General features: G+C 34.8%; 2 protein-coding genes and 2 pseudogenes across 2 annotated transcripts; 3 read left to right on the forward strand and 1 right to left on the reverse strand.

Moving 5' to 3' along the window:
* The first annotated feature begins 4,417 nt into the window (after positions 1-4,417).
* On the forward strand, positions 4,418-18,642 carry LOC141396344 (uncharacterized). Its single transcript, XM_073971721.1, has 3 exons — positions 4,418-4,573; positions 4,934-5,869; positions 18,577-18,642. The coding sequence occupies exons 1-3, from the start codon at positions 4,418-4,420 to the stop codon at positions 18,640-18,642; spliced, it is 1,158 nt and encodes a 385-aa protein (XP_073827822.1).
* Positions 18,643-19,240: 598 nt separating this feature from the next.
* LOC141396345 (uncharacterized) lies at positions 19,241-19,852 on the reverse strand. The gene has a single exon (XM_073971722.1). The coding sequence runs from the start codon at positions 19,850-19,852 to the stop codon at positions 19,241-19,243; it is 612 nt and encodes a 203-aa protein (XP_073827823.1).
* A 19,946-nt stretch (positions 19,853-39,798) lies between these two features.
* LOC141396346 (uncharacterized) lies at positions 39,799-48,638 on the forward strand (annotated as a pseudogene).
* Positions 48,639-56,549: 7,911 nt separating this feature from the next.
* On the forward strand, positions 56,550-58,360 carry LOC141396347 (uncharacterized; annotated as a pseudogene).
* The last annotated feature ends 13,729 nt before the right edge of the window (positions 58,361-72,089 follow it).

A 72,089-nucleotide genomic window follows, 5' to 3' on the forward strand; every position in this document is an offset into this window, starting at 1 on the left:
CTTGCGCAAGAACCCAGGATTCGGAACCATACATAAGCACGGGTATTATCAGTGTTTTGTATAGCGTTATTACATTTGAAGGAGTTGCCACCGCTTGTTTGCAATCGCATCCATAATTACAGTCCATTATTGGCCAACTCGTTCAAAGTTGTACATGGTCCACTCGAGCCGTTAAGGGAAAAGGAGAGAAATACTACACTGGAGAGAAATACTACACTGTATAGCGGAAGATAAAATAGAGCAAAGGTATGTAAATTGTTGTTACAGTATGTGAGCATTCAGGGTTTCTGTTTATATTGGTTTGAACGTCTAAAAGTCAAACACTTATTGCCATCTGGGAACACAAAAGTTCTGGTCCAGGTCACCGCAAAAAATCACACCGCTATTTATCAAATTAAATGTAGACATCGTCTACCCGCTACAAATATTTGGTTTGCAAGCATACATACAATTACTTGCAAGCAAAAAATCGCCATCAATAAGCCTGTTCGATAACTCTCCAAGTAAAAAGTATTTGCAAGTTCTTGCAAATACTTATCATTTTCTTATTACTGAACAAGTTGTTATCGAACAGCGTTTTGTAAAAGTTGTTACAAACTGTTTTGTTTCGTACAGACCTAATATAAGGAAAAAATCATCCGCTGAAAATAACATAAAGGAGACGCGAAAAAATGACTCAGCGAAAATAATCTCAAATTTGTCATTTTCAACATTCATATTCCAACGTTGTTCTTCAATGCAATTTGAAAGAAAGCGTTAGGTGGTCAATGACCCTTTATGTTGGTTCCGTTTGGTTTCTTCTGCTGGTCCTAAGACAAAATAGATAACTACACGGTCACAAACATATGTACATATGTATGTAAATATATATGTACATTATCGTTAGAAAATCAACGCCAAAAAGAGAAACATTTTTTAAATTGTTAATTCATCTTCACACGTGATTACCTTAACCCCACATCCATTGTTCATTGCATCGTTTAGTTACCGCTTAACATTCATGCTATTCCTTATTCGGCGCCGCAACAAAAAACAAAATTGTTATGTGTTTATGTTTATGTTTGACGTCATAGGTAATATCTGCAACAGCAACACTGTGATCTTCCACTACACTACATAAAACAACAAATAAAGAGATCACTCGATTCAGGAAAAGCACTGTTATGAATTTAATAGTGGAATACGAGCGCATGGCATATTGGTTACTCTTAGTCATTAAGACTTCACGATAATAACAGGGTAAAGTAACTCTTTGTTAAATTCATGTAACACCTGCAAAACACATCAGTCTCTTTTTTCTTTGTACTCTTTGTGTCTAACACACAGCACCGCACCGACCAACTACTGAACAAACTGTTGGGGCAGTCGCTGTACAGTGTACACTCAACAGGCTGGTACACATTACGTGTTCAATTCTCTTTACGTCATATTGCCCAAACATTGGTAACATTGGTTAGTCCGTGTGTTCACAACACACTGCGGTCACAGTCAACTACAAACATACCACTGACAGTCAGCAATTCAAACCAAATATTAGGCGCACTCTTAATGGGAGAATAACGTCGTTCTCTTATTGATTCAGTGCAGATCATAGAGAAGTAACAAAGACAAAACATAAGAATTTCTCCAACAAACCAAAAACCAAAGAATAGTCATTTATGTATGAATGTCGCGGCGAGAACATCTTTTGTTAAAAGAAAAAAAAATTGTTGCAAAGAATAGAAATAAATAATCACAAGAAGTTTACCGGCATAATTGGCATGGAATAATAAATGCATTCAGTGACCATAAGACATATTGTAAACTACAAACTAAAATAAAAAACTAAATCGGAAAAATTATTATAAAACATTATTTGTGGTTGAAATGCACAAAGTGCCGGAGTAATAAATAAGTGGAACATAATTAAATATTGCCTGCTGGGAAAAATTTTTACGGAAAAAAAGCTTTGCTTGGGAAAAATAAAAAAATACAAGTTACAACGAATAGGAAACAGATTTGTCAACGCAAAACCAAATTACAATTTTTCACGATTTTGACCTTAAAATTATACCAGGAATCAACATTAAAAATATTCATCATTAATTATTGTGGTCGTTTCTGGTGCAACGGGACCACGAAGGTAGTGGCAAAAAGGAAATATTTGCTGAAGTGAAGTGAAGAAGACGACATTCTTCTTTGAACAGCTGTCTTGGAAAGTATCAACATAAATGATTTCTGCACACTTTTTAAAATATTTATGCATATTACAAAGCTGAAACGATTTCTGAGTAATCGCAACTATAACTTGTGGCAAAACATCGGAAGTTGTGTGGGCTGCGGAATTGCCTGTAAGTAAACAAATGCCTGAATTTTTTACTAATTTGCCTATTACCATCGAAATAGTTTATATTGATTTAACTCAATTGCAGTTGTAAAGAATACTTTACCATTGCATTATTTTCATTGTGATTGGGTTACACACTTAAACGATATTAAAGCCTTACCGCAATCCGTATAAAATAACAGAAATATTTTAACAAAAATTCTTTCGTTACTGGGAAAATTTTTGGAACCAATGTTAAAAGTGGGTAAAGTTTCGTTAGGTGTTTAATCGCTAACAATAAGTTGTTGGAACCTCTAAAAGTGGTAACTATTTCCACAAATTTTTCTGGAAGTCGCCTGCTAACACAAAAATCCAGCAAAGAAGAGCGATACGAGAGAGACAAATTGACAGTTTTCTAACGAGATATTGGAAATTCTTGCTGGCACTTGCAACCCTTTCTCTTCCTGAAAACAATCAGTAATCTGTGTTAAATTAATCGGCTATTTATGGTTGTGGAAATTGAAAACGGTTTGTTGTGAAAATCACAAGCACAAGTGTTTGTTGTTTTGGAGAGCAAAGTTGAAAAACTCTTTCCTTTTGGGTAATTTTTTTTCTTACTTCAAAATAACATATAACATTCTGCTTGCTATGGTTTCTTTAATGACGGGCTAATTATTTTATTGAGAAAACCAGCTGACTGCTTGCTTTGTTTACTTTTTCTACATCTTTCTTGAAAAAGTGAATAAAAACTCCTTACTATCTGATAAAGTTCTTGGTGGACAATGATTGCTGGAAAGCAACCAGTGCGCGTAACACTGAAATACGTATCTTGATGATCGTCTCCACATTGTTCAAAACAAATAAATCTTCTTACAAACAACAACATTTGAGCATCAACCAAACAAGTTTCTCCATCCTAGAATAAGGTTGGGGTTTCGGGAAAATAATCGCAGTTAATACTTTTTTTTACATTAAAAAAAAAGTAATTCTAATTATTTGCAACTTAACAACGTCGGCTTTCAATTGGTTAAGAATTAAAGTGATAGGGGTTGGAGTTTATGTTAGAGGACAGATTACTCCACTCGAGATTCCAGAAGGAAATTGATAAAGGTTTCTATATTCCTATAAGATTGGTTAGTCCGTGACAGGAAATCATATTTAGCTAGTTCATTCACATTGTTCCTTCAAGGATTTTCAGAATATTTGCCTGCGGTTTAAGAAGGGCAAATATTAATTAGATAATCCGGAAGGTTTTACACTACCACACTGTTCAAATTTAAGGAGATTTCGTCAATTTCAAACATTCTAAAATGAATATTTTCGAATATTGATCAAATCACAAACTTATTGAACCAAACTTCCTGTTGTGAAAGCTAGTATCATCACATTGTTTAAAGTTTTCTCTCAAGATTACTGCACAAGGCGCCAAAGCTCCTCAGAAATTCATATTTTTTCCGACCAGGTGGTCACTTTCTGTGCCATATTCCAGCAAACTCCATACGGCCTCTAGTTTGCAAGTTGAGCTGGACGATCTAGAAAGACGTTGGCGTCAACTTGTCCAAATATATGAAAACAAAATGACTTCTGAAACCTCAGAGTTATCCGAAGAAATGAGAGACTCAATTCATGGAAAATTTATAGAAACTTGCAAATCGTACAAAAATTGTAAAGCGTCAATTCTCGATCTACTGCACATTGAAAAACAAAAATTCGAAAAGTCCGAACCAACTACCAATATCAACCAAAATACTTCAAATGATACAGATTTTTCCTTGAAACTGACACCTTGCGATACCGAGACATTTAGTGGAGGTTACGATAAGTGGCCCAGCTTTCGGGATATGTTCACCGCAATATATTCTAAACATAAAAAAATTATCTCCTGCACAAAAATTGTTTCATTTGCGAGCCAAAACCAGAGGCGAAGCAAACCAAATTGTGAAAAGATTCCTTTTAACTGACAGCAACTTCGAGTTGGCGTGGGAAGCCGTACGACAAACTTACAAAATATCTATTATTTCGTGGGATCCTATTCTGGTTTACTGGGTGTCTTCCAAACTGCCTGAAGAGACTTTAACCGCATGGGAAAATTCTCTATCCAACCACAAAGAAATGCCTTCGTGGGACCAATTGGATGAATTTATAACCAAACGTCTTAATATGATTGAATCCATTTGCGACATGAAAAAAAGGTCTACCAATAACTCCAATACAACCAGAGTTCCCACCTACAACGCATATATTGATACTTCCCACAAAGCCTGCAAGGTATGTCGCAAAGAACATTCTGTGAGAACTTGTTCTGTATTTTGTTCATGGTCACTTTCCGAAAAAAAGATGTTTATATCAGAAAATAAGATTTGCGAGAACTGCTTGTCGTACGGACATGTCGCAAAGAAATGTAAGAGCAAACATCTATGGCAAACATGTAGACCACCGCATCATACAATGTTACACCCTGATGAGGGTAGCTCTCATACCAAAACCGCGGGTCAAAGACCCAACCCAAACTGGCAAATGCCTAAATCCGCCTCCCAATCATACCATGTAGAAACTTTTAATGACGAACAGCCGTCCACATCAGCTGCCGCTTATTCTAATTCCATCAATGTTCAAAATATATTTCAGTCGGGTGAAAGAACTGTCCTGCCTACTGCGTTATTGGATCTTGAACACCAGGGAATACTGTTTCCTATTAGAGCGTTCATTGATCAAGGTTCACAAGAGTCTTTTATCTCGCATCGCATTGTTAACAGATTGCAAATTCCCACAAGGAAATCTTGTACGATGATCTCTGCTCTTGGTGGTACGATTCTGGAAAATGCATCAACAATTTTTCTACTTACACTGAAATCGATGAAGTCGGACTTAAAAATTCGCACAAATGTCATAGTCATTTCAAACCTTTACCATTTAATGCCCGCCACTCCTACTGCAGTATGTGACTTCTCCCAATTGAAAAGTCTAAAACTAGCGGATTCTAATTTCTTTAACCCTGCGCCCATCGACCTGTTAATTGGCAGTGATATTTTACCAACCATACTAAAGCCAGGACTGCATAAACAGATATGCGGAAATCTTATGGCTCAAGACACAGAATTTGGTTGTATCGTCAGTGGCAAACCCACATTGAATTGTGTAGCTTCCTTTGCCTCTTGGGCGACCACTATTGATCCCCTAAATGAAGATTTGAAAAGGTTCTGCGAATTAGAAAATGTATCGAATGAAAACTCCATGTCTACTACTGACATTTGGTGTGAGGAACACTACAAGAGAAATGTCAACAGACGGTCAGATGGCAGATATGTAGTTAAGTTGCCTTTCCGCCAGGATTTAACACACGATCAGTGGCTTGGAGCTTCCAGGCGAGCCGCCATGGGTCAATTCCTCAATCTTGAAAAGAATTTCGAGCTGGCGTCGGAGTATAAGAAATTACTTTCCGAATATCTGCTTCTGGATCACATGAAACAAACATCATGTTTAGAAATTGTTGAAAATCCCCACTATCGTTCATTCTACCTTCCTCATCATGCAGTTGTCAAGCCAGAAAGAACAACCACAAAAGTGAGAATCGTTTTTAACGCATCAAAGAAAACATCAAGTGGTTTCTCGTTAAATGACATGCTGTACACTGGCCAAACCTTGCAAAACGATCTAATGCATGTCATACTGCGATGGAGATTATTCAAATACGTGTTTAATGGCGACATTCAAAAGATGTATCGCCAGATTCTTGTCCACGAAGAAGACCAACAATTCCAAAGAATTTTGTTTCGAACTTCTCCAATAGGAAAAGTTCAAGATTATTGTTTACGAACAGTTACTTTCGGTGTAAATTGTGCGCCTTACCTAGCTATACGAACTTTATTACAGTTAAGCGAAGATAAAAACTTTCACATCCATCTGCTTCCAAAATTCTTCAAAATCAAATCTACGTACATGACATTTTGTCCGGTGCACATTCACTCACCGAGGCAAAGTCATATCTTCATGAACTAATTGAGTTATTGAATTCGGCAGGATTTCCTTTAAAGAAACTGACATCTAATCACTCCCAAATTCTTCGAGACTTACCAACCGAAGATCTTCTTTGTGAAGATTTCCTAAAACTTGAAGATGTAAGCGAAACCAACACGCTAGGGATACGTTGAAACGCAATGATGGATTATTTCTTTTACAATGTTGCGCACATCAATGTACCCACTGTTTCCATTACCAAACGTATCATCCTATCAATTGTTGAGAAACTATTTGATCCCGCAGGGTGGCTGACTCCAATTATTATTGTGCCGAAAATACTGATACAACAGCTTTGGACGGACAGAACTAATTGGGACGAAGAAATCAAACCACATTCGCTCGAAAAATTGTCATTTTTCATTTCGAACTTTCCTGAAATACAGAATATAAAAATTCCTCGTTGGATTCACTACTCCCCGGACAATAGAATTCAAATTCACGGATTCTGCGACGTCTCGGAAAAAGCTTATTGTGCTTGTTTATATATTCGAAATATTTCTACCAAAGGTGATACATTCACTCATTTACTCGCTTCAAAAAGCAAGGTGGCTCCGTTGAAAACTGTAAGTCTGCCAAGATTAGACTTATGTGGGGCAGCAATGTTATCGAAATTATTAAAATCTGTACTCCGAAATTTAGAAATTGTTACACCCGAGATATTCTTATGGACCGATTCGACCATTACACTATCGTGGATCAGTAAACCACCCTTCCATTGGAAAACTTTCGTTGCCAATAAAGTTTCTGAAATTTTGGACAATGTTGGCAACGCAACCTGGGGACATGTGCCTTCGGCTGATAACCCCGCCGATTTAGGGACTCGGGGATGTACAGCAAACGAACTCCAATCTAATGTACTTTGGTGGCATGGCCCAAAATGGTTGATTGAGGGACCAGAACAATGGCCAAAACAATATATCCCGCAGGAACCAGCATTAGAGAGGAAAGTTACTGCACTCTTTGCTCAAACAGGCAGTGATGAATTTCTTGAAAGATATTCGTATTTAAACCGGGCCTTGAGAGTTTTCGCATACGTTCTTCGATTTGTACCTGGATGTAGAAAAATTGCGATCCCAGCTTTAGAGAAAAATCTTTTAACGGCTCATTATTCATGGGAATATCAAGCTTTGGAATCAAATTTACCCATCCCTAAGAAAAGGCGAATTTTAACCTTGAATCCTTTTCTAGATGAAAATAGATTACTTCGTGCAAATGGTCGCCTAGCAAACATGGACATAAGCTATCACGAAAGACATCCTATAATTCTCCCAGGAAAATCACGGTTTTGCAAATTGTTAATTGATTTTACACATAATATTTTACTACATGCAGAACATCAGGTTATGCTAAGAGCCATCCGCCAAGAATTCTTTGTTACGCAATTCGTTCATGCATCCGTATGTGCAATATATGCACTATTTACAAACATAGATTGCAAAATCAAATAATGTCTGCTTTGCCTCCTGAACGTTGTACATTTTCATTGCCATTTACAAACACTGGTCTTGATTTTGCAGGTCCCTTTGACCTCAAATCCTCCCACCTACGCAATGCTAAACTGCAAAAAGGCTATGCCGCTATTTTCGTTTGTCTCTCAACCCGAGCTATACATTTAGAAGTCTGTTCCGACTTATCGTCAGAAGCTTTTCTTGCCACCTTTAGCAGGTTTGTAGGAAGAAGAGGACTTCCTAATCAAGTTTTTTTCTGACAACGGAACCAATTTTGTCGGAGCTAACCGTTCACTTGCCCAAGAATATAAGCAATTCTTACGTTCTACCGAACAAGATATCGTGTCGAAATACAATTTACATGGGTTCACATGGCACTTTATTCCGCCACATGCTCCACACATGGGTGGCCTATGGGAGGCTGCTGTAAAGAGCATGAAAACTCATCTTAGAAAAGTGGCAGGGAATCACAAATACACTTACGAAGAATTTTCAACACTTCTAATCAAAATCGAAAATATCTTGAACTGCAGACCACTATCCCCGCTTACCGACGAACCAAATGAACTCTTACCGCTTACTCCGGGCCACCTCTTGCGAGGAGGTCCTCTGATAGCAATCCCTGAACAATATTCCGACAATTTAACCTTGATGAATCGATGGAAAAGGTTAAAAACAATTCAGTTACACTTTGCTAAACGTTGGAAAGACGAGTATATCACCGAACTCCAACGAAGATATAAATGAAAGAGAATTCAACGTGATTTAGCACCTGATGACTTCGTCATAATCAAAGAAGATAATCTTCCTCTAACCGACTGGCGTCTTGGACGAGTCATGAAAGTGTTTACAGGTAAAGATGCCAGAGTTCGCGTTGCTGAAATCCGCACGCAAAATGGTATCATTGTTCGTCCACTGGTAAAACTGTGTGTTCTTCCAAACTTTTAGTTAAAAACCCTGCTCACATACATAACAACAACGTACATTTAATGCCATTTCTAGCTTGCCAAAATGCCGCATTTGCCAGCAAAGGCATTTCCTTAAGTCCTGTCCAAAATTCTCCAATATGGATGTGCCAACCAGACAAACAGAGGGCGCCAAAAGGGGTTTTGCTTCAACTGCCTATGCACCGCACATAAACGCGAATTCTGTCCGAACAGGAAAAGGTGCATGGTCTGTGACAAGGACCATCATACGATGCTGCACGTTGATGTTGCGCCCAAGTCTACACATACATCTAAATCATCACGCTCCAAACGCTCTTCATCCAGAAGTTGTAGCCCAGAACCAACAAAAAATAGAAGTCGTTCCAAATCGCAGTCCAAGCCATCCACTTCTTTGGCCTCTCAACGTTGTCGATCTAAAGTTAGCGATCGATTGAACATTCGCTCAAAAAGGCACATATTCACACCAACTGCGCTGGCCAAAACAATTACCACTGAGGGATGCGACAAGGTACGTTTGATGATGAACTCAGGGGCAGTGCAAACCTTTATATCCACCAATCTGGTTAAACAAACGGATCTCCCAACCACACAAAACGCAGGAAAAACTTTTACTACTCTCAACCTGCAATCGTTCCATGACCATGCAGTCAAGGTCCAAATTACGGGCGAGGTACGGAGTCAACTTAATACCTCTTTCGCAGTATCCACAAACTAAAAACGTCTACAATCCATTTACAATCATTTAAGGGACTTGTCCGATCCCCACTTCTACAATCCTATTAACATAGAAATCATCTTGGCAAATGATCACATCGCAAAAATACTGAGAGCTGGATTGATACAAACAGCTTCAAACATGCCAATCGCACAGAGCACAGTTTTCGGTTGGATGATATCCGGAGGCTGTGACTAGTGAGTTGCATCCAAGCAAGAGGGCCCGGCATGTTGAAGTGACTTCAACAAACAGTTTTTAAATTAGTTAGTTAAGATATAAAACAATGAATTCCTTTTTTTTCTGAAAACATGAAGTACAATTTTAAATATAATTCAACTGAATTCTACCCTACACGATCTGGTAGCCTTGTTTTCAATAAAACTTAACCTAAACTATCAAGGCTACCATCTCTTAGATTTAATTCCATTTCGTTTCGCTTGTTGTAAAAAGAAGAAACCACCATCAACTTGATCTTCTCGCCGTTTACCGCCAGACCCACTTTAGCAGATTCTCCTTCGACCTTCATAAAGGTATCGGTTACTTCTTTTACTGATCGTCCCATGATGTCTATATAATCAGCATAAGCAAGTAATATGTGGCTATTGGTGTAGGTTGTGCCACTTCTTTTGACGTTGGCCTCACGTATAACCTTTTCTAGCAGGATGTTGAAAAGATCACACGAAAGGCTGTCTCCTTGTCTGAAACCTCTTTTGGTACAAAATTCTTCGGAGAGGTTCTTTCCTATTTTAACTGAAGATCTTGTGTCAGTTAGAGTAATTTTACAAAGCCGAATGAGCTTTGCGGGGGATACCAAATTCAGACATGGCGTGGAATTCCTTTGAACGTAGCGGGCTGTCGAAGGTTGCTTTATAATCTACAAAAATGTGGAAAGTGTCGATCTGCATCTCTTGGGTCTTCTACAGGATTTGCCGCAGGGTAAGTATCTGGTCAATGGTGGACTTGCCAGGTCTAAAGCCGCATTGGTATGGTCCAATTATTTCGTTGACCATGGGCTTCAGTCGTTCGCACAATATCCTTGACACTATCCTCTAGGCGATAGGGAGAAAACTTATGCCCCTATAGTAGGAGCATAAAGTCGTATTTCCTTTGTTATGGACGGGACACAGTTTGTTCAGGTTCCAAACGTCGGGTACGCGTTCTTCCTGCCAGGTGTAGCTAACTAGCTGATGAATACACCTTATCAACGCGTCGGCTCCGGTTTTAAACAGCTCGGCTAGTAGACCATCAGCTCCTGCTGCCCTATTATCCTTCAGCCGGTTAATTGCTATCTTTACCTCATCTTGGCCGGGTGGTATATTTTCAATACCATCTTCTGAGGTTGGATCTGTGGTATCTTCGTCGACTTCGATACTATTGGATACCAACAGTTTGGAAAAATGCTCTTTCCATATCCTTAGTACACTATCTGTATCACTTAAAATATTACCTTGCTGGTCTCTACAGGAGGATGTGCCAGTACCAAAGCCATCAGTTTGATGTTTCACTCTTAGGTAGAATTTTCGGACTTCATTCTGTTACCTTTACATCTCCATTTGTTCACACTCCAGATTTTCCATCTCACTCTTTTTCCTGCGGAAAAGACGTTTCTCCTCTATCCTTTTCTCCCGATACCTCTCTCGTGCGCTACGCGTTGCTACTGATTTTAAAGTAGCCCTATATGCCTCATTTTTCTCTTCGGTAGCAGCACGGCACTCCTTGTCCTCTGTTATCCAAGTACTGATTTTGCGGCTGTTTGCAAAGAGTGGGCAATGTTTTGCCATTGTCCTGATATGTTATCGGGACGAGGAGTGCTTTGATTAAGCAGTTGGTCCAGTTAAGTGGAAGATGCTGTGGCTATCTGATGTGATTGCAGATTACCGATGTCCAACGTCCGTGTTTTGTCTGTTCGCACTTTGTTTGCTACGCTTAATCTGGTACGTACCTTTGGTGCAACAAGGTAGTGTTCCGAGTCTATTTTTGCACCTCGGAAAGATCGTACATCCAACACGCTCGATGCATGTCTTCCATCTATCAAAACGTAGTCAATTTGATTTCTTGTTTTTTGATCTGGTGACAGCCAGGTGCCATTATTAATATCGAGATGCTTAAATCTGGTACCGCTAACTACCACGTTTCTTCCAGTTGCAAAGTCTATCAGCCTCATATCATTGTCAAATGTTTCGCTGTGGAGACTGAATTTCCCGACTGTTTGGCCAAAGATATTCTCCTTTCCAATTTTGGCATTAAAATCGCCTAGTATAATTTTAATGTCATGGGTAGGGCAACGGTCATAAGTTTCTTCTAAGCGCTCGTAAAATATATCTTTGGTCTGTTCGTCCTAGTCTGCAGTGGAAGCATGAGCGCAAATAAAGATGATGTTGTAGAATTTTGCTTTTAAAGGAATTGCGGCGAATCTTTCAATCACTGGGGTGAAGCTGGAGACCAGATGTTTTAACTTTCGACGAACTACAAATCCGCAACCAAACTCATGCTTTGTGTCATGACAGCTATAATACAGTGCATCACCTTAAGGTGTTGGTGTGACGCCTTTCCTGTTCCATCGTATTTCCTGTATGGCAGTAAAGCTGAAAACACATCCAACGTTTGGGTAAAGTTTTTTGTCGTTTTGGCCGTTTTTACACTGTTCGGAATGATGCCGAAAAATTCAAATTCATTTGAAATATATGCTGGCAAAAATATCAACGCTGGACTTTGGCGTCGGCGTCGCCCTGCTGTTGTTGTTTTTCTCAACGCCCAACACAAAACTTTACTCAAACGTTGGTTATTTTTTCAGCTTACAGTCGGAATTGTACTTTTCAAGTACATCTGCCAATGCGTAAACTGCACCTTCTCTGTAAAGAGTGCGAACGTTCCAGGTGCAGATTCGCATATCATGGTCCTTAAAACGTTCGCAGGTTCGTCAACTTTAGAGAGGTTTGTTTTTTTCGTTTTTTCACAGTTCTTATGGGCGAACGCGCGGCACATGTTAGGCCACTACCTTTAACGGGTTTAAATGGCAGTTCCCCAGGTGACACCACGGGGAGGTCAGTGTCCACTTGAAATGAAAGAGGGAGCAAGATAAATCCTGGGCTTTGCCATGTTAAAGCCGGTCAGTAACGTTCCTCGGTATCTTCCATCTCCTACGTCACCCAACCCTTTTACACAATAAAAATCATATAAATACGAATTTCAGAACGTCGTCAATCCTGCACTCCAACAGTAATCTTAATTCCAAATTTAAGGGTTCCAGCTCTATCCGTTCAACCAAATCCAAATTGTACGAAATTTAGTACCATTAAGTACGTTTCATGTCCATAAGTACAAATATTCAAAATATACTCAATCCTACACTCTAATATCAATTTTAGTTCCAAATCTCAGTATTCCAGCTCAAATTTAGTACCATTCAGTACTTTTCGTACACGTAAGTACGACTTTCCAAAACTACCTCCATGTCTGAATTCTACACTCCAACAGTAATCTTAATTGCAAATTTTAGCTTTCCAGCTCTATTTGTTCACTCACATCCAAGTTGAACCAAGTTTAGTATCACTTAGTACTTTTCGTAACCATACGTACAAATACCCAAAATATATTCAATCTTACACTGCAACAGTAATCTCATTACCATATTTCAGGATTACAGCTTCATCCACTTGAAAAATCCAAATTGCACCAAACATAGTACCGTTTAGTACTTTTCGTACTCCTTACTACCAATATGTACAAATACGTCAATCGTGCACTTCAACATTTATCTTAATTCCAAATTTCAGGATTCCAGCTCTCAACATCCTAATCAACATTGTACTAAATTTTGTTCTAGGACAGAGAAGCCATTACATAGTCGATACGTCCGAAGATTTGCTTTACCACCAATGAAACCAGGTAACGTAATTTGGTGACTATGTGGGTTCGAGTCCTTGGCTTTCCTTTTTCACTTGCAAATAATTTCAGATCATCAAGCTTAACTCTAAACGAGAAAATTAACAAAAATCATTAAAAATGATCTTCGCCCTAAAAAGGCAAAAAATTTCAAAAAATAACAAACAGGCTGAGCCCGGCTGGGATTTGAACCCACGTCCTTGAAAAACATATCAAAAAATGTTGTCATGGCGTGTTAGCGTTCAAAGCCAAAACTCATAACTTCAAAGTCAGCGCAAAAAGGGTTTGTCGTGAAGAAAATACATTTCTGTGGCCAAGTATCCGCGTTAATGTACAAAAACACATTTGCATTTGAAAAACGATAAGTTCTAGGACAGAGAAGCCATTACATAGTCGATACGTCCGAAGATTTGCTTTACCACCAATGAAACCAGGTAACGTAATTTGGTTCGAGTCCTTGGCTTTCCTTTTTCACTTGCAAATAATTTCAGATCATCAAGCTTAACTCTAAACGAGAAAATTAACAAAAATCATTAAAAATGATATTCGCCCTAAAAAGGCAAAAAATTTCAAAAAATTTAGTACCATTTATAACTTTTTGTACCCATAAGTACGAATTTCCATAACTTCCTCAACCCTATACTCCAACAGTAATCTCAATTCCAAATTTCAGGAGTTAAGCTTGATGATCGGAAATTTTTTGCAAGTGAAAAAGGAAAGCCAAGGACTCGAACTCACACAGTCACCAAATTACGTGACCTGGTTTCGCTGATAGTTGAGCAACTCTTGCGACGTATCGACTGTGGAATGGCTTCTCTGTCCTAGAACTTTTCGTTTTTCAAATGCAAATGTGTTTTTTATACATTAACGTATATTTGGCCGTTCAAAAGTATTTCTTCATGGCAAACTCTATTTTGCGCTGTCTTTGAAGTTATGAGTTTTGTCTTTGAACACTAACACGTCGTGATAACATTTTTGATATGTTTTCAAGGACATGGGTTCAAATCCCAGCCGGGCTCAACCTGTTTTTTATTTTTTGAAATTTTGCCGATTAGGGCGAAGATCGTTTTTAATGATTTTTATTAATTTTCTCGTTTAGAGTTAAGCTTGATGACCGGAAATTTTTTGCAAGTGAAAAAGGAAAGCCAATTGCTCGAACCAACACAGTCACCAAATTACCTGACCTGGTTTCGCTGTTAGTTGAGCAGCTCTTCAGAATTATCGACTGTAGAATGGCTTCTCTGTCCTAGAACTTTTCGTTTTTCGAATGCAAATGTGTTTTTTATACACGCTGACTTTGAAGTTATGAGTTTTGGCTTTGAAATCCTAGCCGGGCTCAGCATGTGTTTTTATTTTTTGAAAAACGAAAAGTCAGAATGTTTTCTAGGTTCTTTTCTGATGGCGTGGGTTGCAATACATCAGGAATAGTTTGATTTATGGGGCTACCAGGTTGCGGTAAATTTTATTCTGTCCCACTATTGTAGAGTACGAAAATTTTATCAGAAACGTGCCGGACAGATGGCGTGCCACTTTATCGATGAATATGGTGTCATTATAGTGGTATAATTTAGATACGTTGGCCTTCAGCTTTCCGAGTCCAGTCGATCACGGATGCTGATTGACAGCTCGTGTATCACCTCTACAAGTTCCTTGTGCGGATACCGGAGAGTGTAGATACTAACGGGCGACGGTTGTTGTCGGTTTGCTCATTTTCATTCATAGAGACTCCGCTCTCACTGAAATAAATGTAGTTGTAGTAGTAAAAAACGAATATAATCTGTGATCATGACGATCCTCTGCGATTACTAAGATCCTCTGCGATTTAATGAACCTCTCTGCGTTCACTTTACTTTTAACTTTAAAAGAAAAAACCAATTCACTAGACCAGCAATCATTTATTATTATAAAAGAACTGATACCTCTACAGTATTAGGAGAAGATTTTGCGTCGGCTGATGGAAAATATTATAGTACCTGCGAAAAATATGTCATTTGTCTGTCTGATATAAATTAAAAATTAAAAAAAAAAAAACTTGAGTTCGTTGAAAGCTTCTCCTGCCACTCCAACTTTGCTTCACAATAGTACCCTTCAAAATAACCCGAGTCAAAATAGTGTGTCCAATAGATCTAGTATGCTGCCAGGTACTTCTAATTAGGAAATCTTCCTAATAATAACGGAAATTTGTGGTCTCTTTCGAATGCTGCTCACCTTGATATTCAGAATTCTGCAGATGTTTCTAATTGCAGTTTGCCACCGGGTGTTTCTAATACTATGTATAATATGAATTTACCTCCGTGTGATATTGATGATTTCCATGGTGATTTCTTGTCGTGGTTCACCTTCCCTGATATTTTGTCAACTAAGTTTATCGACAACTCCCGTCTTAGTGGCATTGAGAGATTGCGGCACTTAGTTCAGAAAACTAAAGGTGAGGCTGGGGAAATTGTTTCTAAGTTTCCGCTCACGCGTAAAAGTTTTGCTCTAGCTCGGAAAGCTCACAAGGATACATATGACAATAAAAGAATCCTTCTTAACAGTCATTTAAGAATTTTATTCATCTTCCATTTTTAACTAGTGAAACGAGTTCAGGTTTAAAAACTTTGCAAAGGGACATAAACGGTTGTTTGTCTGCCATGTCAGTCTATGATATTGTTACGGATCATTGGGAATCTATTTAAGTTTTTATATGTATTCAGCGTCTGCAAAAGCTTACAGTGACTCTGGGAACAGAGTCTAATAAGTCGTCCATATCGTCATCGTATCAGCTCGATTCTTTCCTCGCGGATAGCATTCAGACGCTTGACTGTTTGCGTGACCTAAAAGGTATTGTTTACGTGAATAGCTGACTAAGGGCAGCGAGGGGAATGGAATGGACTGTAAGTATGTACGTAACCTGGATGTGTGGATAGACAAACAAACTCACTGAAGCCCAAACAAAATCAATGCAAAACCCTTGCTTTGATTTTGTGGCTCGCCAATAGATTAAAACAAAAGCAATGGAATAGAAGAACACCAAAATGAAAACACACAGAACAATTTGATGCTAATGGTGATGAGTAAGACACTTTTATTTTTGGATATTGGACCTTACCAAGTAGGTGTTGATGATTCAAAGGTTGAAAAAACAAGAAGGAATTTTATGCCTGTTATAAATTAGAGAATTCATAACTACTTTTTCGGAGTTGACATCAATTACTTTCATTTTGTTGCTGTCGATATTACACTACGGTAAAAGTAAAGTAGGGAATTAATTAATTAATTAAAAGTAGGGAATTCAGTTTTGACGTATTCATTCCGGCCCCCATTGCAGTACAACTGCAATAAAAGCCAGTCAGTATATTACTTAAAATCTAAATAGTGTACAACTATTTGCTATGTTCTTAAGTACGTACGGTATAATTCAATGTTGCTTGATACTTCAATTAGAACATGACTTAAATATTAAAATATATTTAGACATACGCAAAATAGCATAATCTTTTGAGGAGAAATTAAACTTATTTTAATTAAACTTACAGTTCGCACAAATATACCGTCTGAAACCATACGTGAATAGACGTCTACCCCAAGGATTATTTCGACAGGTGAACGAATATTAAATGTCTGGTCTGCCAAAAAAAAGTTCTGAAACTTGGCCTTTATATCATCAGGAAGTGATTTCTTCGGAGTGACGTAACGGATTCGACCGTTGACTTTTAAGGTGACATCCAGCTTAACGTCGAGATTGACCACTGATTGCAGTGTGACTGCGCAAAGTGTCTCATTGTCCGATTCTAATGTCGCTAACTCCAGTTTATCTATAAGGGACTTCGAGATACAGCTCATACGACAGGCAGTGTCCACCAATGAACGACTTGGCGCAGAACGAAAGCTGGCTTCTTTAGACGTGTCCTTTGAAGAGCGATGTGGTGTGGTGATGTTAGAACCTGGACGTTCGGGGGACTTTTCTAAGCGATTATGCACGTGTAGTAAAGAATGGTGTTCCTTATGACAGTACCCACAGCCTGTTTTGATAAAGCACGTCTGTTGTGAGTGTGAATGAGCGAGACAGTTAGGGCAATATCCGAACTTTTTGACAACTTTTTGAGCTACTAAATCCGAAGGATCCTGGGAGATAGGGGATAAAGGCCTAGAGTTCAAACACGCTTCGATTTTACACAGCAACGTCTGCATTTCCTCAAAGGTATATATGAAGGATGCTGCCGTTTTCTTAAAATGCAGCTTAAAACTTTTGACGCCGGCTTCCCATAAGCCGCCCATATGTGGAGCCCCTGGTGGGATGAAATGCCATGAGATATTTTGACAGGAATAATTGGACATAAGTGCTTGGTGGGATGTTTCTAGGTATTCCCTAGTAAGGACCCTGGAAGCGCCGACGAATGTTGTTCCGTTGTCGGAGTGCAAATGGAGTGGACATCCCCGCCTGGAAACGAAACGGCTGAATGCTGCTAGAAATGCCGAAGTGGAGAGGTCAGACGTGGCTTCGAGGTGTATCGCCTTCGTGGAGAAACAAACGAAAACACACACGATGCCCTTGGAAATCCGACAACATCGACCGGAATAAGTCTTGATATCGAAAGGTCCGGTGAAGTCAAGGCCAGTGTGAGTAAATGGACGAGAGAACTCACAACTCTCAGGAGGAAGCGCTGCCATTAGTTGGTTTTGACACCATTTTTTATAGAGAATGCAGGGTTTACACCTGTGAATAGTGGTTTTTATTAGATTTTTTGCTTTGGGTATCCAGTATTGTAAGCGAATCAAACGTAAAACAAGCTGATTGCCACCATGAAGACTAAGAAGGTGTATAAATTTAACTAAAAGCCTGGAATACTGGCATTGATAAGGCAAATTATTGGATGCCTTTCATCTAACGATAGTGATGGAGACTTTTCTAGTCGACCACAATCCGGCATTATACCATCAGTGTCCAAAAATGGGTTAAGATTTAGCAAAGTGCTGGAAGATAAAATGGCTTTCCTTGAGTTAAGGGAAGAGTATTTATTTGGGAAAAATGCCTTTTGTGTGGTTGAGATGAGTTTTTTACGGACAAATTGAATTTCACTAGCAGTTATAGTAGCATCAGTCATTTCATAATTTGATCTATATTTAGGATGGGTAGCAAAACAGAACATGTATATATAGGAAATGACAGGCAAAGCTCTGGAAAATGATGAAAAGCGTTCTAGGATATCATCGAATTTTTCGAAATATGCAAAATTTACTTTGATATGTTTCTGCTCCAAATCCGTGTTCCAGTGGCAACGCGGCTTCGCTAACCAGGACAGGAAAATCGATGAATCAGTCCAACAGAATAAGGAATAATTTGACACATTTAACTGAGGAAGAAGTGAATCAGCCATTTCGGCCAAAAGCGTAGCACCACATAACTCCAACCTTGGAATCGATAGAGTTTTTATTGGTGCTACCCTCTTTTGGAAGATATGTTTATGTGTGCAAATGGAATCCGAATAAATAATCCGTATATATATTACGGCTGCATATGCCTTTTCTGAGGCATCAGAAAAACAATGGAATTCAACCTCACCGCCTGGTACAAAATTGATCCAACGAGGGATTCTAATCTTTTCTATGGCTGGATAATTATTCTTAAACGTCTTCCATAATTGTAAGGAATCTGGTGTGATCTCCGCATCCCAGATGGTTTGGTCCATCCATATCCTTTGCATTATTATTTTAGCCATTATAATAATCGGGGCCAGCCAACCAGCAGGATCAAAGAGTTTTGATATTTGTGAAGAAACTTCCCGTTTTGAATATACCTCAGCATCTGGAAGATTACTTGTGGAAAAGTAAAACTCGTCACCCAGTGCGTTCCACCTGATTCCAAGTGTTTTCGCAGCACTGTGTTCATCGAAATTCAAAAAGTCGGCATACAAAAGATCTTCTGTTGGAATCCCTTCTAAAATTTCCTTTGTGTTGGAGGTCCATTCTTCATGACAAAACCTGCAGACCCCAAAGCATCAACTAACTGCTTTCTAGTTTTAATTGCGGAATGAATATCATGGGCTTCAACTAAATCGTCGTCCACATACATAGATGTTTTAAGAACATGACTGGCCAAAGGGTACTTTTCCTGTATATCGTTTGCTAATTGAAGAATGGTCCGTATGGCAAGATACGGAGCACAATTGAGGCCAGATGTTAAAGTTTGAAGTTCGTAGTCTTTTATTGGCTCATTTGGATCCTTTCGGTATAAAATCCTTTGGAAGGGAGTATGTATGGGATTCACAAGGATTTGGCGATACATTTTCTGTATATCACCATTAAATACAAACTGATAGAATCGCCAGTTAAGGATAAGAATTGTGAGATCACTCTGGAGAACTGGCCCTGTGTGTAGAACATTGTTTAGACTAACACCATTCGAAGTGGGAGACGATGCATTAAACACTACCCGGACCTTAATGGTAGTGGAGTCGGGTTTCAAAACCGCATGATGAGGTAAATAGTAGTAGGGTGGACTAGAGAAACTGTTGCTCGAAAGTTCTCTGATGGAAAACATGTGATTCATCGTTAAATACTCTATGATATTCTTATCATATTCTTCTTTAAGGCTAGGATTTCGAAGAAGACGATTTTCACTTCGAAAGAATTGTGCCATCGAAATGGATCGGGACTGTCCCAGACACAGTGATGCAGGGAACTCTTCTTTAAATGGAAGGCACACCACGTATCTGCCCCCTTCGTTTCTGTAAGTGGTGGACTGATATAACTCCTCACAAATCTTATCTGCGGAAGAAACAACACGCTTTCGTGGAACGTTCTCCACCTCCCAAAATTTTGAAATTGTTTCGTTAAGAGAAATTTCATTGATCAAGGAAACGACATTGGAAAAGCAAGCGGTATTCTCGGTAGGCACGGGTCCTGTGAGGATCCATCCGAACACAGTCTCCTGTGCCATCAGAGATCCGCCTATATTATTTTTACACCTTGATAACATTATTGATGGCAAAATATCCGCACCTAAAAGAAGGTCAATCTTTGAACACACATAGAAACTATGATCCGCTAAGGTGAAAGGCGGCAGCACTTTAAGGATATCTTGGTTGATTGTTTTTGAAGGGAGATTGCATGACAGGTGGGGGACAGTAAGTGCAGATACGTTTATCTCGAAGTTCTCATTTAAAGGGGAACCCAAACTGAATTTACATTCCCGTTGAACGTCGGCTGTAACTGTGTTGTTCAGCCCTAAAATCGTGGCAGTGACACGTCTGAAAGGTAGCTTGAGAAAGTTGGAAAGCTTCTCGGAGATAAATGTACCTTCTGACCCCGTGTCTAAGAGGGCTCGAGCTCGATAGGTGACACCTAAATGGACGACGTTGACTATTGCGGTTCCAAGCAACACCCCGTTGACATTCGATGCAAAACAATTTTTAACAACTCCTGCGGATGGACGAGGGGATTGTGCCGTAGAAATATCCTTGCCATTGGGGAAGGAATTGTGAGAACTGGAAGTATTCTGGGCAGTATTTTGGAAATCTGACTCCTTATGGAGCAGTGTGTTGTGTCTCTTGTTTCACTTGAAGCAAGAGTTTTTACTCTTGCAATTATTTACCGTGTGTAAGCTAGAGAAACAATTTAAGCATAGATTGTTGCTTCTGATTTCTGCTAGTCGTTGATTGTAGGTCATCTCCAGGAATCGAGGACATTTCCGTATGATATGGAAATCCTTTTGACATAATTTACATTGAGTCTTACACACGTTAGTCTGGAATGTATTTATCTTCACTGGTTTTATTTTAGAGACAGAAGTCGGTTTGAACTTGGAATTGTCCGGCTTTCGTTCATTGGATATTCTCATCTCGGTAGCTGATTCTAATGTTCGATACCGATTGATGAGGAAAATATCGAAATCCGACGATTTTGGAATACTGGTCTTATCACTCAAGGTCTGCTCCCATAGAGTGAGAGTGGAGTCAGGTAAACAGTTCGAACAGAGGAAGATGAAAATCGGATTCCAAATCTCAGTATCAATTTCGTAAAGTTGCAGGTTGGAAATGCATGAGTTTATACTCATTTGCAACTTTTTAAGAGAACTTGAAGTTTCTGTTGGAATTTTGGGAAGATGGAACAAGTTTTTTAATTGTTCATTTATCAGCACCCGTTTATTTTCAAATCGGGCGCATAAATTTTTCCAAGCTGAAACAAAGCCGTCATTGGTGAGTGGGCTTTTGGAGACAATATCATGAGCCTCACCCTTTGTTTTTCAATGGAAGTTCATTTGCATTAAGGGAAGCCTCGAATTCCACTAAACTGTATGCTAAGCGAATAAGTTTCTCCAGAGACATGTTTAGATTCAAAGGGTTCGTAGGATTGAAGGCAGTAAGTTTTAAGAAAGTTACTAATGAAGTTGAATAAGGCCTATGCGAGACCAGGTCAATATTTGAAAATACAGCAAAACCGTGATACTTCGAATTTTATGGGATCCGGCTCGAAGGACCAATGTTTACGTGAATAGCTGACTAAGGGCAGCGAGGGGAATAGAATGGACTGTAAGTATGTACGTAACCTGGATGTGTGGATAGACAAACAAACTCACTGAAGCCCAAACAAAATCAATGCAAAACCCTTGCTTTGATTTTATGGCTCGCCACTAGATTAAAACAAAAGCAACGGAATAGAAGAACACCAAAATGAAAACGCACAGAACAATTTGATGCTAATGGTGATGAGTAAGACACTTTTATTTTTGGATATTGGACCTTACCAAGTAGGTGTTGATGATTCAAAGGTTGAAAAAACAAGAAGGAATTTTATGCTTGTTATAAATTAGAGAATTCATAATTACTTTTTCGGAGTTGACATCAATTACTTTCATTTTGTTGCTGTCGATATTACACTACGGTAAAAGTATTTGGGAGATATTCTTAAAAGTAGGGAATTCAGTTTTGACGTATTCAGGTATGGATTCCTCAAATTTTCCAAATAAACTCAACGATAAGGCCCATTTAAAACATGACATACATATTTTAAAATATAGTTGTGTTTTATGTTCAAATTAAAACCATGCGCTCTACTCTTGTCCCCGTTGTAGACATTTGACTTTCGAGCAAAAATTTAATGTTGTAAAAAAGCAAGGCTTGTATTTTAATTGTTTGTTGGAAATTGGCCCAGTATACATAGTTGCTATGTATGTCATGAAAAGCATCACACTCTCAAGCATAAACCCGCAAGATCGGCCTCTACTGGTAGTATAACGTCAAATGTGACGCCACCGGCTCCAGCCCCTAGAACTCCACCATATTCCCTCTTAGCCTTCACTTGTGCTAATACGAATGTAACCCGTCAGGTTTATAACAAGTCTCAGAATACTAACGTTCTGCTTGGTACTGATATTGTTAATATCGTTCACAAAGGAAATTTTTACCCAGTTCGAGCTCTCATTGACTTTTCGGTACCACCTCCAAACGTTTGGCCAAGTTCGTTTTTAAACGTAGGTCGAATTATTATGTTAACCCCACCGTTGTGGTACGTCTGTGTATGCCGAATAATTCTATGCCTGTCAGGGCTATCTTGGACCCGTGTTGTCAAGTAAGTCAGGTATGTGCGTCTCTGATAGTAGAGTAAAATTGGCCATTAACGAAAATCGACAACATGAACCACGCATATTTCTTAATAAAGTATCGATTTGATTCGACTCGACTCTCATTGACTTTTCGGTACCACCTCCAAACGTTTGGCCAAGTTCGTTTTTAAACGTAGGTCGAATTATTATGTTAACCCCACCGTTGTGGTACGTCTGTGTATGCCGAATAATTCTATGCCTGTCAGGGCTATCTTGGACCCGTGTTGTCAAGTAAGTCAGGTATGTGCGTCTCTGATAGTAGAGTAAAATTGGCCATTAACGAAAATCGACAACATGAACCACGCATATTTCTTAATAAAGTATCGATTTGATTCGACTCAAGGACAGTTTGTAACGGCTAGGGTCGCAAACATCACCCGCGGTTTAGTACCATCAATGACTGCCCCTCCTTCAATTCGCGAATCATTTAATGGCCTAGAGCTAGCGGATCCTACGTACGATGGTTCTGGACCAGTTGCAATGGTTCTTGGTCCAGAAATTTTTTCTAAAGGAATCTCGCCCAGAATAGTTACCCATTCACAACGTTTAGATGGGTAATATCGGGTCCAGTACAACTATAAAAAATATATAACTTTATACAATGAATTTATTTATACTCATTGAAATAAATTGTTTGAATTGAAAATTATAAAATCTCACACATGAACTGAACCTATAAATCACTTATTAATTTGTATTTGTCGATACATTTAAATATATCAAGTTGAGCGGCAATGTATAAGTTAGATACGTTGTCCTTCAGCTTCCCGAGCCCAGTCGATGCTGATTGACAGCTCGTGTATCATCTCTACAAGTTGCCTTTGCGGTTGTTGTCGGTTTGTTCATTTTGATGCATAGAGACTCTACTCTCACTGAAATAAATGTAGTTGTAGTAGTAAAAAACTAATATCTTCTGCGATCATGACGATCCTCTGCGATCACAAAGATCCTCTGCGATCCAATGAACCTCTGCGTTCACTTTACTTTTAACTTTAAAAGAGAGGACCTAGCAAAGAGGTAATCTTGTTGTTACAAAGAAAAAACCAATTCAATAAACCCGCAAACATTTATTATTATAAAAGAACTGATACCTCTGTGTTTTTGTTTATATTTTCTTTTCCCTAATATGAACAAAATTTAAGTTTTGAAAATGCTTTTATGAACAGTCCTTCCAGATATGGTTTTAACGGTGCAGTTTTGGTTACTAGCTACTATTTCCGTTTTATATCTTGGAGTAAGTTTATTTCCGTGTCGTTTATTAATTCTGACATAAAAGACATCACCTTCTGAATAAGTTCCTTTTCTTTATTATGGTAACTGAGATCGGATACTTGCTCTTCTTGTAACTTACGTATTGTCTCATTACGGAAATTTTCGAGCATCTGTGGATCGCTACTAACATTACGACAAACTAAAATTTCAACGGGTTTTCTATTTGTTGTCGAATGAACTGACAAATTATATTTCTTGACTGACCTCTCTAATAATTCCTCAAAGGTTCGGTGACCTTTCCCAGCCTTGAGACATCTCATGAGCTCTTGAAGTGTCGAGTGGAAACGTTCTACTTGTCCGTTAGAAGAACTTGTGTAAGGTGGCGTACGATACACTTGAATGCCCAATTCGTTCTCTATCACTGAATAAAAAGATTTTTCATTATCAAAAACTATTGTTTCGGGAATAACAAAGAATATCTTCGGCAGCTCTTGATTTTATTACCTACTGCAAATTTCGAAAACTTATCTATGGCTGTCAGAACAGAATGTTTATCTGTAATAAATATATCAAGGTGGACAATTTGTCCAGGAAATTGCGGAATGGGAGTTGGTTGAATTTCCGGCATAGCAGGATGGCGATCATATTTAAAGGTTGGGTTTAGGTAACGTTTTAAAATTTCTACCAAATTATCTGAATCATACGATTCTTCTGTTACTATATGTCTATGGCATGCTGAAAAAAACTATTTGAAATTCATATGATTGATTTGGACGTTGAGAAAATTTAGATTTTTGAATTCGTTAATCGTTGCATCTACCGAATGAATCAAGCAATGCGAAGAGATTTTATCGCTGCTTTTGCTTGATGTTAGCGTATTTATTTCGGGTGTAATTCTTGACAACGCATCGGCTACTACATTAGTTTTTCCTTGTTCAGAGTGAAGCTCGCAGTTATACTCTTCTAAAATTGCTTTCCAGAGTTTCATTTTAATATTGTTATTTCTATTACTTATCGTGTAAGTAATTGGTTGATGGTCGGTATATATTTTTACTTTAGCAGTACCATATAAATAATTTCTCAGGGAATCTAATGCCCATATAATCGCTAACATTTCCTTCTCGTTAGCGGCGTAGTTTTCCTCAGCCCTGCTCAAATTTCTAGATATGAAAACGATCGGTTTATTTTCTTGGTAAAGCACTGCACTAATAACAAAATTTAATACGTCTGTAATAAACTCAAATTCTTTATTATAATTCAGATAGGCAAACACTACATCCTGGAAACAAGGGTTCGTTTCAATTTATTAAAAGCTGAAATGGCTTCTGAATTTAAATTTATTTAACTTTTGAGAATTTATTTTTGGACACGCGTCCTTCCTCCCCTCTTAAAAGAGATGTCAGGGGTTTAGCGAGATTCGCGTTGTCTTCAATGAAACAACGACAATACCCTGGTATACCTAAAAATGATCTTATTTTTTTAATGTTCTGGGTTGTGGAATTTTAGAAATAGCTTCTGTTCTTTTTGGATTTGTTTTTATTCCGTCAGAAGAAATAACGAAACCTAGAAACTCAGCAGATTTGTTAGACAAATGGCATTTGTCCAATTGCACTTTCATGAGTTTTAAAAACTTTAACTAATAGTGGACATGATCGTCCTCGTTGCGACTAATAACAATTATATCGTCGATGTAAACGGAACAACACACTCCGATACATTCTCGTAATATGTCATCAAGTGCTCTCTGAAAAATATAGGGGGGTATTTTTTAAGCCAAACGGTAGTCTTGTGTATTTGTATTTTACATTATTAATGGAAAATGCTGTTTTTTCAATATCAGACTCTTTCAACGGGATCTGATGAAATCCGCTCTTCAGAACTAGATGTTCTTATTATGCCGTCATTACGCATCGTTTGAATTTGCTTTTCCGCCTCCGATTTCAAAGCCATGGGGTAAGGATAGTACCGAGTATATACGGGTGTATCATCCTTAGTTCGAATTTCAACTACTGCCCTTGTTGTATATGTTAGTTTCATATCCGGCTCCGCGAATAGGTTAGGCATTTGTCGTGTTAGTTCTCTTATTATTTTGCCCTGCTTATTTGTCATATGGTCATCCTTTATTTTAATTACATTTAGTGCTTCTGACTTTATCTGATGAATTTTTATTTTAGCCCCGTTTTCGAGCAAAATGTAACCGTCTCTGGTATGAATAACTTCTCCTAATTGTTTTAAACAATCATTACCTATAATCTCATGAAAGGATTTTAAGTTTGGAAGGATATACATTTTAATTTTTTGTCTCTAATGTTGAAAAGGTTAAGAAATTACCGGCTACTGATCTTGTAGAGAAACTTTTCTGATTTGGTATAACTGTTTTTGGGAGATATGGTTGAATGTAATTTTTTTTAGATCCTGTATTTATTAATATATTTAAAATGTTTCCATTCTCATTAGCCTCAAAAATGTTAATCGCTAGTGTCAGCTAGTTGTTCTTCTTGATTCGCAAAATCGTATGTTTCATTATCCATTTGTTGGTAATATTCCTGCAAGTAGTCTGAATTACCAATTTCAGAGCTAGTATCGAATTCGCCTTCCTCCGGTGGATATTCTTCTTAATGTGCTTCATCTAGGGCATGATTATGAGCGTTTAGATAAAAGCTTATCTGCGCCTTATTCGAAGGGACATGGGAGGAAGCCGGTGGTGGCCTCTTGCCAAAGAAATTATTCTATTTCGTTCGGTTCATGTAATTTATACCCGTTGACCGAAGGCTTTCATCCACGTCCATAAGCTCTGGTCTTGTCTGGGGTGTAGGTGCTGTTGGTCGTTGAGTATGGTAATATTTCTGCTGGTAGTTATTCCCATTGTACTGGACATTTTAATTTTGCTATGGTGCTTGATAATTGTGATTATTGGGATTTACCTTTGGATGTGGTATGTGGGCTAATTGAATATAAAATTGTTTCTGGTTTCGATTTTTTGTGGATGCAACCTCGTTTTTTGCCCTTTATTTTGATGATCAAAGATTCCGTTAGGAATATTTTTGATTTTTTCTTGTCTCTTTATTTGACTTAATCTGTCTTTTTTTGTTATTAAGTTCACTTAACTAATATGTACTATGTCCCGTGAAGCGGCTGGTGTATAACACCGTCCTTTTTCCTATTTTCAACACGTACTTCGGGGCCGCGTTCTTCACAACTTTTTTCGCGGTAGTTCCAATGGACAATTGGAACACCTATAAAGATTATTTTTTAACTCTAGAAATTCTTTTCCAGCACCGTTCCAAAATTATTTTTTTTTATTTGGAGCGAACTCCGTCTTTATTGATTAAACTCAAAGGTAGAACTGACTTAACATTTATTTTAATTTAATGAATTCTTAAAACTCTGCACTTGTTGACAATCAAATCAACTGATCTTCTTCCAGTATGGGAACGGAAGTTCCACGAGCTTAAATATTGCAGACATATCGTGAGCATTTACTTCATTTTCAATTCTCATTTATGTTGTAGTTTTGCAACTAGGAATGTGCCCGGTGTTAACTTATATCCTATATTCTATCAATGACGCTCTTTTCAAATTTGAGAAATCTAGCTCTACTGGTTTGCCAAATACAAATGGTACTTAATTAATTCTCTATCGAGTTGCGCTTATTATACCTATTATATACATTGAAAAATTAGGAGTCTACCGAAGTCCCACGCATTCAAACATTACGCTACGTTTCACGGGTGGTTAAGCCTATCTTCAGGCGTATTGAATATTGTTTTTTAGAAGATTCTCCATTTAGTTTTCGAACTGAGTAGACGTATTTTTTTGTGTCTTGAAAAATAAAAAAATATATATTTTAATATTGGAAAATTTGAAAAAAATATCATATTCCTGAGAAAATAAATATCTTTTTATGGATATCTCATCTGAAAATGTGCCCCCAGATAAATGCGGGGATAACAGAAAATCGAAGAGAATCAATACGAAATTGCCACCAAACGTTTGCTCTGAAGAATCAATGAACACTTCCGAAAATTCCATCAACAATTTGAAGGCCAAACATGTAGTCGCTAAATCAAGATCCAAATCCAAAGCTATTGATGAAAGAAGATTTCGTAGCGATGGTTGTCAAAATAAAGTTTTCCCGGAATGCTCACAAGAAAAGGTTAGTAATATAGATTCTGAATCAAATATTGCGAATGAAAATGGCCAATCTCAAAACAAACGTCCGAGGGTTTGTGAATCTACTGAAATGTCTCTAAATATAGATCACACTTCCCAGAATCGTTTTGCACTATTAGGTGATATTGACATCCTTCTTGAACCATCTGTCCCCTCAGCTCAAGCTTCTCAATCTCTTACTGAAGTCAACGTCAGTGAGCAAAATATCCCAAATAGTAGACACCATATCCCATCGAAGTCCCTAAATAGCCTTAAAGGTTTCTGTCCACCAATTTTTCTTTTTAATGTAAATATAACAGAACTTATACACACATTGAAATCCAAAAACATAGTTTTCAAAATTGTAAACAAAAGCAAAAGGAAAAGTAAATTATACATTCAAGATCCATTAGTTCATTCCGAAATGATTGAACTCCTTAAAACCAAAGAAATCCCAGCATACACTTATACCCCAAAACAACTTAAACGTACCAGATTGATTTTGAGGGGACTTCATTACAAAACAACCTTAACTGATATAAAGAGTGACATTGAGTTTCTAGTTCCAAATACAGTAGATGATGTTAAAAAATTTTCAACTGAATATTCTAAAAAAAATAATATTGATACTGGACTTTATTTAATTACACTTTTACCTGGAAAACCTGTAGATGAGCTGAGAGCTCAATATATTTGTACCCAAAAAGTTACATGGGAAACCCCAAAGTCAAATCTGAGGGTTGTCCAATGTTGGAGTTGCCAACAATGGGGTCACATCTCAAAAAATTGTAGCAGAGCATATGTCTGTGTTAAATGTGATCAAAAACATGCACCAAAAGATTGCAAATTCGTTTCAAATGATAAAAATAAACCTTTTTGTGCAAACTGCAAGCAATTTGGGCATCCCTCAAATTATCGAGGTTGTAATTCATACAAGGAGTACTTGAAGAAAAAAGAGCAATTTAGAACCGCAGCTAAAGAAAAAAAGACAGTAGCTTTCAAAAATGTGTCTAATGTTTTAAGCGGTTTCAATGTTATTAACCCAAATAGAACATTCGCCAACTGTTTTGAAGATTCTCAGCAAATTCGATCTAAACCTACAATCATAGAAGAGTTTATGAAAATTGCTAGGGATATTTGCCAGGGTGAAACCATGTCCTTAGAGTATAGAATAGAAACGTTCTTAGGTCCTATAGAACACTTTCCAAGGAACAAGCAAAAGGTCAATGTTTAGAACTTTTAGAGGAAATCAAGCGTCAATATGGTCCATAATTCGCTAAATTTTCTATCTTTTAATGTACGATCACTCATTGAGTGGAGTCGGCGAATAGAACTATCCAAGATTTTATATGCAAATAAAATTGATTTCGCATTTATACAAGAGACTCACTTACGAGATGCTCATAGAGTTTCTTTAGAAAATTACACTTTCATTAGGGACAATAGCTCTCCGAAGAATTTTCATAAATGATTTTGTTTTTCCAAACCTCTTTTTAAGTATAAGTATCGTTTTAAATGGTATTGAACAAAACATTTTAATTGGTTCAATCTACATACCATGCAATGCTGATCGCACTCAGTATATTGCTAGTTTATCATCTTTAAATAATGCTTCCCGAAATTACTACGGTTTAATAATTGGTGGTGATTTTAATTCCAGACATTTGTCTTGGGGCGATTCAATGAACAATGCGAATGTCAACATCTTAAGCGCGTGGCTTCAACAATCGTCTATAGAATTTTTGAGATTGTCAGATTCTGTCCCGACTTTCCCGAATGGAGCGTCATTCCTTGACCACTTTATAGTAAGCACAAAATTAGTAGATCCCATTTCTCAAAATTTTTATATTAGTACCTTACCAACCTTTTCTGATCATTTCCCCCTAAAATTAAACATACATTTTCCATCTTTATCTATAATCGTAAATCCTCCCAACTGTTACACTTCCTATAAAAATACAAACTGGGATATGTTTAGAGTAGATGTTCAAAATGATTTGCTGAATACCTTTCCTGATCCAAAAAGGAATCTTTCAAACTCTGAGATTGATTTTCACATAGACAATATGTCGGAGGCGATAAATAATGCGCATTCCAGACTCTCAAAGATTAAAAATATGGGTAAAAAATTATAGTTTCTGATTTAATAAAGAACCGTTTTAAGTTGAAGTATACTTGGCAGAGGGATTTAAAAAGGCTTTTTAACAGGACTAGAGATAGATCAGATTCAAATTATCGCTTGTTATCAAAGCAGATACAACTTTTAGGAATTATTATTAAAAGACAAGTTGAAATTGAACAATCTATGTTTTTTTTCGGATATGCTTAAGAAAATAAAACCGGGTCCAAGGGCACATAAACAGGTCTATAACATTATTGGTTACAAAAGGAAGGCTGGTATAAATAAATTACACTGTGCGACAACAAAAAAATGACGAGGAAAATCGAGTAGATTATGAAAGTAGAGCTAAAAATATGAGACACGTGTATCGGCGTTATAAAAGTTTACGTCGGAAAGTAACCAAAATAGGCGGGGCAAGTTCCGCCCATTTTTTTCGAAATATTCGAGTTAAGATATCTTTGAATCCTTGCATTTCAGGTGTATAGTGTCTTTGGCAACTTTACAGAGTAGGATGTGGGCAATATTTTTATTAAAAAGTTTAACCCTCATGCGGTTCATCAAAGGGGTCTTTTTTGTCCTTTTTTCAAAAATATTTCAAAAACTCCTTAAAAATGTGATTGTATCAAATCCAAATATTCTACAAAATTGTTCGTCATAAAATTTTACTAAAGGTCTCAGAATACACCAAATCTGTAACTCTTGTCTAATCGCCAGGAATCTCTAAAAATGAAAAACACGTTTTAGGGTTAAAGTCGGACTTCATCCGAGTTTATTCAAAATTGTTCCACAAAACATAATTTTAGAGAGATGATGTCAAAGACAAAAATATTCTTCGTCAAATTTCACTATGGGTCACCAAAGAAATAAAATGTCTATTAACATTTTATAGCATGAAAATATCAGTATCAATTTTGCTGAAAAAACATGAAAATATTTCCCAATTTTTTTGATGAAAATTTTTCCTTCTTTTTTCGAGTTGGTACATGGAAGTAATATGAAACTTGGTTGTAGCTGAAAAGTGTCAAAGGATGAAATATTCTACACAAAATTTCACTATGAGCTTCGAAATTAACCATTTATCTATGTATACTATTTCCTTAAAAAATTAGATTACAAATTTATATATATTAGGATGAAATTATATGTTTTAATTTTGGACTGTTAATTTTACATAATTCCATAATGGATCAAAATCTAGCCAAATCCTTTACTTTTTGGGAATATTGTTAAAGAAAGAAATGTTCCAAATGAAATTTCATTATGGGTCTCTGAATAAAAGAAATCTGTAACCATAGCATATAACATTCTTAGATGCACTTGTTTTTGATATATATGTTTTAGGGCCATATTTCCCAATTTTCATACAGATTGTCGTTGTGATTGGATACTGTAAATATCATATTGATGGTTTTTCGTTGCGAATTCATACAGAAGATGTTGTGCGTTCCATTCATAATACTTTTGAAATATTTGTGGTGCATTTATAAATTTGGAATATAAAACACCCACATTGGACATGCCCAATTTGTGTATTTTTAGTACTTTTAACTTAAATTCCCCAGTTTGGATAAGCCATTGGTTGCTTATATTGTAAGTGAAAATACATTAGAGGTCTATTGCTATGGTCAAGTGAAAATATAGGTGTTATATGGGCTCTCACATGAACAATTTGGTGTGGTCCAAAAAACTACAATAATGGGGCTAACTCCTACTTTGGTGGCATTTACGGAATAAACCTTAGAAATTGACATAAATGACTAACTGGGTTCGTCATGGTGATTCATGATACAGCTATTTATGCCAAATGCTAGTGTTAATTCCGTAAATGCCACCAAAGTAGGAGTTAGTCCCATGATTGTAGTTTTTTGGACCACACCAAATGGTTCATGTGAGAGCCCATATGACACCTATATTTTCACTTGACAATAGCCATAGACCTCTAATGTATTTTCACTTACAGTATAAGCAACCAATGGCTTATCCAAACTGGGGAATTTAAGTTAAAAATACTAAAAATACACAAATTGGGCATGTCCAATGTGGGTGTTTTATATTCCAAATTTATAAATGCACCACAAATATTTCAAAAGCATTATGAATGGAACGCACAACATCTTCTGTATGAATTCACAACGAAAAACCATCAATATGATATTTACAGTATCCAATCACAACGACAATCTGTATGAAAATTGGGAAATATGGCCCTAAAACATATATATCAAAAACAAGTGCATCTAAGAATGTTATATGCTATGGTTACAGATTTCTTTTATTCAGAGACCCATAATGAAATTTCATTTGGAACATTTCTTTCTTTAACAATATTCCCAAAAAGTAAAGGATTTGGCTAGATTTTGATCCAGTATGGAATTATGTAAAATTAACAGTCCAAAATTAAAACATATAATTTCATCCTAATATATATAAATTTGTAATCTAATTTTTTAAGGAAATAGTATACATAGATAAATGGATGAAGTCCGACTTTAACCCTAAAACGTGTTTTTCATTTTTAGAGATTCCTGGCGATTAGACAAGAGTTACAGATTTGGTGTATTCTGAGACCTTTAGTAAAATTTTATGACGAACAATTTTGTAGAATATTTGGATTTGATACAATCACATTTTTAAGGAGTTTTTGAAATATTTTTGAAAAAAGGACAAAAAGACCCCTTTGATGAACCGCATGAGGGTTAAACTTTTTAACAAAAATATTGCCCACATCCTCCTCTGTAAAGTTGCCAAAAACACTATATACCTCTTTAAACGTAATGGAAAATCCTAGACTGACAACTATGGATGAAGTAATCAGCCATTGCAAAGAGATTAACAACAAAAAATCGTTTGGGTTGGATAACATATCTAACTTTATAATAAAAAAACTTCCTGCTAAAGCATTTGAGTACCTAACAATATTATTTAATAACTGTTTGAATAACGCATAATTCCCTGATAGATGGAAAATTTCTAAAATCATTCCAGTTATAAAAAAACCGAACAATTCAGACATTAATAATTTAAGACCAATTTCTTTGTTGTCCAATTTTGGAAAATTATTTGAACGAATAATTCGTGTTAAGATGGACTACGGCTTAAATACATCTTATATACCAGAACTTCAGTTCGGTTTTAAAAGAGGTAACTCTACGACAGATGCACTACTTAAATTTCAAAATGATATAGTAAAATTGTAACGTTTCCAAAAAGGCTCAATAAATTAAACCTTAAACCTTGAATATTGTTTTAGTGGCGGACGAAGGCAAAGCTTGGGAAATAGTATATACAGTCTGTGGCAAAAGTTAGTATACACCGTTGAAGCCAGGGTTTCGGAGTCGAGGTATTTTTGGCTCGACTCCGACTCCGACTCCAGACGAGTTTTTTTCACGACTCCGGCTCCGACTCCGACTCCGGGTCGACTCCGAGAGTAAAATCCTATACCATTTGCACAAATTGTTAACTTTTTCACATATTTTGGCCTATATAGGCTAATGTGTTGGGTTTTCCTTACATATTCATTAGAAAGGACATTCGTTCGAATACATTCGAACATATAAATACTGTTTCTGCCGAATCTTACATCGAAAAATTGCAAAGTTAGAAAGTTTTTGTCGGTTTTCCTTTTTTGCACGAGTATATACTGGACGGAATTCTTCCGCGTGAGAAAATCGTTAAGCTTTCAAAATAAGTGAAAATGAAGGAGCAATGTAAATCATAAGGACAACATGCAAAACAATTATGGGCAATTCATGGCCAAGTTTCAAACTGGATGTAAGCCAACCTTTTAGTGTGCTTAGCCTCAAAAGGAGACCCCCAGTTGTAAAGCTCAATAACAGCCATTTTTCTTGATTTTTTCCGAGAAAACTACGCAACTTTTTGACAGTTTTGTTTTCTTCATCTGAAAGAGAAAAATATTACGAAGTTTTGAGGCCTTCGTAGACGGCCCTGTTTTTATTAAAGCATTGTGGGGTGCCAACTTTAGCTCGAAAACTAATAAACCAATTGTCATATATTTTTGTGGCCGATTTTGAGAAAAACACAGTTTATGCTGTAAACAAAATAAAATAAATTGTTCCAATCCAACGCTCACACTAAGGCAATATTGTTCCGATCGACTTAAAAATTTGACTACCTATATGATATTTATACATTCTACTTTTTTCTGAAATTTATACACATTTTGAACATTGGTGTGGAAATATTTGAGATATAGTGTGTATTCAACCCAACACGAAGGCAGATGAAAATTTTCGGGAACTGAAAAATTAGCTCACGATGAGATTTCGTGCATGAAATTATTCTAAAAAAATGTTGCTAGGAAAATTTTATGTAGGGTCGGTCAACTAGGACATGAAATCAATATTGCCATGTTTTCACTTCTTTATCACTTTTACCCGATCCTTTCTCATGAAAACTATGATTATATATTTCATTGAATTTCGTATGTGATTGTGTAGAAAACTCGGATACACATGAACTATATCTGTTTCTGGCGGATAGATCCGGTTATTTCAATGTCTACATCTAAAGCCCTCATCGAGTATATAGAAAAAAAGGGTCCTCAATGAAAACATGTCATCTAAAAATGATGAAACAATGTCTCCAAACTGAGATATAAAGCTATTTTCTCAATGATGGATGGGGGTCAATGAAAAAATTCATTATGTCATAAGTCAGAAATTTCAGCTATGGGATCCTTTGGGGTTCTCAATTGGGGCTTTCATTCGGAAAAGGAATTTTTCCACCCGTAGATCTTAAATTCCATTTTGTGCCACAGGGTATTCAGTAAGATTTCCCATAGAGACCACGCTGTCTTTAATAGATCAACAAAAAAGGGATGAATAGACTACACTTCAGAGGATAGTAAATATCCTGTGAATCGTCCCTTAACTTAGTATAATATACCGTTTGCATATATGTTATCTTATACATTTCTTTTAAAATGATTTTTAAAAAAAGTTCTTGTTCCAAATTTTATGTTATACTTCTATAACGTGGAAAAAATTTTGCCCGGAGTCGGAGTCGAGTTATTTTTTTCGACTCAGACTCCGACTCCGACTCCAGCAAAATTGCTCGACTCCGACTCGTAGACTCCGACTCCGAAACCCTGGTTGAAACCAAAATGTATTAGGGATAAATATCACTATAACTTATTGAAAACAACAAACAATTAGTTTTATTTGATAGACAAGAAGGTTGTCTTCCGTAATAACAATTAAAAGTGCGCAATATTTGCATACATTAGCAAATGTACGGTTCGAATCCCAAAAAGACCAAAATTTATGTCGCAAAAGTTAGTATACAACGGAGAATCCTCGTGGAACTGTGTAAAAAAAACTTGATATTTTTAAACAAAATGAAATTAAATCTGTACTTAAGATCATGAAGAGTATATTAATTGGTTTTAATGACCGTTATTGTACTTATAGTGACAAGTCCATCGTACACTGGATCGTAAAATCCACAAAAATTGATCATCTACAAATACAACAACTGTAGCTACAAAATTCCGAGTGTTATGTCCTGTTTATGAATTCTAAAGACATGAAATGCTCAGAAAAGCTCTAAAGTTTCAATATGGGGTGATCTTGATCGAGTTTCGACTTGTCCTGTTTGAAAAAGGGGAAATTTTTGAAAGAAACCTATACTTTTGAGGCCATTGTCCTTTTGAAATATACAATAATCCTTAATCCTTACAAATAAGGACTTCCGCATTGAGTTAATTTTCTCACAAATGTTGCCCGTTTTCATATTCCCACCAAAACTAAATAGTAGGAGAACCTCAAGGTCCGTTGTAAGCCCTACAGTTATATTGCCCTACCGGCCTTTTAGCAGTATCGGACATTCTTCTCGTGTCCCTAGTGTCTAATGTACTACTAATGTCTAATGAACTACTTCTAACTGATCCATTTAGTTGTATTTTGGTCCTAAGTGAAGCGAACACAGCTTTTCAGAACGTTTTTGCACAATCCATGCGTTATAGCAGCCGAGAAAGCTCTGTATTAAAATTCTAAATTAGCTATCATATCCTTCTGTGGTGGTGGAGTATCACTGTAGGGCTTACACCAGAACTTGAGGTTCTCCTACTATTTATTTTTGGTGGGAATGTGAAAAGGGACATACTTTGTGAGAAAATTAACTGAAAAGGAAAGTCCTTATGTGTAAGGATTAAGGATTATTACATGTTTCAAAAGGAAAGAACGGCCTCAAAAGTATGGGTTTTCTTCAAGAAATTCCTATTTCTTCAAAAAGGACAAGTCAAAACTCGATCAAGATCACCCCATATTGAAACTTTAGAGCTTTTCTGAGCATTTCATGGCTTCAAAATTCAAAAACAGGACATAACATCCGGAACGTTGTCGCTACAGTTGTTGTATTTGAGATGACCAATTTTTGTGGATTTTACGATCCAGTGTACGTTGGACTTCTCACTATAAGTACTATAACTGCCATTAAACCCAATTAGTATACACTTTACGATCTTAAGTACAGATTTAGTTTCATTTTGTTCAAAAATATCAAGAATTTGTTATACAGTTTCACGAGGATTCTCCGTTGTATACTAACTTTTGCGACATAAATTTTGGTCTTTTTGGGATTCGAACCGTACATTTCCTAATGTATGCAAATATTGCGCACTTTTAATTGTTATTACGGAAGATGACTTTCGTGTCTCTCAAATCAAACTAACTTTTGCGACAGACTGTATATTACACTTCATTAGATAAATGCATATGCGAAATTATGTCAGTTAATTGAAACTCCAAACTTTTCCTATAGTCCTGCTTAACCACCCGTGAAACGTAATTTTTCAATGTATATAATAGGTCTAATAAGCTCAACTCGAAAGAGAATTAATTAAATATCACTATAAATGACCTTCGCCTTAATAAGGCAAAAATAAACATTAGAACATTTTAGGATTTTTCGCACCTTTCTAGGACGAATTTCCAAAAATCCAGCCTTATCGACCACCTTCGCCCCAAGACTAGGCGACACCCAAGATTTAAAGATACTAGCTTCAGCCGTTTCGTCTGGGCGTTGATTACACTGTGCTACAGTGAAAATTTGCAGGGGTTCTAATGCATAAATTCGGTTTTGTGGGAGTCCATAGAAGACGAAAATACCTTTGGTTTCTTTGGGTCACTTCGGTTTTTGATTTTATAACGGTAAATGTAGTAAAAATGGGCTTTCTTGGATTTTCAACTTTAAAGTGACATTACTTCTTTTTTCCAGAACCGATTTTCACACTCTATTCTTTATTAGAAAGAATATAGTCCTTCGAACAAGTGATAGATTTTTAAAATCGGTTAACAAATGGCTAAGTAATAGTGGTTTTTATGTGACAAAAACGCATTAAAAACAGTAAAATGTTTTTCCTTGTGCTCTAGCGTAAACGATACCTAACAGTACAATTATTTACTGTTAGCAAGTAGAAAATTTAGTTGGTTTTCCAAAATGGGAAAAACTTACGAAATCGGTTGAAAAATGAATGAGCATGTATGGTTCTAATTGGGATTATCTTACTTAACAATTACGCACAAGGTACCAATCTTTTATAAAGATTTTATATAGTCGCCCCAAGACTAACCACCACCCAAAATTTCGAGATTCTAGCTTCAGCCGTTTCGTCTAGGCGTTGATTATTAGTCGGTTAGCCACACAAAATACACCATTTTTAGTACATTTAAGTTCTTTACGCACCCTTCTAGGACGAATTTCCAAAAACCCAGCCTTATCAACCACCTTCGCCCCAAGACTAACCACCATCCAAAATTTCAAGATTCTTGCTTCAGCCGTTTCGTCTGGGCGTTGATTATTAGTCGATCAGCCCACAAAGTACACCATTACTAGTACATTTTAGTGCTTTTTGCACCCATCTAGGACGAATTTCCAAAAACCCAGCCTTATCGACCACCTTCGGCCCAAGACTAACCACCACTCAAAATTTCCAGATTCTAGCTTTAGCCGTTCCGTTTGGGCGTTGATTATAAGTCGATCAGCCCCACAAAGTACAAAATTTTTAGTACATTTTAGTACTTTCCGCACCATTCAAGGATGAATCTCCAAAAACCCAGCCTTATCGACCACCTTCGGCCCATGACTAACCATCACCCAAAATTTCAAGATTCTAGCTTCAGCCGTTTCGTCTGGGAGGTGAAGATCTCTCAGTCATCATCACTCAACTCTTTTATATATATAGATAGATTGCATTTTTTAACACTTAGGTTGTTGTTTAGAAATTAATCTTAAAAATCTTAAAAACTGCTTAAATTTTTTGATTTCGAATATGGATTAGAGATGATTGTACCAGCATTAGTACGTATTACTGAATAAAGTTTTTTGTGTCCGCGATAGGTTTAGCCATTTAATATTTTAAATTCAAATCCTCCTTCGTATTCAAATAATCATCTTCTGGAGAAAATATCACTTTAATATTAGATAAATTATTCTGCTCGATTTCCTATTCATATAAGCTGTAGTTATTTCGTTATCAATTTAGCTATTTTATTTTCCGGCTGGTACAATAATTGATAATCCATTTGCAGAATCGAAAAATGAAGCAGTTTTTAAGATGTTTAGGATTAATTCCTAATCAAAACAACAAAACAAATGCTAAAAATTTTACTTCTTAACGTTTTAGAATAGAATAGCAAATGTTTCACACTGGTATAAGGGAAACATTTAGAAGAAATAGTAATCATTCGAATACCAAATAGAACTTAAAATGTATGTAATTGATCGTAGTTTAGTACAAAAGAATTAAAAGATAAGGGAAAAGTACAACCATTGTTAAAAATTGATGTTAAATATTAAAAATGTTTAAAAATTGCATCGAAGCCCACTTTGAGTAGGATAGAAGAGTCGACTTGATATCAAGTTGACAGATTTATGGGCCTATTTGATCATTAATAGGGTCTTTACATCTGAATTTTAAATGAACTGGTTTTAACAAATCTTAAAAATAAATGAGGAGTATTTACATCTGTTTTTTTTTTTTTTTTTTTGTTTACTCGCCCATACAAACACAGAGAATTATTTACAAATATTTTCGTTTAGAGCAAAACATTCAACAATAAATTAAAAATAGAAGAAAGTCGGATTTTAACACAATTTTTTATAAAGTGCACCACAAGATCCAAAAGACAAAAATTTATTCGGAACATAATTAACCACGAGCAAAAAAAAATTATGGTGAAAATAATTTTATTCATACAAAAACAAAACCAGCTTTCGCGCGCTCTGAAAAGGTCGGGAAGAATTTGGAAATTTGTAAGCACTGTTTTCTTTTTGTGTTCGAAATATAATATATTTACATTCTATTTTTAAACAGGAACGGCATGGTAAATTCTGGGAACGGGATGTACCAAGGTGCACATTATCTTTTTTCAAAGAAAGTTTCAGAATGAGCCGGGAGTATTTTAACATATTGTGCCAAGAGCTCTCCTCAGTGGGAAGACGTGACACCCGATTCCGCAAATGCATACCGTTGGACAAACGTATTGCAATAGTTTTATATACTTTGCGCTCGTCAGCCGAATATTCCACCATTGCATGATTATTTGGCGTATCAGCTTCAGCGGTTTGTGTTATTTTGAAGGAATTTTGATCCACGGTATGGGAAGTAATGGCCCCAAAATATATTTGTCGCGACATTCCATCCCAAGAAAAAATTTCCGAGTGTGTTCAGGGGTTTGAATTGCTGGGATTTCCACAATGTTTCGGCGCACATGGAAAGTATTTCAACCACAAAGAGATATATGTATATACTAGCATATGCCCGCTACTTCGTTAGCGGAAAATCCCCATGGTATAAAGCAGGATAATAAATAAATTGACCAAAATTCAGAATATAATGTCTCCATTTCCCATTTACAACTTTTTTTATCAAAATAAAAGCCAGTAATGCTACATACGACAGTTAAGAGTGTTACTATTTATCTTTTTCTAAAAATCAAGTATTTAGTTTTCAAAAAGAACTACATAAATCGAATCGTTCGCTATATAGTTTTACGTAAATCGACTTATCTCCAAAAATTAATGTCTACAATCGTAAAGCAAATATGTCTCTCCCTCCCTCCTTCCCTTCGCTTCTTATGGTATTGTATTTTTCGAAGGCAAAACAAATGATTTCTTTGTTAGTTAATAACAGCACTTTAATGTTAATTAACATTTAGTAATATTCGTACCGCGAAAACACTAATTATCAACAACTCTACCAGTTTGTAAGAATTGAGCTTGCTTCTAGTTCTGTCTGTTCACACAACCCCAGCGATCCCCATTTTTAAACTTACAGAACTATATTTTAAAATCACCACTTTATTTCAACTAATACTAAATATCAGCTTAGAAATCTATCTGTTCACACAAAACCAAATTTAGTGCGCAAATTAAAACCTTTTTTACATTTCCGTTTTTTATTGAATTTTATTGAATTCGTTAGATAAGTACCCAACGCAATTTACCCCTTGCAACGCCTTAAAATACGCATTTAAAAGTTGCACTTTTGTTTCATAATTTTTTGTAAGTAACAACCGGTATGCACAAATCTATAATTCTTAATATTTTACAAAACAGTTATATTTTACTCTTAAAATCAGAAATGTAAAAATGTGGAAATTTAAAGTTTTCTATCTACAAAGAACAACATATGCCAAATTACAACAAAATACGTAGGAAAATGTATCCTAAAGGCCGGTATGGTTAAATAAGGGCATACCAACGTGTATTGAAAATATTTTGTACATATTCCGAAAACCCTATATTCTAAAGCGGGGTACACACGATCAGTTTTGACTGTCAATTTTTCGGAAATATCGATAAATGTCAAACTATCCAGCATCCACAAAATATTTTATGATGACTGACAAAAATGAACGGCCACACTGGCAAGCAACCGATTGCTTGATCAAAACAGACAGTCAAAACTGACCGTGTGTACCCCGCTTAAAGAGGAGTACGCACTATCAATCAAAAATGATAGCCAGCGTACTTTTAGGACATTTTTCCTGCAAATAACAACTTTTATTTAGCGAAAAACCTTTTAAATACAATATATACGGTATTATTTAGATATTACAAAAGAAATTTTTCTGTTAGGCTATGATATTCACGAAATAGACCTCGATGACTGTCAGTTTTGCTTGTCAATGTGTACTATACTTAATTTGCAGCAAAATTGATTGAATGAGTCTATAACGTAAAAATGGACGATACCGCTACATTAACCCTACAGGAAACCGCGTGTCTATGTGCTAAATATTGAGCCTCGCACTACCAACTAATATAAGTGGAATTTTTGTGTTTTACTGTAAAAATTAGTAACCTATGTCCTTCATATCAAACTACAAATGTTTCGAAACTATCAAAAATCGAAACACTTGTACTGATTATTACAAATTATCGAGTACACGGAGAGACATATTGTCAAATAGTTAATAGGGGGCAGAGGTATTTTTGGAAATTTCACCATTACATAACGTTAACATAGATTCACTACAACACAAAAGAAAAAATCATATTTTTTTATTAAAACACCAACTTCCCCAGCTTTATATATCACCGTGGGTCATCTTGCAAAACAAATAAAAGTCAAACCCTTCATACAGCACGGAAACAACTCGAGTTTAAGACCGCCATAATCCGGTTTATTTATTTATTTATTTTTGATCAAAGCTAGCACAATGAGAATGTTTTAATTCCTATATATTAGTGCTAGTGGTTTAACATAAGTTTCACTAAGTACATTGATGAGATTAGAAAATTATGACAAAATTAGTTAAGTAAAAAAATCGCAGGTTGTTGCATATTATCTGTATATTTGGTGGAAGGTTATTCCAAAGACGAATAGTTGGTATATAAAACTGTTTATCTGATTTAGATTTTTTAAATTTAATCTGATTAATTTTTTTCCTCTCTTCGAGATCGAAAGTTTAATACGTTCTTTCAAGTACGATGGTTCATTGTTTGTTATAATTTTATGCAAAAATACTAGGCTTCTGTACTTCAGATAGTTTTCAAAACTCATGTTGAAAATGTGATAGGCATGCGCCGATATGCGGTCATTGCGTCTTTTGTTAAAAACATATCTTGCAATGTTATTAAATGCAATTTTTAGTTTTTCTTGATCAGAAGCGTCGCAGCTGCAAAACACCTCAAGCCGTAAAAAAGAGTTGGAATTAAATATGTCTTAGCTAGAAGCATTCGTATTTCAAATGGCGTTGAGGATTGAACAGACCACAGGTTACGTAGCATTCCATGTACTTTACCAGCTGCCGAATTGATGTGGTTAGACCATGAAAGTCTATCATTAAAGATAATTCCAAGGTTAGACGCAGAAGAGACGTAATCAATTATAGATCCATTAATCTTTAAGTTTTCAAAGTTAATAAAGTTTTGCTTGTTCTTTGAAATGTAAATGCATTTTGATTTAGCAGGATTTATCATTAATTTGTTATTTGATGCCCAGTTATTGACTCTATCTAGATCATCGTTAATTCTCCTTATACTGTTTTGATAGTTTTGTGAGTCGAGTCCCAAATACAATTGGACGTCATCAGCATATATAAGTAGTTGACAGTGTTTTAGAACATCGGGGATATCATTTATATAAATGCAAAACAGCAGCGGCCCTAAAACTGAGCCTTGTGGAACACCATTGTTTATTGGTAAATGTGTGGAGAGTTTGTTGTGACGGAAAACTGTTTGTGTGCGGTTACTGAGACAGAAATTTATGGGACGACAAGCTTATGAGGAGAAAATAAATATCTTTTCAAGTTTTGTCAATAGTATTAAATGGTTCACAGTACCAAATGCTTTACTATGGTCTAGCAGTATCAAGAATTAGTCTCTCATATTGTCCATATTGTTTCTGAGATCCTCAGTGACATCGATTAGGGCAGTGACACAGCTTCTATTCCTCCAAAAACCAGATTGCCGTTCAGTCTGTAAATTATTGGTAGTAAGGTATTGGTTTATCTGTTTATACATAAGGTTTTCCATAACTTTAGATATCAATGGTAATATCGATATCGGACGAAAATCATTATTTGACTTTGGGAAACGGATTTTGAGAGAATGGTGTTGCACATGTATGTGATGTAAGGCAAAAGTGTTGGCAGTACTATTCTCAGAAGTTTAGGATGTATACCATCCATACCCTCTGCATTTGATTGAGTTTCTTTAAATATACACAAAATTTCGTCACGATCAGTACATCTAAACGAGAATTCATTCTCATTCCGTACAATATTTAAATTCAAGTAGACGTTTTCATTGTTGTTTACAGAGTTATTACCAACAAACTTTTTGTTAAGATCCTCGACATCAATATCAGCATTTTTAAGGGATTGCTGTTTTTGGCCAATGCCAATTTCCCGAATTTTCTTCCATTTGCTTCTGCTGTCCACGGCTGTAGAAAACTTGGTTTTGAAGTATGTAAATTTGGCTTTTTATTTTTAGTGACCTCGTTCCTTAAGGACTTAAATTGCATACATAGCTCTGGAGTTCTGTTTTTTCCATCTTTTATATCCTGAATCTCTCTTATGAATTAAATGTTTAATCTGATCAGTGAACCAAGGCTTTTCTTTATTCTTTGGTAAGATCGATCTTTTGTTTGTTTAAGATATCATTACATTTCTCTTGGAAAAAACCATTTTGATCATTAATATTTTCTTTGTAAACAATTTCATTCCAATTTATTGTGCATAGCTGTCTGTTCAGTACGTAATAGTTTCTTCAGAGGTGGCAATTTCGACATTGTATGCCACAAAGAGAAGATCATGTTTGGAAAACACAGGAGCAGAAAGTTGGTCATACAAGAGGATTTTTGATAATTGATTTGTAAAAATTATGTCAATAAGACTGTTTGTGGTGGTATGATAGTGTGTTGGAGATGTTGTTTTTATTGGATACAAGTCGAGCATGCGAAAGTAGTCTGGTACAGAAGATTCCACTAGAAGATTACAATTGAAGTCACCAGCAACAATGATATCGTTGTAGGGCATTGATATATTTTGCAGATCAGACAGTAAGTCGGAGTTATCAATGTATTTATTTGGCCTGTATACCCATCCAACAAGTATTTTCAGAGGTCTTTTTATAATAAGATCCAGAAATATGTATTCACTTTGGCTGTCGTCACCTGACTTTATTTTAAACTTGCAAGTAATTCCATGTCTTACATAAATGCAAGCACCTCCAGCGTATGATTTTCGGTCAGCACGATATAGTTTATACCCAGGTATATTATACAAATCATCGAGAATTTCAGAGTGAAACCATTTTTCGGAAACACAAATAATATTAATCCCTGAAGAAACAAAAAGTCGATGAAATTCATCCATTTTATTATTAAGACTCTGGGCATTGATGTGTACCAACTTTAATCCAATCCTTTGTCTAGCAAGAATTCTTATCATGTTGAAAAGTTCGTCTTTGGAATTAGTATCATCATTGTCACAGAACATATATAGCAAAATTAATAGCAACTAGTACCTGCGTGGTTATTATCAATGAAGGATCAAAATTTATGTTAGATGAATAGACTCTTATCGTTAAATTTTTAAACAACAGCAGTATAAAATTATAATTGATTGAGATGAGCAATAAATTAATATGTAAGAAGTTAATAAATAAATAAATAATTTTAATAAGTTTTATAAAAAAGTAGAAAATTTTTTTCGGTGTACCAATGTTGATATTTATATTGAACGGCAACATCGACAAGGAATTTTGTGGTTGGCAATGCTGTAGTGGCAACACGGCAATAATAAGACGAAGTAAATTAGAATGACATTTCATTGTTATTATCAGCATTTTTTGTTGAAGATGAACGAAAGGGAAAAAGACTGTTCAATTTGTCAATAGACTCAATACGTATGGCTTCATCGGCATCGAAACATTTCACATATACGAGCCCGCGTAATGTGAAAGTAGTAGAAAGTATTTTTTCTTTTTTAGCGAGTTAGCACATTGAAGAATTTTATAGTTTGCACTAGTCAGATCTTCGTTGACGAAAAAGGGAACATCTGAATCAAATCCTATTATTAGGCAGCTGTTTTTGATTTTGCTTCTTGAAACGATTTACAGTTTTGAGAATGTTGTTACGATCAAATGATGTAAACAACTTTGCCAAAATGACACCATCATTTGTTGTATTACCTTTGTTACGGGGTAGTAAACACTGTATGGATTTAATTGCAGGCGGCATAATATTTATAGAGTTGCACAGGTTTTTAAATAATGTGATTAAATTTTCATTTTCACAGAAAGGCACTCCACAAAGTCGTAGATTTGTAGAGACCTCAATATAGTCTCGTTGAGTGATTTGTTGTTTCAAAACATTAAGTTCGTTTTTCATTCTCTGCATTTCTATTCCTTTTTCTATTTGTTTACATTCTATGATGTTTATTTGCTCGCTGAGTTCGTCTACTTTATTAGAGAGTGTTGTTATTTTGGCTTCAATGCTTGTTAATGCTTCATCAACACTCTCTTTAACACTGGCCTTGATGGTGGCTATCATTATCTCGTTTTGTTTTGTAAATTTCGTTTCTATTAGTTTAAGAATTTTTGGTGATTTGTTATGTAATGATTTTGGTGTGTCATCAACGCGAGGAATTTTCTTAGAAGAGGTGGGGGTAGAGAGTGTTTTGCAGTTTTGTTTTACCTTGTTGGTTTGCATTGTTGTTGTTATGAGTTTATGAAAAACGATATTTTATATTTGTTCTTATTAATAATTGACCTTAAAGGATTTTTTATGAGTTGAAAGTCGCAGTGAAAAAACACGTTAATTTTTTAAATGGTTTTTGTAACTTTAACGTGTTTACGTAAGTTAAAGTTTTTATTTTTTTGCGGACACAATAATGAACACGACTGCTCTATATTTGTCTGGTCTTCAATAGTCTGGTCTTCAATCGTTTTGCAATTGCACTGCTTGTGATGCTTAATATTGCTATTGCCACCTGTGATTTATGAACAGTTTCGTTAAGACGATACGAATACAAATGTGTTCAAACTGCTACCTGAGTTACGTTTTGTTTATATATAAGTTATTTTTGTTTGTTTTTTGTTTTCAGTCGAATAAATATTTTCTACACCGAAAGGCGTTTGGTAGTAATTCGATCGAATTTGATGTCGGATCGTCTTAGAAATCAAATATACTATATTCATTCATTAACCATCATTCAAAACACAACTTTGTTTTTCACTAAACACTAATTTTAAATGTAAGTTATATGCATAGGTAAGGGTACTTTACACGATATGTCTGTTGACAGCACACAACATGAGTAATCTTTTGTCTATTCAATTCGTTTGTCTATGCCAATACCATAACTTACAGTTCTCCGAAGTTTTCAGTATGTATTACATTTTTATTTTCCAGGGTTGTAAGATGGTTGCGCCATACTTTTTGGGTCCCCTCATAATAATACAACATAATGTTCGTCTCATTAGAAAATATAACGTCATCAAAGTACTTTAAAGGGCTTGAAATCTTCTCTGTAGAAAATTCGTTTCCCTATATTTTACGGGGAGAGCAGTGGTTTTTCCTATCCCTTCGTGATAATGCTTTTCTGACTTTTTCACGTAACGCACATATTCCAAAATCGTTTTCAATTACAAAACCAAAATTTGATTCTGGTTTGTGGTCTATTATTGATTTCCTAAATTATTTGGTGACGAAAAGTTATAGACTCTACATTTCTATATACCAAGAACGCCATAAAAATTCTTAATTGCAAACAAATCGTGGCAATATTCACAATTTTTTTGCACTTTAACTGATTTGCAAACATTTAGATCAAGGCCAAGAAATCAAGTACATACAGTTTTTGTTGTTGTTATTTCTGGCCGATTTCTGATTTTATTGCCTTAATGATATTTTAAACAGTAAAAAACTTAACATTATTGAACTAAATGTTGTTTTAATCTTAAATTAAAAATTAAATTTTCCAAATTCGTTGGTAATATTTTTTTTGTTTAAAAAAGAAAATCTGTTGTGCGACATTTGTCAAGTGAAAACAAAATTACTCCAGACACGTAAATCTGGATCGGTTGGTTTTTACTGCTTACATTACGTTAATACTATACAATTGCGACATCTGTTGAAACGGAAGAAAAACTTCTAATGTGGTTTTATAATTTAGTGGTTTACGATAAAATGATACGATGAAACCTGCGCCTAGAAGTAAACTTCAAAATTTGAAATTATTTGTGATAATTTACGGTATATAATATTTTACGGTATATAATAGCAAAATATAAGGATTTTTGTTGTTGATATTTTTTTTTTTGGTTTCAGGACGAATTTTCTAAAACCCGGCATTATCTCGCACATTTGCACCAACAATGACCTATTGGTAAAAGCTCAAGCTCATAGCTTTAGCCGTTTTGGCTGGGCGTAGATGATGAGTCAGTCAGTCAGTCACTTATCACCAAGCTCAAATATATAATAGATTAATGTTGTTCTAATTTAGATGGCTGCCACATAGAAATAAAACCACTAAAAGAAAAAGCTTTTGATTATTTTAACTACAATGGGTGGTATTCCATGGTTTTGTTGGTCCTAGTGGATTATAGGTATGCGATATATATTCATATACATATGCATATATAATATGAGTATTTTCTAAGGTATCGTTTCATCTACATTAACGTCGGTGCTCCTGGTCGGTGTAATGATTCCTACATTTTTGAAAACAGCAGTTTAAAAATGTTGCTGAATGATCCAATTTTTTTTCAAACCAGCAGAAATGTGGGTGGAGCTAATATGCCAGTGGGAGTTATTGCTGATTCAGCCTTTAAATTGACTGAGCATTTTATGAAATCATATCCTTTTTCCGTATCTGCGTCAGAAAAAGAGAAGAAATTCAATTATTGCCTCTCAAAAGCAAGAAGAGTGCTTTTGGTCATTTGAAGGCAAGGTTTAGAAGAGTCGGCAAGGGCATCGATAATGACATAAAGTATGCTAAAGATATTATAAAATGCTGTTGTGTGCTACACAACTTTTTAAATGAACACAATGATGTCATTAATAGTAATTGGTTGGAAGAAATTGACACTGCCGGTCAAGATATGCCTCAAATGCAAATGAATCGAATAAGTAGAAGAGGAGAAGAGATTCGTAATGCCGTAGCACATTATCTATGGGAAAAGGGTAAGATAAAATTATGTAGAAATTAGCTTAGCACTAAAAACCTATCCCTTTTAGATGCTGAAGAACAGAATCTGGCACCCCCAATGTGAATTAGGAAAACAACAAATAAATTTATTTATTCCATGTTCTTTTATAAAAATTCATTGTATTTATTCATATATATATATATATATATATATATATATATATATATATATGAGCTTGGTGATAAGTGACTGACTGACTCATCATCAACGCCCAGCCAAAACGGCTAAAGCTATGAGCTTGAAATTTTACCAGTATGTCACTGTTGGTGCAAATGTGCGATGTAAGGCCGGGTTTTACAAAATTCGTCCTGGAACCACAAAAAATATCAACAACAAAAATCCTTATATTTTGCTATTATATACCGTTAGATATTATATACCGTAAATTATCACAAATAATTTCAAATTTTGTAGTTTACTTCTAGGCGCAGGTTTCGTCGTATCATTTTATCGTAAACCACTAAATTATAAAACCACATTAGAAGTTTTTCTTCCGTTTCAACAGCTGTCGCAATTGTGTAGTGTTAACGTAATGTAAGCAGTAAAAACCAACCGATCCAGATTTACGTGTCTGGAGTAATTTTGTTTTCACTTCACAAATGTCGCACAACAGATTTTCTTTTTTGAACAAACAAATTATTACCAACGAATTTGGAAAATTTAATTTTTAATTTAAGATTAAAACAAAATTTAGTTCAATAATGTTAAGTTTTTTACTGTTTAAAATATCATTAAGGCAATAAAATCAGAAATCGGCCAGAAATAACAACAACAAAAACTGTATGTACTTGATTTCTTGGCCTTGCACAGTGTGTCCAAAATGGTTTTTTTGTCTCAAAAATCTATATATTCTAAACGGATAAAGATAGAGCTATGAAATTTGGAGGAAATGTTTATCAGACATGAATCTTTTATTCCATGTTGTCACCAGCCATTCGGCCAACGTCTTCTATACAATTTTAATGAATAAAAAAAGTTTTTCGAAATTTTAAAGTTTGTGTAATATATATACATTTAAATAAGAATTGATAATTTGTTAGAGTTGTTTAAACACGTTTTGGAGTTATAAAAACATAAAACGCTATATTCTCAAATACAGAGTTTTGTTTTAACAACATAAAATAATTCAATTAATATGCACAGTACAACAAAAATTTAACTAATTAAATTCATGGAGGAATATTTACTTAGCGTAAAAATGGTAATATTTCGGAGTTTAAATTATGTTTTTTTTTTTTTTTTTTGTTTATGGGTGCTATTCAAAAGTGTGGCACTATGTTAACGACACCTGATTCATATACCGCAGCTGATCGTCAGTATCACCAACTAAGGGCCATTATCAATGAATGGCAACGTCATTGTTGCCATAAATAAAAGAATGATAGGCTGTCAACAGGGAAACTATTTTCGTTATTTCATGTTGTTAAATATTACCAAATTATATTTGCAAGTATTAAACAATATATAATTCGGTCGCAAAATGTATCTTTGAACTCCAAAATACGAAAAATCAGGGGTACCGTTATATGAGAGTTCTATCATAAAGTGGACCTATGCCCACAATACTGTGTGTGGAAGTTTATTGACCACTAGGAACACTAAATGCAAAATTGTAGCAACTTCGTTCCGAAAATGTATTTAAAAACCCTAAAATACCTGAAATCGGGCAGTACCCTTATATGGGGGCTACATCAAAACGTGGACCTATATATACAATTTTTAGTAAGGAGATAGTTTACTCGTAGAAAACGTTATATTTAAGTTTTTAGCTAGATCGGTTGATTATTATAGGCGAAATCCTCAAAAAACCTACGATCGGGTGGTAACGTTATAAAGGGCCTATTTTCCGGTGTCGCACTTGGTCGCAATTTCTCTATTGAAAAATTGATAGTTCGAGAGCTCCTCTATATTTGGGTGCCATTACAACAATGGAACCCCGTGGAACTTTTTAGTTATATTCTATTAAAAAAGAACTTTCGTATTATCGGATAACAAAAAGAACCATTAAAAAATTCCAATAACTCGTGATAATATCGTCCTCACAAAATCGACGAATTTCCTTGCGATTTTTAGTATTTGTTTTAACGAAAATAAGATCATGTTATAGCTACCGTTACTTTAATTATAACGGTACAGCCAACGAAATTTTTGTTTTTCTCTCTTAGCTAGCTTGTTTTTTATGCCTTCATATACAATTTTTGGGAACTTTCGGCACAAAATATTGAATTTGGACACACTGTGCCTTGGTCTAAATGTTTGCTAATCAGTTAAAGTGCAATAAAATTGTGTATATTCCCACGATTTGTTTGCAATTAAGAATTTTTATAACGTACTTGGTATATAGAAATGTAGAGTATAACTTTTCGTCACCAAATAATTTAGGAAATCAATAATAGACCACAAACCGGAATCAAATTTTGGTTTTGTAATTGAAAAACAATTTTGGAATATGTGCGTTACGTGAAAAAGTCAGAAAAGCATTATCACGAAGGGATAGGAAAAACCACTGCTCTCCCCGTAAAATATAGGGAAACGAATTTTCTACAGAGAAGATTTCAAGCCCTTTAAAGTACTTTGATGACGTTATATTTTCTAATGAGACGAACATTATGTTGTATTATTACGATGGGACCCAAAAAGTATGGCGTAACCATCTTACAACCCTGGAAAATAAAAATGTAATACATACTGAAAACTTCGGAGAACTGTAAGTTATGGTATTGGTATAGACAAACGAATTGTATAGACAAAAGATTACTCATGCTGTGTGCTGTCAACAGACTCAAACCAAAATACTGAATATTTTTCGAAGGCGATTTTTGAGAAAAATGGCAAGATTTTCTTTTACATTTTTATCCGACGATGTAGATTACGTCAAAAAGTAACTTTACAGAATTGTATTTATTGTAGTTTTCATTGAGTTGTTCTGTCAACAAACTCGATGTTAAGAATATTGCTTAGAGCATTCCTTTGTCCATATGTACATTTAATTTGTAATCGCTTGCTTGCCAGTGTGGCCGTTCATTTGTGTCAGTCATCATTCAACCACAAAATATTTTGTGGTTGCTGGATAGTTTGATATTTATCGATATATTCGAAAAATCGACAGTCAAAACTGATCGTGTGTACCCCGCTTTAGAATATAGGGTTTTCGGAATATGTACAAAATATTTTCAATACACGTTGGTATAGCCCTCATTTAACCATACCGGCCGTTAGGATACATTTTCCTACGTATTTTGTTGTAATTTCGCATTTGTTGTTCTTTGTAGATAGGAAACCTCTGTGCGAAATATTAGCAACATAGGTTTAGGTTTTGAATTATTTTAAGGTTTAAAGACAAAACTTTCAATCGACTTTGGTCCATCATCATACCATCAATTTTATACAGAATGTCTTACATTAAGTTCAGGTTGTCACTGCATTTCTATTTTTACCGTTTCATTTGCGAGAGGATTCTTAGTATCACAGAAATCATCATTTGTAATTATTAAATTTCAACTTCAAATTTCAACTTTTTTGCATTTCTGATTTTAAGAGAAAAATATAATTTTTTTGTAAAATATTAAGAATGATAGATTTGTGCATACCGTTTGTTCCTTACAAAAAATTATGAAACAAAAGTGCAACTTTTAAATGCGTTTTTAAGGCGCTGCGAGGGGTAAATTGCGTTGGGTACTTATCTAACGAATTCAATAAAATTCAATAAAAAACGGAAATGTGAAAAAGGTTTTAATTTGCGTACTAAATTTGGTACCTTTGGTTTGGTTTGAACAGATAGATTTCTAAACTGATATTTAGTATTGGTTGAGAAAAAGCGGTGTTTTAAAATATAGTTCTGTAAGTTTATAAATGGGGATCACTGGGGTTGTGTGAACAGACAGAACTAGAAGCAAGCTCAAGTTTTACAAACGGGTAGAGTTTTTGATAATTAGTGTTTTCGCGGTACGAATATTACTAACTGTTAATTAACATTTAAGTGCTGGTATTAACTAACAAAGAAATCATTTTGTTTGCCTTCAAAAAATTCAATACCATAAGATGCGAAGGGAAGGAGGGAGAGACATATTTGCTTTACGATTGTAGACATTAATTTTTGGAGATAAGTCGATTTACGTCAAACTATATCGCGAACGATTCGATTTATGTAGTTCTTTTTGAAAACTAAATACTTGATTTTTAGAAAAAGATAAATAGTAACACTCTTAACTGTCGTAAGTAGCATTACCGGCTTTTATTTTGATAAAAAAAAAGTTGTAAATGGGAAATGGTGACATTATATTCTGAATTTTGGTCAATTTATTTATTATCTTGCTTCATACCATGGGGATTTTCCGCTAACGAAGTAGCGGGCATATGCTAGTATATATATATATATATATATATATATATATATATATATATATATATATATATGTATATATATAGATATATATATATATCATGAATTCATTTGTTAACTATGTCTAAATAAAGAAGAGAAATTATTATTCTATATAAGGAACCAATGTTTCAGTCTTAACGCTGTTATGCTTTTTTGTACTATTCAGTTCATTGTAAAGAGTCCTGATTGTATACTAAAAAAACAAAATACTTCAGTTGACATATCCTTAATTCACTTCAGATACATTTACTGATTTGAATTATTTCTTAGAATATTTAACAAATCTCCCAATATTTCATTCCTTTCTTTCTCTGTGTCCACCATTTCTTTATGTACTTTCACATTCTCCCTGCTAATTTCATTCATTTCCTTCAAGCACTCTGTTAATTCCCTTTGGTTACACTCAATGTCGTCAATGAGTTTACTATTTTCTTTCCGTTTCCTCTTTGAAGCTTTCGCAATAGATTCTGGACTCGACAACAATTCTATAGTGTCAACGCTACGTTGACTCTCATCCAAAGTATCAGCCAAGGAGTCTGTAAACTCGTCATCGAGGTACTCCACATTGGAACATTGTAAATCTGTAAAATAAAACATTTTTCAGTATGTGAAATAAGAAGTAAGAATGTATTAGTCAGCTGTGCCGACAGAGATATATCCCCAGCCTGGTACATAAAGGAAAAAGTTAACACAATACTTCTGACGTGTATAGGTTTTTTTGAGCTTTCGGTCCAATTTTCCAGGAAGTATGCACTAGCCCCCGAAAAAAATTGTACCGTCGAAACAAAATCCTAAAAACCTACGTGTTGCAAGAAAATTCAGATCGATCTGAGATGTGTCCATAAACTGAATTTTTTCCATACTTTGGGTAGGTGGTACCCGAAGGAGTGATCCGACGTAGGTCATATTCGGACCTAATCCGTCTTTTCGTCTTCGGGTATTTATGGTGACGATATATTCCAATTCATTACCATGTGTCATTATCGAGAGAATGAATGTTTAAATTGACAAGACCGCAAAGTGTGGACCCAAATATTTGGAATTTTCATCAAAAATTTAGACCAACTCGGTTACTTCCTTCAAGAGCCATTTTAGCGTACAATTTTGAACATTTGTGGGAAAAGTACCGAAAGGAGTGGTACGATATGACTCATCTTCGAACATAAATTAAATTTTTATAATATACTAGCATATGCCCGCTACTTCGTTAGCGGAAAATCCCCATTGTATAAAGCAGGATAATAAATAAATTGACCAAAATTCAGAATATAATGTTTCCATTTCCCATTTACAACTTTTTTTATCAAAATAAAAGCCAGTAATGCTACTTACGACAGTTAAGATTGTTACTATTTATCTTTTTCTAAAAATCAAGTATTTAGTTTTCAAAAAGAACTACATAAATCGAATCGTTCGCTATATAGTTTGACGTAAATCGACTTATCTCCAAAAATTAATGTCTGCAATCGTAAAGCAAATATGTCTCTCCCTCCCTCCTTCCCTTCGCTTCTTATGGTATTGTATTTTTCGAAGGCAAAAAAATGATTTATTTGTTAGTTAATACCAGCACTTTAATGTTAACTAACATTTAGTAATATTCGTACCGCGAAAACACTAATTATCAAAAACTCTACCCGTTTGTAAAAATTGAGCTTGCTTCTAGTTCTGTCTGTTCACACAACCCCAGCGATCACCATTTTTAAACTATATTTTAAAATCACCACTTTATCTCAACCAATACTAAATATCAGCTTAGAAATCTATCTGTTCACACAAAACCAAAGGTACCAAATTTAGTACGCAAATTAAAACCTTTTTTACACTTCCGTTTTTTATTGAATTTTATTGAATTCGTTGGATAAGTACCCAACGCAATTTACCCCTCGCAACGCGTTAAAAAACGCATTTAAAAGTAGCACTTTTTTGAAATGAAATAAATTGATCAAGCTCGAGGTCTAGATTTGATAAAATATTTTTATTTTATCGATATTTCGCAATTACATTGAATTGCATCATCAGGATTATCTATAATAAACATTTTGATACACAATAATATATTATCACAGAGGTATAAGTAAAAACCAAAAAACAAACAACGTACCAGTTTCGCATAAATACGTAAAAAAACTAACAAAAAATATTCACTTAAAACTAGAGTAGCATCACTACTATCGTCATCGGCTGTAAATATTGCACTGTTGGTTTCTTTGATATTGCGATCTCTGTATATTCTTTGTTTTGTTGATTATTCCTCTGTAGCTTAAAGCGCTATTGTCGATGTCGGTCTTAAAATTCATGCGCTTTGTTGTTGGCACATTGAGTATGTGGAGCATCTCCATCGTGTAACGTTTAGTGTGGTGAGTTTCGCTCCCCAACACTCTCACTCTCTCAAAATCTGGATTGTGTGTTGTGTTGGCACAGTGGCTTACTAGTGCTGTTTTGGGTTTGTTGTTTTGTAGTCTTAATTTAATGTCGGATTTGTGAGCTGATATTCTAGTTTTTAATTTGTTTTTCGTTGTTCCGACATATAATTGATCACAGATTGAGTTGTCATTGCCACCACATGGAATTTGGTAAATAACATTACTTTTTTCCGTTCTCTCTATTTTTGTTTTTGTGTTCGTAAATACGTTGTTGAGTGTATAATTACACTTATGGGCTATAGAAACTTTGTTTTTGTTGTATATATTCGATTGTGCAAACCTCTCTGATATATCAGGTACATATATCACAGACTTGTATATTTTGTTTTCCTTATTGCTTGCATGATTTTCATCTTTTTCAAATTTGTGTTATAGTTTTTGATGAGGCTTTTTATCAAGTTTGTTGGAAAGTTGTTGTTGTATAAAATATTTTTGATTTTGACTTTATTTTTCGGATGAAATTCATCGTCACTTATAGAAAGGCATCTATGAATAAGATTTTTCGCCGTATTAATAATAATTCTTCTTGGATGTTTCGATAGGAAGTTGATTATTCGCCCAGAAGCAGTGGGTTTTTGATACCAATCTGTTTTAATATTTCCGTTATGTCGTATTACCATAGTGTCCAAATATGGAAGTTGGTTGTTTTTCTCCGTTTCAATAGTAAATTGAATATCTTTGTGGTATTTATTGAGACCTTTCAAGGTTTCATCAATTGCACTTTCCTTCACAATAGCAAATAGGTCGTCAACATACTTTGTTAAGAACGTCGGTTTTACAGTTAAGTTGTTTATGCAGGAATCTAATAATCTTTCCATCACAATGTCTGCAACAACAGGTGAAGCCGGGGATCCCATTGGGAGACCTCGTTTTTGTTTGTATATTTTATTTTCAAATTTAAAATATCGATTATCTTTGATGCAAAAACTAACAATACTTAAAAATGTACTTTTTGTAATGGTTGTGTGTTCTTTTAGTTCTTCCCATCTGCTTTCAATAATACTTATAGCTAGGTCAACTGGAATACTTGGAAATAGAGAAACCACGTCAAAAGATACTAATTTTTCGTCATTCTTAATTGTCAAGTTTTTCAGCTTATTTTTAAATTGCACAGCGTCTCTAATGTTGTATTTGGAATTTTCGGTTAACTTACTTAGTATCTTCACAATGTATTTGGACAACTCACTGGATGGTGATTGTATGTTGGAGCAAATAGGCCTTAAGGGGTATCCATCTTTGTGGATTTTCGGGAGTCCGTATATTCTTGGAGCGTAAGCCACGTCAGTTTTTAATCTTTTTTTTAATCTTTTATTTTCAAATACTGTTATATGCCCATTCTTATAAAGTTCTTCTAGCAACTCATTATTTTTCTTCTGCAATGACGCTGTTGGGTCTTTGTTCACTCTTTGGTAAGTCATCATATCTCCAATTATATTAAGCATTCTATTCCTGTATTCGGTTTGGTCCATTGCGACAGTTGCGTTACCTTTATCCGCGCTGAGAATTACTATGTTTTTATTTCTTTTTAAAAAACTTTTTGTTTGTTCCACTGTACGTAGAATGAACTTATCTCTTCCACTATTTTTCATTTTGTTTATGTGATTATCAACCATTGTGGTAAATTTTATTCTTGCGTCTTCTTGTTCTTCTTTCTCTTCGTTACTGTGTATAATATCTTCTCCATCTACAATATATTTGAATAAAGGAAATCTTTCTTTGGTTATTGGTAACGCAAATTTAGGACCCAGAGATAATAACCATTTTACTTCATCTGGGAAATGTATGTTAGTTTTGTCCGTAAATCTGGATCGGTTGGTTTTTACTGCTTACATTACGTTAATACTACACAATTGCGACATCTGTTGAAACGGAAGAAAAACTTCTAATGTGGTTTTATAATTTAGTGGTTTACGATAAAATGATACGATGAAACCTGCGCCTAGAAGTAAACTACAAAATTTGAAATTATTTGTGATAATTTACGGTATATAATAGCAAAATATAAGGATTTTTGTTGTTGATATTTTTTGTGGTTCCAGGACGAATTTTCTAAAACCCGGCCTTATCTCTCACATTTGCACCAACAATGACCTATTGGTAAAAGCTCAAGCTCATAGCTTTAGCCGTTTTGGCTGGGCGTTGATGATGAGACAGTCAGTCACTTATCACCAAGCTCAAATATATAATAGATTAATGTTGTTCTAATTTAGATGGCTGCCACATAGAAATAAAACGACCAAAAGAAAAAGCTTTTGATTATATTAACTACAAGGGGTGGTATTCCATGGTTTTGTTGGCCCTAGTGGATTATAGGTATGCGATATATATTCATATACATATGCATACCTAATATGAGTATTTTTTAAGGTATCGTTTCATCTACTTTAACGTCGGTGCTCATGGTCGGTGTAATGATTCCTACATTTTTGAAAACAGCAGTTTAAAAATGTTGCTGAATGATCCAATTTTTTTCAAAATTGCAGAAATGTGGGTGGAGCTAATATGAAAGTGGGAGTTATTGCTGATTCAGCCTTTAAATTGGTTGAGCATTTTATGAAACCATATCCTTTTTCCGTATCTGCGTCAGAAAAAGAGAAGAAATTAAATTATTGCCTCTCAAAAGCAAGAAGAGTGCTTTTGGTTATTTGAAGGCAAGGTTTAGAAGAGTCGGCAAGGGCATCGATAATGACATAAAGTATGCTAAAGATATTATAAAATGCTGTTGTGTGCTACACAACTTTTTAAATGAACACAATGATGTCATTAATAGTAATTGGTTGGAAGAAATTGACACTGCCGGTCAAGATATGCCTCAAATGCAAATGAATCGAATAAGTAGAAAAGGAGAAGAGATTCGTAATGCCGTAGCACATTATCTATGGGAAAAGGGTAACATAAAATTATGTAGAAATTTGCTTAGCACTAAAAACCTATCCCTTTTAGATGCTGAAGAACAGAATCTGGCACCCCCAATGTGAATTAGGAAAACAACAAATAAATTTATTTATTCCATGTTCTTTTATAAAAATTCATTGTATTTATTCACATATATATATACTAGCAAAATGCCCGCTACTTCGTATGCGGAAAGGATATAAAAAAAACAAATAAACAATATATAATATGGAAATGACAAACACTGAAAATTTGGTCGCACTAATACCAATTTTAATCAATATTTATTTTTATCTTAGTACTGTACGTACCCCTTAAGTTCGCTTTTAAAAAAGATCAGCCGTATCTCACCCTTACACATTAACAGCAAGATCAACGTTGCACACCAATACACACCCTAACTCCAAAAAATAAAAATTCCAGCACTGTCCCTACACCCAAAAACAAATTGAGTACCATTAAGTAATTTTCGTATACTTATGGTACGTATTTCGACGACATATCTCAGCCATACACGGACATTAATACAAAATAATTACAGTAAATTCCATAATAATTACAGTAATTCCAATTCTCAAGATTCCAGCTGTATCCGTTCGTCCAATTCCAAATTGTACCAAACTTAGTATGAAGTCGAACTCTTCGTACCCATAAGAAAGATTTTCCAAAACTACCTCAATCCTTCACTTTAGTAGTAATCTTACTTCCAAATTTCAGGATTCAAACTCTATTCGTTAAACCAAATTAAAATTGTACTAAATTTAGAACAATTTAGAATTTTCGTACCAATTTTCAAAACTTCCTCAACGCAACAGGGCTACAATAATCATACTTTCAAATTGCATGATTCCACCGCTATCCGTTCACCTACATACAAATTGTACTAAATTTAGTACCATTTAGTGCTTTTCGTAACCATAAGTTCGCTTTTTCAAAACAACCTGAATCCTACTCTTCGACTGTAATCGTAATTCCAAATTTCAGGATTCCAGCTCTATTAATTCACCCGAATCCAAATTGTATCAAATTTAGTACCATTTCTTTCCCAAACAAAAATTTTAGGATTCCAGCTCTACCCGTTCACCCAAATCCACATTGTACCATATTTAGTACCATTTAGTACTTCTCGTACGCACACGTACGACTTTTCAAAATTTCCTCAATACTACACTCCTACAGTAATCTTAATTCCTAATTCCAACACTATCCGTTTACTAAAATTCAAATTGTACCGAATTTAGTGCTTTCTGTACCCATAAGTACGAATTTCCAAAACAACCTCAATTCTACTGTCCGACAGTAATCTTAGTTCCAAATTTCAGAATTCCAGCTTTATCCGTTCATCCAAATCCAAGTTGTACCAAATTTAGTACCATTTAGTACTTTTCGTACTCAAAGGTACGAATTTCTAAAACTATCTCAATCCTACACCCCTACAGTAATCTTAATTCAAAACTTTAGGATTCCAGCTCTATCCGTTCACCCAAATCCAAATTTAGTACTGCTCGTAATCATAAATACGAACTTCCAAAACCATTTCCTTATTTCAACGCCATTTCCCAACCTTGATACTTAAAATTCAGGATTCCAGTTCTATCCGTTCACCCAAATCCAAATTGTAATAAATTTAGTACCATTTAGTACTTTTCGTACACATAAATACGAATTTCCAAAATTTCCCCAATCCTATGATCCAACAGTAATCTCAATTTCAAATTTTAGGATTCCAGCTCTGTCCGTTCACTCGAATCCCTATTGTACCAAATTTAGTACTTTTCGAACACATAAGTACGAATTTCCAAAACCACCCTCATATCTCAGTCCTACACTTCACAGTAATCTTAATTCCAAATTTCAGGTTTCCAGCTACATACATACGTTCACCCAAATCCAAAGTGTACTAAATTTAGTACCATTTAGTACTTTTCGTACCCATAAGTACGAATTTTCAAAACTACCTCAATTCTACACCCCACCAGTAATCTCAATTCCAAATTTCGAGATTCCAACTATATCCGTTCACCCAAATCCCCATTGTCCCAAATTTAGTACCATTTAGTACTTTTCATTCACATAAGTAAGAATATCCAAAACTTCCCCAGTCCTACACTCCAACAGTAATATCAATTCCAAATTTCAGGAATCCAGCTCTATCCGTTCACTCAAATCCAAATTGTACTAAATTTAGTACCAATTATTACTTTTCGTACACTCAAGTTTCCAAAAACCCTTTGGTGCATCTTTCTTACTCTTCATCAGTGATCCTCAGTCCAAATTTGAGGAATCAAGCCCTATCCGTTCACCCAAATCGAAACTGTACCAAATTTAGTGCTATTTAGTACTTTTCGTACCCTATGTACGAATTTCCAAAACTTACACAATATTAAACTCCACCAGTAATCTAAGTTCCAAATTTACACCCCACCAGTAATCTCAATTCCAAATTTCGAGATTCCAGCTATTATCCGTTCACCCAAATCCCCATTGTATCAAATTTAGTACCATTTAGTACTTTTCATACACATAAGTACGAATTTCCAAAAGTTCTTCAATCCTACACTCCAACAGTAATCTCAATTCCAAATATCAGGATTCCAGCTCTATCCGTTCACCCAAATCCCTATTGTACCAAATTTAGTACTATTTAGTACTTTTCGTACACATAAGCACGAATTTCCAAAACTACCCTCATATTTCAATCCTACACTACAACAGTAACTTTAATTCCAAATTTCAGGTTTCCAGCTATTTACGTTCACCCAAATCTAAATTGTACTAAATTTAGTACTTTTCGTACACATGATTGGTAATTTTCCAAACCATTTCCTTTTAGAAGCACCACTTCCCAACCTTGATTTCCATACCAAATTCCTATATTCCTGGGGCCTATTATTGATTTCATTCAAATTACAGATTTTGAAATTGAAAATTGAATAGTTATGACTGTACATCTCCATATACGATAAAATTCTTAATTGCAAATAAATCGTGGTAATATGCACAATTCTATTGCACTTTCATTGATTTGCAAACATTTAGTTATTACCAAAAAGTCAGGTCCATACAGTTTTTAGTTGTTGTTATTTCTGGCCGATTTCTGAATTTATTCCCCTAATGTTGTCTTCAACAGCAACTCATTTGTTCATTTGCGTAATTGATGTTTATACACCATTATCACCAACTGCGACATCTGTTGCAATGGAAGATAACAAATGTCTTGTCTTTCTACTATTTAGTGGTTTACGATAAAATAAGTGCGCCTAGAAGTAAACTACAAAATTTGAAATTATGTGTGATCTCTTACGATATCAATAAGTTATGGCATTGTTAATTTTACACATGTCTTGCAGAGGGCCAACTAAGTGAATAAGTACGTAATAGTAATGAAAAATAAGGATTTTTGTTGTTGTCATTTTTTGTGGTTCCAGGACGAATTTTCTAAAACCCGGCCTTATCTCGCACATTTGCATCAACAGTGACCCACTGGTAAAATTTCAAGCTCCTAGCTTTAGCCGTTTTGGCTGGGCGTTGATGATGAGTCAGTCAGTCAGTCAGTCAGTCAGTCAGTCAGTCAATCACTTATCACCAAGCTCATTTATATATATATATATATATATATATATATATATATATATATATATATATTATATATACATATTTGAGCTTGGTGATAAGTGACTGACTGACTCATCATCAACGCCCAGCCAAAACGGCTAAAGCTATGAGCTTGAAATTTTACCAGTAGGTCACTGTTGGTGCAAATGTGCGAGATAAGGCCGGGTTTTAGAAAATTCGTCCTGGAACCACAAAAAATATCAACAACAAAAATCCTTATATTTTGCTATTATATACCGTAAAATATTATATACCGTAAATTATCACAAATAATTTCAAATTTTGTAGTTTACTTCTAGGCGCAGTTTTTATCGTATCATTTTATCGTAAACCAGTAAATTATAAAACCACATTAGAAGTTTTTCTTCCGTTTCAACAGATGTCGCAATTGTATAGTATTAACGTAATGTAAGCAGTAAAAACCAACCGATCCAGATTTGCGTGTCTGGAGTAATTTTGTTTTCACTTAACAAATGTCGCACAACAGATTTTCTTTTTTAAACAAAAAAAATATTACCAACGAATTTGGAAAATTTAATTTTTAATTTAAGATTAAAACAAAATTTAGTTCAATAATGTTAAGTTTTTTACTGTTTAAAATATCATTAAGGCAATAAAATCAGAAATCGGCCAGAAATAACAACAATAAAAACTGTATGTACTTGATTTCTTGGCCTTGGTCTAAATGTTTGCAAATCAGTTAAAGTGCAATAAAATTGTGAATATTCCCACGATTTGTTTGCAATTAAGAATTTTTATGGCGTTCTTGGTATATAGAAATCTAGAGTCTATAACTTTTCGTCACCAAATAATTTAGGAAATCAATAATAGACCACAAACCAGAATCAAATTTTGGTTTTGTAATTGAAAACGATTTTGGAATATGTGCGTTACGTGAAAAAGTCAGAAATGCATTATCACGAAGGGATAGGAAAAACCACTGCTCTCCCCGTAAAATATAGGGAAACGAATTTTCTACAGAGTAGATTTCAAGACCTTTAAAGTACTTTGATGACGTTATATTTTCTAATGAGACGAACAATATGTTGTATTATTACGAGGGGACCCAAAAGGTATGGCGCAACCATCTTACGACCCTTTAATTGAGTTGTTCTGTCAATAAACTCGATGTTAAAAACATTGTTTAGAGCATTCCTTTGTCTATATGTACATTTAATTTGTCTATGGCAAAGGGTTGTATATGAAGCAATGGCTTTAGGTAAAATAAGTTTTCTGAGGTTTATTTGAAGATCTTCTACAACTTATTTAACGACAACGTAAAAATTGTGGTTTTTGGAACCTGAAAATCAAAAAAGTAAGTACAATATAAAATCTACCAAAACAAGACATTCTAGACGTAAATCTTATTTACTAAAACTTTATGGATTCACCTGAGGAAAAAAGCTGGTAAAAGACTCTCCACTAATATGCGAAACTTAATAAAGATCAATGGGAAAATACCAATAAAATATGACATTTCGAAATGTATTTTTTCATATCGTGTAAAGTACCCTTACCTATGCATATAACTTACATTTAAAATTAGTGTTCAGTGAAAAACAAATTTGTGTTTTGTATCAGGTTGATGAATGACTATAATATATTTGATTTCTAAGACGATCCGAAATCAAATATGTTAGAATTACTACCAAACGCCTTTCGGTGTAGAAAATGGTTGTTCGACTGAAAACAAAAAACAAACAAAAATAACTCATATATAAATAAAACGTAACTCAGGTAGCAGTTTGAACACATTTGTATTCGTATCGTCTTAACGAAACTGTTCATAAATCTCAGGTGGCAATAGCAATAATAAGCATCACAAGTAGTGCAATTGCAAAAAGATTGAAGACCAGACTATAAACCGGATTATGGCGGTCTTAAAATCGAGTTGTTTCCGTGCTGTATGAAGGGTTTGATTTTTATTTGTTTTGCAAGATGACCCACGGTGATATATAAAGCTGGGGAAGTTGGTGTTTTAATAAAAAAATTTGATTTTTTCTTTTGTGTTGTGGTGAATCTATGTTAACGTTATGTAATGGTGAAATTTCCAAAAATTTTGCACGTTTTTACGTTCATTAGTAGTATCGATAATTGTCGGTAAAATTAAAATGCATATAATTTCGATAATTAACGAATTTTTTCGGTAAGTTAACGAAGAATAAAAAGTAGTCGCTAGCCTCTAGCGACACAAACAGTGATGTCAACTCCTCTTTATGTTTATAGTCATAATTTTGCTATTTAATTTTACCGATTTTTGCTGGTAACAGCAAGAATGAGTTACAGAATCCCACTACAGGTTTGTGTACCCTCAAATTACTCGACTTCGAAAATAATTAATACAGTTTTCTAAAAAATTAATTTATATTTTGTATATGATTAAATTCTTAATGATACTACACAATTATAAACAAAAATACATCATAAGACCTCTGCCCCCTATTAACTATTTGACAATATGTCTGTCCGTGTACTCGATAATTTGTAATAATTAGTACAAATGTTTCGAATTTTGATAGTTTCGAAACATTTGTAGTTCGATATGAAGGACATAGGTTACTAATTGTTAAACACAAATATTCCACTTATATTAGTTGGTAGTGCGAGGCTCAATATTTACCACATAGACACGCGGTTTCCTGTAGGGTTAATGTAGCGGTAGCGTCCAGTATAGTACACATTGACAAGCAAAACTGACAGTCATCGAGGTCTATTTCGTGAATATAAAAGCCTAACTGAAAAATTTCTTTTGAAATATCTAAATAATACCGTATATATTGTATTTAAAAGGTTTTTCGCAAAATAAAAGTTGTTATTTGCAGGAAAAATATCCTAAAACTACGCTGGCTGTCATTTTTGATTGATAGTGTATACTCCCCTTTAAGCGGGGTACACACGATCAGTTTTGCTCAAGTAATCGGTTGCTTGCCAGTGTGGCCGTTCATTTTTGTCAGTCATCATAAAATATTTTGTGGTTGCTGGATAGTTTGACATTTATCGATATTTCCGAAAAATCGACAGTCAAAACTGATCGTGTGTACCCCGCTTTAGAATATAGGGTTTTCGGAATATGTACCAAATATTTTCAATACACGTTCGTATGCCCTCATTTAACCATACCGGTTGTTAGGATACATTTTCCTACGTATTTTGTTGTAATTTGGCATTTGTTTTTCTTTGTAGATAGAAAACCTCTGTGCGAAATATTAGCAACATAGGTTTAGGTTTTGAAGTATTTTAAAGTTTAAAGACAAAACTTTCAATCGACTTTGGTCCATCATCATACCATCAATTTTATACAGAATGTCTTACATTAAGTTCAGTTTGTCACTGCATTTCTATTTTTACCGTTTCATTTGCGAGAGGATTCTTAGTATCACAGAAATCATCATTTGTAATGATTAATTTTCAACTTTAAATTTCCACTTTTTTTACATTTCTGATTTTAAGAGTAAAATATAACTGTTTTATAAAATATTAAGAATTATAGATTTGTGCAAACCGGTTGTTCCTTACAAAAAATTATGAAACAAAAGTGCTACTTTTAAATGCGTTTTTTAACGCGTTGCGAGGGGTAAATTGCGTTGGGTACTTATCTAACGAATTCAATAAAATTCAATAAAAAACGGAAATGTAAAAAAGGTTTTAATTTGCGTACTAAATTTGGTACCTTTGGTTTTGTGTGAACAGATAGATTTCTAAGCTGATATTTAGTATTGGTTGAGATAAAGTGGTGATTTTAAAATATAGTTTAAATATAGTTTAAAAATGGTGATCACTGGGGTTGTGTGAACATACAGAACTAGAAGCAAGCTCAATTTTTACAAACGGGTAGAGTTTTTGATAATTAGTGTTTTCGCGGTACGAATATTACTAAATGTTAGTTAACATTAAAGTGCTGGTATTAACTAACAAATAAATCATTTTTTTGCCTTCGAAAAATACAATACCATAAGAAGCGAAGGGAAGGAGGGAGGGAGAGACATATTTGCTTTACGATTGCAGACATTAATTTTTGGAGATAAGTCGATTTACGTCAAACTATATAGCGAATGATTCGATTTATGTAGTTCTTTTTGAAAACTAAATACTTGATTTTTAGAAAAAGATAAATAGTAACACTCTTCTGTCCGTGTACTCGATAATTTAAAAAAATTGATTGAATGAGTCTATAACTTAAAAATGGACGCTACCGCTACATTAACCTACAGGAAACCGCGTGTCTATGTGGTAAATATTGAGCCTCGCACTACCAACTAATATAAGTGAAATTTTTGTGTTTTACTGTAAAAATTAGTACCCTATGTCCTTTATATCAAACTACAAATGTTTCGAAACTATCAAAATTCTAAACATTTGTACTAATTATTACAAATTATCGAGTACACGGACAGACATATTGTCGAATAGTTAATAGGGGGCAGAGGTATTTTTGGAAATTTCACCAATATATAACGTTAACATAGATTTACCACAACACAAAAGAAAAAATTAAAATTTTTTATTAAAACACCAACTTCCCCAGCTTTATATATCACCGTGGGTCATCTTGTAAAACAAATAAATATAAATAAAAATCAAACCCTTCATACAGCCATAATCCGGTTTATAGTCTGGTCTTCAATCGTTTTGCAATTTAACTACTTGTGATGCTTAATATTGCTATTGCCACTTGAGATTTATGAACAGTTTCGTTAAGACGATACGAATACAAATGTGTTCAAACTGCTACCTGAGTTACGTTTTGTTTATATATGAGTTATTTTTGTTTGTTTTTTGTTTTCAGTCGAACAACCATTTTCTACACCGAAAGGCGTTTGGTAGTAATTCGAACGAATTTGATTTCGGATCGTCTTAGAAATCAAATATATTATAGTCATTCATTAACCATCATTCAAAACAAAAACTTGTTTTTCACTGAACACTAATTTTAAATGTATGTTATATGCATAGGTAAGGGTACTTTACACGATATGAAAAAATACATTTCGAAATGTCATATTTTATTGGTATTTTTCCCATTGATCTTTATTAAGTTTCGCATATTAGTGGAGGGTCTTTTCCAGCTTTTTTCCTCAGGTGAATCCATAAAGTTTTTGTAAATAAGATTAACGTCTAGAATGTCTTGTCTTTGTAGATTTTATATTGTATTTACTTTTTTGATTTTCATGTTCCAAAAACCACAATTTTGACGTTGTCGTTAAATAAGTTGTAGAAGATCTTCAAATAAACCGCAGAAAACTTATTTTACCTAAAGTCATTGCTTCATATACAACCCTTTGCCATAGACAAATTAAATGTACATATAGACAAAGGAATGCTCTAAACAATGTTCTTAACATCGAGTTTGTTGACCGAACAACTCAATGAAAACTACAATAAATACAATTCTATAAAGTAACTTTTTGACGGAATCTACATCCTCGGATAAGAATGTAAAAGAAAGCACACAGCATGAGTAATCTTTTGTCTATTCAATTCGTTTGTCTATGCCAATACCATAACTTACAGTTCTCCGAAGTTTTCAGTATGTATTACATTTTAATTTTCCAGGGTTGTAAGATGGTTGCGCCATACTTTTTGGGTCCCCTCGTAATAATACAACATAATGTTCGTCTCATTAGAAAATATAACGTCATCAAAGTACTTTAAAGGGCTTGAAATCTTCTCTGTAGAAAATTCGTTTCCCTATATTTTACGGGGAGAGCAGGGGTTTTTCCTATCCCTTCGTGATAATGCTTTTCTGACTTTTTCCCGTAACGCACATATTCCAAAATCGTTTTCAATTACAAAACCAAAATTTGTTTCTGGTTTGTGGTCTATTATTGATTTCCTAAATTATTTGGTGACGAAAAGTTATAGACTCTACATTTCTATATAACAAGAACACCATAAAAATTCTTAATTGCAAACTAATCGTGGGAATATTCACAATTTTATTGCACTTTAACTGATTTGCAAACATTTGGACCAAGGCCAAGAAATCAAGAACATACAATTTTTGTTGTTGTTATTTCTGGCCGATTTCTGATATTATTGCCTTAATGATATTTTAAACAGTAAAAAACTTAACATTATTGAACGAAATTTTGTTTTAATCTTAAATTAAAAATTAAATTTTCCACATTCGTTGGTAATAATTTTTTTGTTTAAAAAAGAAAATCTGTTGTGCGACATTTGTTAAGTGAAAACAAAATTACTCCAGACACGTAAATCTGGATCGGTTGGTTTTTACTGCTTATATTACGTTAATACTATACAATTGCGACATCTGTTGAAACGGAAGAAAAACTTCTAATATGGTTTAATAATTTAGTGATTTACGATAAAATGATACGATAAAACCTGCGCCTAGAAGTAAACTACAAAATTTGAAATTATTTGTGATAACTTACGGTATATAATATTTTACGGTATATAATAGCAAAATATAAGGATTTTTGTTGTTGATATTTTTTCTGGTTCCAGGACGAATTTTCTAAAACCCGGCCTTATCTCGCACATTTGCACCAACAGTGACCTACTGGTAAAAGCTCAAGCTCATAGCTTTAGCCGTTTTGGCTGGGCGTAGATGATGAGTCAGTCAGTCAGTCAGTCACTTATCACCAAGCTCAAATATATAATAGACTAGCAAAATGCCCGCTACTTCGTATGCGGAAAGGATATAAAAAAAAAAAAACAAATAAACAATATATAATATGGAAATGACAAACACTGAAAATTTGGTCGCACTAATACCAATTTTAATCAATATTTATTTTTATCTTAGTACTGTACGTACCCCTTAAGTTCGTTTTTAAAAAAGATCAGCCGTATCTCACCCTTACACATTAACAGCGAGATCAACGTTGCACACCAATACACACCCTAACTCCAAAAAATAAAAATTCCAGCACTGTCCCTACACCCAAAAACAAATTGAGTACCATTAAGTAATTTTCGTATACTTATGGTACGTATTTCGACGACATATCTCAGCCATACACGGACATTAATACAAAATAATTACAGTAAATTCCATAATAATTACAGTAATTCCAATTCTCAAGATTCCAGCTGTATCCGTTCGTCCAATTCCAAATTGTACCAAACTTAGTATGAAGTCGAACTCTTCGTACCCATAAGAAAGATTTTCCAAAACTACCTCAATCCTTCACTTTAGTAGTAATCTTACTTCCAAATTTCAGGATTCAAACTCTATTCGTTAAACCAAATTAAAATTGTACTAAATTTAGAACAATTTAGAATTTTCGTACCAATTTTCAAAACTTCCTCAACGCAACAGGGCTACAATAATCATACTTTCAAATTGCAGGATTCCACCGCTATCCGTTCACCTACATACAAATTGTACTAAATTTAGTACCATTTAGTGCTTTTCGTAACCATAAGTTTGCTTTTTCAAAACAACCTGAATCATACTCTTCGACTGTAATCGTAATTCCAAATTTCAGGATTCCAGCTCTATCAATTCACCCGAATCCAAATTGTATCAAATTTAGTACCATTTCTTTCCCAAACAAAAATTTTAGGATTCCAGCTCTACCCGTTCACCCAAATCCACATTGTACCATATTTAGTACCATTTAGTACTTCTCGTACGCACACGTACGACTTTTCAAAATTTCCTCAATACTACACTCCTACAGTAATCTTAATTCCTAATTCCAACACTATCCGTTTACTAAAATTCAAATTGTACCGAATTTAGTGCTTTCTGTACCCATAAGTACGAATTTCCAAAACAACCTCAATTCTACTGTCCGACAGTAATCTTAGTTCCAAATTTCAGAATTCCAGCTTTATCCGTTCATCCAAATCCAAGTTGTACCAAATTTAGTACCATTTAGTACTTTTCGTACTCAAAGGTACGAATTTCTAAAACTATCTCAATCCTACACCCCTACAGTAATCTTAATTCAAAACTTTAGGATTCCAGCTCTATCCGTTCACCCAAATCCAAATTTAGTACTGCTCGTAATCATAAATACGAACTTCCAAAACCATTTCCTTATTTCAACGCCATTTCCCAACCTTGATACTTAAAATTCAGGATTCCAGTTCTATCCGTTCACCCAAATCCAAATTGTAATAAATTTAGTACCATTTAGTACTTTTCGTACACATAAATACGAATTTCCAAAATTTCCCCAATCCTATGATCCAACAGTAATCTCAATTTCAAATTTTAGGATTCTAGCTCTGTCCGTTCACTCGAATCCCTATTGTACCAAATTTAGTACTTTTCGAACACATAAGTACGAATTTCCAAAACCACCCTCATATCTCAGTCCTACACTTCACAGTAATCTTAATTCCAAATTTCAGGTTTCCAGCTACATACATACGTTCACCCAAATCCAAAGTGTACTAAATTTAGTACCATTTAGTACTTTTCGTACCCATAAGTACGAATTTTCAAAACTACCTCAATTCTACACCCCACCAGTAATCTCAATTCCAAATTTCGAGATTCCAACTATATCCGTTCACCCAAATCCCCATTGTCCCAAATTTAGTACCATTTAGTACTTTTCATTCACATAAGTAAGAATATCCAAAACTTCCCCAGTCCTACACTCCAACAGTAATATCAATTCCAAATTTCAGGAATCCAGCTCTATCCGTTCACTCAAATCCAAATTGTACTAAATTTAGTACCAATTATTACTTTTCGTACACTCAAGTTTCCAAAAACCCTTTGGTGCATCTTTCTTACTCTTCATCAGTGATCCTCAGTCCAAATTTGAGGAATCAAGCCCTATCCGTTCACCCAAATCGAAACTGTACCAAATTTAGTGCTATTTAGTACTTTTCGTACCCTATGTACGAATTTCCAAAACTTCCACAATATTAAACTCCACCAGTAATCTCAGTTCCAAATTTAGAGATTCCAGCGCTATCCGTTCACCCAAATCCCCATTATACAAAATTTAGTTCAATTTAGTACTTTCCGTACACATAAGTACTAATTTCCAAATCCACCTTCATATCTCAATCCTACACTTCAACAGTAATATTAATTCCAAATTTCAGGTTTCCAGCTCTATCCGTTCATTCAAATCCAAATTGTACTAAATTTAGCACCATTTAGTACTTTTCGTACCCATAAGTACGAATTTTCAAAACTACCTCAATTCTACACCCCACCAGTAATCTCAATTCCAAATTTCGAGATTCCAGCTATTATCCGTTCACCCAAATCCCCATTGTATCAAATTTAGTACCATTTAGTACTTTTCATACACATAAGTACGAATTTCCAAAAGTTCTTCAATCCTACACTCCAACAGTAATCTCAATTCCAAATATCAGGATTCCAGCTCTATCCGTTCACCCAAATCCCTATTGTACCAAATTTAGTACTATTTAGTACTTTTCGTACACATAAGCACGAATTTCCAAAACTACCCTCATATTTCAATCCTACACTACAACAGTAACTTTAATTCCAAATTTCAGGTTTCCAGCTATTTACGTTCACCCAAATCTAAATTGTACTAAATTTAGTACTTTTCGTACACATGATTGGTAATTTTCCAAACCATTTCCTTTTAGAAGCACCACTTCCCAACCTTGATTTCCATACCAAATTCCTATATTCCTGGGGCCTATTATTGATTTCATTCAAATTACAGATTTTGAAATTGAAAATTGAATAGTTATGACTGTACATCTCCATATACTATAAAATTCTTAATTGCAAATAAATCGTGGTAATATGCACAATTCTATTGCACTTTCATTGATTTGCAAACATTTAGTTATTACCAAAAAGTCAGGTCCATACAGTTTTTAGTTGTTGTTATTTCTGGCCGATTTCTGAATTTATTCCCCTAATGTTGTCTTCAACAGCAACTCATTTGTTCATTTGCGTAATTGATGTTTATACACCATTATCACCAACTGCGACATCTGTTGCAATGGAAGATAACAAATGTCTTGTCTTTCTACTATTTAGTGGTTTACGATAAAATAAGTGCGCCTAGAAGTAAACTACAAAATTTGAAATTATGTGTGATCTCTTACGATATCAATAAGTTATGGCATTGTTAATTTTACACATGTCTTGCAGAGGGCCAACTAAGTGAATAAGTACGTAATAGTAATGAAAAATAAGGATTTTTGTTGTTGTCATTTTTTTTGGTTCCAGGACGAATTTTCTAAAACCCGGCCTTATCTCGCACATTTGCATCA

This window comes from Musca autumnalis, unplaced genomic scaffold (assembly GCF_047663935.1).
Source record: "Musca autumnalis isolate F117 unplaced genomic scaffold, ASM4766393v1 scaffold_28, whole genome shotgun sequence".
Taxonomy (NCBI): domain Eukaryota; kingdom Metazoa; phylum Arthropoda; class Insecta; order Diptera; family Muscidae; genus Musca; species Musca autumnalis.

What these genes read in the sequence shown, in the direction of transcription:
- LOC141396344 (XM_073971721.1), top strand. Translation starts at nt 4,418, where the DNA reads ATGCCTTCGTGGGACCAATTGGATGAATTTATAACCAAACGTCTTAAT. An exon ending in CTTCCCACAAAGCCTGCAAG is followed by an intron (nt 4,574 to 4,933) that starts GTATGTCGCAAA and finishes AATATATTTCAG; the next exon opens with TCGGGTGAAAGAACTGTCCT. An exon ending in CAGAAAGAACAACCACAAAA is followed by an intron (nt 5,870 to 18,576) that starts GTGAGAATCGTT and finishes TCCGTGTTCCAG; the next exon opens with TGGCAACGCGGCTTCGCTAA.
- LOC141396345 (XM_073971722.1), bottom strand. Translation starts at nt 19,852, where the DNA reads ATGAATCACATGTTTTCCATCAGAGAACTTTCGAGCAACAGTTTCTCT.